We start from the raw sequence: 60,948 nt of genomic DNA, 5'->3' as shown, positions 1-60,948 counted from the left end.
TGAGATGCATTTCTCTAACCTCACCTTCCATCTCTCTGATTAATCCACTTGCTTCCTAACCCCCCTGGCTGACCTCCATTCTTCCTTGGGGCACAAGGCAAAGTCTGGGGTAAAGTAGAGGGGTGGGAGAAGGTGGAAGGGCAGTTGGGAGCCCCTCCTGGGGACTCAGGTTTCTGGGAGGGCTGTTGTCTTTCTGTATTGCCTTTTACCTTGTGTATTTATGTATATAACTGAATGTATTGTAAATATCTGTTGTATATTGTGCTAAGATGTAAATAGTAAGTTTCATTCAATTTCCAGAGCTGGCTGAGCATAGTCTGGGTGATTTCCAAAGTGTGGGGGGGTGGGTAACACCCAGACCATCACAACATGTGTGCTTTATTCCAGAGCTTTTGTTTCTGTGAAAAATGTCAGATTGTACTAATTCACTTGTACTTAAGCATGGAATAGTTAGGTGCAATTACTGAGTCCACATGTCTCACTATGACAGATTAGAAATCTTTTTCCAAGAGCCTATTTCTTACTTGCCTTTTTGTTCATTTTCTATTAGAATCTGTTTGTTTATGGTTTGAGTTTGGGGTATTTTTTCCATCCCTACAGACATGCTCATTAACCTACATGGACTATAACGTCACTCCCAAAAGAAGGAACAGGAAAGGAGGGGGAGAGAGAATGAAGCAGCTTTCTTGTCAGCTGCCCATGGTTCTCTTTCTTGCACTCTCATTTGCTTGTCCTGCTCTTCTCTCACATGCTTTTTGGGCTGACTCTTCTAAACAGAACAACTCCTAGGCTTTTTCTTAACAGGTAGGAGATGGATAGGTTCAGACTGGACATGAGGAGGAAGTTCTTCACTATGAGAGTGTTGAGACCCTTGAATGGGTTGCCCAGGGAGGTGGTTGAGGCCCCATCCCTGGAGGTGTTTAAGGCTAGGCTGGATGGGGCTCTGGCCAGGCTGATCTAGGGTAGGGTGTCCCTGCCCACGGCAGGGGGTTGGAACTAGGTGATCCTTGTGGTCCCTTCTGACCCTGACTGATTCTGTGATTCTATGAAGTACCTGGAGCAATGGGGTCTGAACTGTTAATTGACACTTTACTGCTACTAACTGAATAACTGATAATAAAGCTTTGAAAAGTTAGAGTGTCTCTGTTCCAGGCACACTCAACAATCCCCAGCTGCCAATGATACCAAGGAAGATGTGTGGGTATTTAGCAGCACTGAACACTGGTCCAAGAAAGATTTTTGACATTCACACTATCTCTGCTCTATCTTACATGCTGTTAGCCCCACCACTAGCATCAAATCCAGGCACTTGCTCTCTAGGTGAGAAGTCCCTATGTTTGAAACCTTAAATGTGATGATAGCTTCTTCTGAAAATAACCACTAACCACCGTTTCAACAAAAACTGAGACAGGCTGAGTACCTGTTGCCTTCAGTGAAGGAAATAACTGCATAGAGCTGTGAATCTCAGGACTGGGATAGTGAAGTACTTCAGTTTGCAGCTCTGTCTCTTCTAAAAATCTGTGAAGTCAGATTCTTTGTGACAGCAGAAGCTAAAGGTTTTCATCAATTTTCTGGAACAGAGAACAAAAATTCTGGGTAATGCTGATGAGGTAAGGAAATACCTAAAACATAATAAGGCTGACATGGAGCAGTTTGAGTCTAAATGAACACATGGAGTTCCAGTGGGCAGGAGACAATGATGCCTAATAATGCCTTTTCTGAGGTTCTTTCAGGGCATTATAACAAACATGTAATATGTAATCTGAATCCTGTAGGGAAGCCAAAGAGCAGCTGAGCTTAGGCTGAGTCCTAGAATATCCTACTAAGAATAACTTCAGCTGAGTAACTAATTATTGAGACCCAAGTTTGGGATAATGGCATTTGAGTGGATGGGAAAACAAGTAGTTTATTTTTAGACAATAAAGGCATTAATGGAAGCAAATATGAATATCTAATTTGTGCAGGTAGGGAAGCAGAAGAACTGTTGGGTTTAAGGTTGTGCAGGAAATCTTATGTGTTTACTTGATTTTGTTTTCCACATGGAAAAAAAGAAAGGGGGGCAGGAGGACGACCATAAACCCTTTGAGCTAATCAGAGGAAGAAACAGCATCACTTTTGTGAAAACAAAACTCCACACAAATTGTGGGGAAGAGGTGGGAACTAAATGAGCAAAATGTGTTGCTTAGCTTCTCTAAAAATGAAAACAAATTTGGCTAGCTTCAGGTTATTTAGAAACCAGGAATGAAAATGCTGCTTTTAATAACATGGCTTAGTTTAAGTTCACCAGCATATCTTTAGTTTTAACTAAGACTAAGGTGTGATTTTGCAGGTAACTTTCACTAGACTGAACATTCTGCTTCTCCTCACCTCTGTTTATCAGCATAGTTTTCCAAAGTAAAATTCGTCTGATTTGAGTAATAATGAGCCCTGATATAATGGGGTTGAGCAGATGGCTGGGTGTGGTGTGCAGGTCTAGAGACCTGCCGGCCGTGCCCTAGGGGGGCTGCTGAGGGCAGCAGGGACAGAAATGAACACTTAGGAGTATCTACAGGGCAAGTGCCAAGCAGGAGGTAGCCAGACTTTTCTCAGTCGTGTCCAGCTGACATTACAAGGGGCAGTGGATGCAAACCGGAACACAGGAGGCTCCACGCAAACATAAGGACTTTACTTTGAGGGTGGCAGAGCGCTGGCTGCCAGAACAGGTTGTGGAGCCTCCTCCTCCTCTGGAAGCATTCAAAACCTGCCCGGCCGTGCTGCTGAGTGATTGCTCTGGGTAAACCTGTTCTAGCCCTAGATCATCTGAGCTCCCTTCCAAGCCTCAGCATCCTGCGGTTCTCTGACACTTCTCTACGGCCCCCCCACCCCTTCCCTGGCTGCTCCTGGCCGGCTATCGCTCCGACCTTCACCTGAAACCCGAGCCGAGAGAGGGTGGGGAGACGGTGCCCGCCGCTATTAAGCCGCGGCCGGGGCGCGGGTGCCCGGCCCGCCCCGCAAGGACCGGAGCGGGCCAGACTGGGCGAGACTGTGTTGGGACGGGGACGCGGACTGCGCCACCGGCACCAGCACCGAGCCGCGGCCGTGCGGGCTGCGGGCACCTACGCGTATGGGCACAGCGCGGGGTGTGAAGGTAAGATGAAAATACACGAGGGGGGGGGAAATCCCGTCCAGAAATCCGTCAGAAAGGATGGGTTAAACTTTGAATGTTGTTTTTTTTTTTAATATGAGGCTGACGACAGCATTTTAGTCAGGCTTATTACTTTTTTTAGCCTGTTCCAGAGTCGTATACTGTGTCTTGCCTTTGTCTTTTTCCCCTCTCGTTAAAAGCTGTCAATGCCAGGGGGAATAACCTCGGGAAATGTGGAGCATCAGCTACCTACCACCTCTCAATCTGCCTTAGTTGGTCTGCATGTGCCTAGCCTCAGTGGTTACAATCAGGATGGTGTTAGGACGTGTTGGAGAAGTTTTAGTCAAACGTAAGATGACGAGAGAAATCCTCTGTTCTGCAATAGATGATCCACAGTAATTTGTACATGAATGATTTAAGGATTTGGCATAAAAGACTACAAAAACAGAGCAGCCAGTGAGGTTTCATTTGTAACAGTGTGCAATGTCCTTAACATCTCATTAAAAGTAGCTCTTGATCATAACTTTGTTCTTAGTAAGACTAAACTGTAATGTCATGGAAAAACACCAATATTTTAATGTCAACGCATGGACTCTTTAAATATATTATTTCTAAATATTTTGTTGTGCTTCTTAAATGCAGGTTTTGATTAATGTGACTTTACCTCACAAACACACAACGAAGAACAATGAAGGACCACTACATAAATTCCATGGAGAAGGAGCGCTCTGATGCTGGTAAGCCACAGGCATGAAAGCCCTGCGTATATTTGAGGAAAGTATTCCACATTTTCAAATCTGAAGTGCCTTATAATTCTTTCCTGATTGCCATAGTGGTTTCAGAGAGAAAATGAGTTTCCAGTGAACTAAAACCACCACCTAGAAAACATTCAGGCATGAATCATTGTATTAAATTCAACAAAAATCGTTTACGTGGGCAAAAGTATCTAGGTGTGTCTTAGCCTTGGCATGAAAATGCTCCAAGATAAGCTCAGTAAGGTGGAAGCACATTATAGTTGTCTTAACCTTTACATTAAAAACAGTTACGTGGAAAAGTCTGTTCGAGGTGAGTCAGTGATTAAAGCTAAGGTGTACACTTGAACTGGGGGTGGCTAGTGTGTGAAACACTTTTCTTCCCATGAGATTCACATCTGCTTCCCTCCTGTGGTTGCTCATCAACTCCTTTATCGAGTTACTACGCCCCATTTTATGCATTTAGAATCATAAACTTTCTGGTGTAGGGTTGTGCTTTTTTGTAGACTTCTGAAGCTCCTAGCACAAAGGAAATGAGATGAGTCAACTACTGCCATAAAAAAATAATAAAGTTGCTTCCCTTCTGTGGTTGCTCATCAATTCCTTTATCGAGTTACTACACCCCATTTTATGCATTTAGAATCATAAACTTTCTGGCGTAGGGTTGTGCTTTTTCGTAGACTTCTGAAGCTCCTAGCACAAAGGAAATGAGATGAGTCAACTACTGCCATACAAAAATAATAAAGTTGGCTACTGCAGGCAAAGACAGGACTTTTCACAACTGTTCCATCTTACCTACAGCAATTACAATGTTCACTCTAGGTGGCTGCATTTATTTCAATAGGATTTTTTCCTTGTTTGCAGAATTCTTACTTTTAGTTTGATACTTTCTGTATAAATACATTTTAATTGTAAAAGTGAAGCTTGTTCGTGTCTCTGAAATGGAGTTGGAAGGTTTTTTTCCTCTGGCGTAGAGAAGGTGAACTGAAGAGAAAGGAAATTTAGAGAGAAAATCACCAGGCTGTTCTGAGAACATGACAAAATAAACTGGTCTTTAAGCTTCCAATGAAAAAAATCAGCCAAGAAAGTTGCAGGAAATTAGTAAAAAAGCTGTGTGATTATGTTAAAAACAAGAGGTTTTATTGCACAGAATCTGCAAGCAACGCTTATGACAACCCTTCTTCCCAACGGGATGAAAGCCTGGAACAAAGCAACCAGCTAAAGCCCAGTAAAAAAAAGTAGGTATTCTTTGAACTTAATGTATTGACCACTGGTGTACTGGGTGGGTGGGTGGAGAGTTTAATATGGCTTTGCTAGGAAAAAAAATAACCTTAATTAATCTTTTGGTTTTTTTTTTCCTCCAGGAAGGAAAAGGAAAAGCAAGAGAAACGGGTGGTTGGCGTTTTTGAACTGGTTAGTGTCCAGTTCGATAGTCTGCTTTGTATTTTCTTTTCTTTATCGTTGTGAGATGTTTATGGACTGCAGTTATAGGCAATCAAAAAGTGGAGAAGAAGCCTGAGACTTACTGATACCAGATCTCTGTAAAATTTGGCTGGTTAGGTCAGATTCTTCCCTCGGTGTGTTGTGAGCACTGACAGCAGTTCAACCTTAGCGCTGCTGGAGGATGAAATTCACCCCTGCTGAGGCTGATCTAGTAGATAAATACTGCACAGGCCCTTACCTTGGCTCTGTTTATAAAGGGTTTGGCCTGTGTTTTACATCTGAGAGATCTGCACTCTGAGAGAACCTGTGGTGTGGTTTTGTGTCAGTTTTCCATGGAACAGCTATTCTCAGATAACTCTTGCACATGGATTTGCTTATTCTGCAACAAGATGAATTTTATTCTTCTCTGGTTTATTCCATGTCCGTTTGCACTTTGGAAGAGGGCAGTAAGGAATAAAGTGCTCTGTTTTCAGGTTAACCACATCCACAAATAGCTAAGGCAGTATATATTCACATCCTTCTTTAAACCAAACAGATATTGAAGGGTAAACAAGCCTTAATCTCTGCTGCAGACATTTTCTACTGGTAGTATAATCCCGGTGCTGGTCAATAACTTGCTCTTGTTTACATAGTAAATATGTAACTTGCTGGGACATGAAATGCAATATACTGTATCACCACCTAGAAAACGTGTAGTACATATAGGGATTTTTACTGCTGAGTGGGGGAGAATAATGTGTCCTGCCAATATTCCCTTAGCAGCTTTACAGAGTACTGATTTAAAGGTGTACAGGCCCTACTACAAATGTTCTTATGTCCTGAGTTTACCTTCAGGCAGACTGCTACTGTTGCTTAGAATGTGTGGGTAGAAACAAAGCACGTTCTGTAAGTCAGCTTACTTTTAACAAGTACCTGAACTGTCAGGCATAACTTCTTTTTATTGTTTTGGTTTTTTTTTGATGATGAACAGTTTTCCTATGCTGATGGGGTGGATGTCCTTTTGATGGTGATTGGTTTGCTGGCAGCTGCTGCAAATGGTACTGGAGTGCCACTTATGATCATTGTCTTCGGAGATGTGGCAAACAGCTTTGTGCTAAGTGGTGTGAAACCTAATGTGTCGGAAGGTAAAAAGTTCAATTTGGACTTCTCCACATACCAGTTCTCAGGGGCCAAGATTTTACTTCCTCCAGACTATGCACTGGTGCGCACCTAAGCGAGTATATAATGAGCAAAATTTGTCCTGCTGCAAATGACCCAATCATTTTAATCAATATTTAATGGCCAGACCAAGACAAAAGCAGTGCATTGGATGATCTTTTTATGAGTGAATTTCACCTTCAGTGAAATAGTCTGTAGCACCAGTTTTCAGGCACTAATTATTGCAAGTTCCTTAAAAATAAATGTGTACTTGTCAAGTGATTTTGTATTTCACAAAGCCCCACCTGCAAAATGCAGACCACAGCCTCCCTGGGCAACCTGTGCCAGTGTTTCACCACCCTCACTGGAAAGAACTTCTTCCTAACATCCTGTTCAGATCTCCCCTCTGTCAGTTTAAACCCATTACTCCTCATCCTTTCATTACAAGATCTTGTCAATAGTCACTCCTCAGCCCTCCTATGCTTTGGATGATCTTTTTATGAGTGGATTTCACCTTCAGTGAGACAGTGTGTAGCACCAGTTTTCAGGCACTAACTATTGCAAGTTCCCTAAAAATAAATGTGTACTTGTCAAGTGATTTTGTATTTCACGAAGCTCCACCTGCAAAATGCAGAACATTCCCAAAATCATGACCCTAGATAACCATATCAGACTTTCACAAATATTACTGCTGCTTCTTTTTTTCTCTTCCCCACAGATACTTCAATAACTAGTTTTAGCTGTTCATCAAATTCAACCATAGATATAGAAGGTGAAATGACAAAGTAAGAGTCTTTGTAGTTATTCTATTAACAGAGAAACTGGGATTTAAATATTTTTTTACTGCATTATCCCTTTGAGCAGGGTTTGTCTTCTGAATAATTGATCACAGGCATTAATATTTACTTTGGTGGGATAAATGAAAGCTAATTGTTGCTTTATTTGTCTAACATCTCTCACAAGTTACAGCGCAGTCATCCGGCCTTTTGTTCCATTACCACAGGTTTGCCTACTACTATGTGGGAATTGGCTTTGCTGTGTTGATCCTGAGCACCATCCAAGTGTGGACATTCTTGATTGCTGCTACAAGGCAGGCAACAAGGATCCGGCAGAAGTTCTTTTTTGCAGTGCTCCATCAGGAGATGTCTTGGTTTGATACTATCCAGACAGGAACACTGAACACCAGATTGACAGAGTAAGGACTCTTCATTTTTATCCTCTTAAGTGGAACTTTTAAACTGCACCGTTTATCTTCTATGTGACAGCCTAGAGAGAGCTTTTTAAAACAAACAAAGCAAAAAAACCCTCCCCCAAAAACTAACACCTCCCCCACTCCCTCCAAAAAAAGGAGGAAAAAAACAAACAAAAGCAACAAAAATAACCAGTAAGCAAACCCATCCAGTCCTAAACTGTGGAAATCTTACAGCTCTGAGGGAGAAATGAAAATTTGTTGTGATTTTCAGCTTCATTTATGCAGTTTCCTTGGTGCATGCATTGAATGGGTTGGGTTTTTTTGCTGTGAAATGCCTGATGTTTGCCTTCTTATGTCTGTGAAGTGCATAGCAGACACTTGATAAACAATTCTGCTGTCTCCAACTGGTTTACAAACACTGAAAGCTCTGACACTTCATTGTATGGAAATGAACTTGCATTTACACCCAGCCAGATTTCAGGCTGGACTCCATCCACTTGAAGCCTTTGAAGCTTTTTTCATGGTCTTAAAGACTTAGAGATGAAGACCGTATGCTGCAAGATGCAATGGTACTGGATTCATCAACACAGAAATGTTTTTTGTTTTGATTTTAAGGCAGCTTTGGACACGGCTGTGCCCTATACAGTGTATGAAACTACTCTTAGCTCTAATACCTGCATTCACTGGGAAGAGAAAATGGGGAAGGAAGTATTTATGCAGGGCAGAGATCCTTCCAAATAATGATTGTTCTGAATAAATAGAGAGAATCTCTGATTTGAGTCTGTGGCCAAAGTTAAATACAGAAAATGCATTAGAGAGCTAAGTGGAAGGAATCATTTGGAGATGGTCATGGGAGTGGAGGAGGCTCTTTGTCTGCCCGCTTTCTTTGCTCAATAAGGAAACTAGGTCGTTTGTGATTGACTGACAGGGCATAGAAACAGCAAAGAATGATGGAAAATACAGAAAATGAGTCCTAAGAAATAGGAAGTTTCTGCTGTGTTTTGGCCACACAAAAGACTAATGGCACTGTGCAGTAGCTGTGGTTAGAAATTTCACTGTGCGGGTTAGAAAATGGCAAAGCTTCTGACATTAGGCCACACAGTGCGAAACAAAGTGGGAGGGAGTCAGAATGAAACTTTCAGAGCTAACAAATCTTTTTTTTGTTGTTGTTGTTTAAAGTGACATCAACACCATTCACCAAGGCATCGGAGACAAGATCTGTATATTTGTACAATTCCTTTCCACATTTGTGACAGGAATTATTATAGGATTCATCAATGGGTGGAAACTGACACTGGTGATTTTGGCAGTCAGCCCTCTTCTTGCTGCATCAGCAGCAGTTTGGTCAACTGTAAGTGTATGGGGATTAACAGACAGAACAAACCAGAAAAAAACATTACAATGCTTGTGGACAGCAAAAAGGGAGAGAAGGGAAGAAGCTAGTGTGGTTTCCAAGTTGGCCCCATATTTACTTCATGATTTATGCTCCTCCTGTAGCTTTTCTCTGGGTTCCCAAGCACACAGTTGCAGGTCATATTCCTTCTGTCTACATACTCTGTCCTCATGTCCTATGAGAGAGAGCAATCTGCATCAGAGCATCTTCCTTGCGCTGTGGTTCCTCAGGCACAGAGTTGTGACCCTCACTCTCACCTCTTTACACAAATGCCTTTCAGGCTCTCTCCATCTGCACTTATACACTAACACATCTCTTGCAAACTTTTTACCAAGTATTGTGCTGTGTGCAGAGTAGACCCTAGGATCTAGCTGCTACCAACTGAGTGATAGAAATTAGTGAAGTATCTGGAGAAGCTGCATTTTCAGATAGGAAACCTTTTTTCCTCTGTGATCCATTGTAGTCACATGAATGGGCATGCCTTGTATTCCAGGGTGGTTTCTTACAATACTAGAGGTTTGTTTGGTTTTTTTTACTTGAAACATTTCAAATAAGTTAGGAATAAAAACATTAGAAGCTGTAAAGTGACCACTTTGCTTATTTCAGTGTCTACTGGTGCTCTAGCTTCTGAACACATCTGGCACTGTGCTGGTTCAAGGCTAATTAGAATATTTTAATGAGAGAAATTAGGTGATTGGCTGTCAGTGATGTCTGTATTACCCATTCATTCTGCTGGGACATATAAAAGCAAGGACACAAACATAGATAAGATAGTCTCTGCCTGTCTTATTAATGGCAATATTAACTCTTCTGAACCTGCACATTTTCCAACTAATTCTACTTCCCTTGCTGACCTTTCCAGCTCACCCTGTACTTAAAAGATATTCTGAGATAAGGGAAGGAGTAGAAAAAACGTGGAAGGGTGGTTGGGAGCCCCTCCTGGGCACTCTGACTGCTGGGAGGGATCTTGTATTTCTGTATTACTTTTTAACTTGTGTATTACTGTATATACTGTATATAGTTGTAAATATCTGTAATATGTTGTATATATATATATGCTTGTAAATTGTGCTAAGCTGTAAAGATATAAAGCTTTATTCCTTAACTTCCATCCAGTTGAGTTTAGTCTGGGTGATTCCTTGGTGGGGGGTGGGAGGGGGTGTGATGCCCAGCACCACTGCAGCATCCTCCAAAGCAGTTATGACACAACTCCCTGACCCCATCCTCACACAGACACAGCGTAGTGTAGCTCATAGGTTGTCCTTAGCTTGATAGGAAGGTAGATCAGGTGATCTGATGCTTGTGTATTCTTTCACTGTAATGAGGACACAATGAGACAATGAGCTGGATTTTAGGGAGATTGAGGGCTCAGAGAGGAGCTGACTCCATCTTTCCCAAAACCTCTTTTTGTGCCTTGAATATTGATTATTATTTAGCAATATAGTGTGCCCACCCTGTCAGTAGGCAGCAATAACATCTGGTTTTCAACTTTCCAGCTTCTGGCATCCCTTACTGCTAAAGAGCTGTCTGCTTATGCCAAAGCAGGAGCTGTGGCAGAAGAAATTTTGACATCAATCAGGACTGTTGTGGCTTTCAATGGACAGCAGAAGGCATTAGCAAAGTAAGATTCTGACATAACAATTATTTAAAATACAGAAAAGGAGTTTGGCTGTGGGATTTGTGGTTTGTGGGGCTCTGAGATTCTTCCCAGTGTCATTTTATTCTTAAGTGGACAGCTCACATGAAAATAAAGATCTGTAAATAGACTTAGTGAATACAGGCTACTTGGTGTTATCACTGCACTCAAACTTCTCCTCTGATTGAGATCTGGAGCTGAATTCAGAGCAAAAGTGGTGGGAAGGTTATCTTTACCTTGTAGTTAAATGCAGCAAAGCATGTGATTAATTGCTTAACTTCTAGAACATGTGTACTGATGCTTTGATCTTTGATTAATGAGCTTATATCTATGCTTCACTGGCTAATAGCCTTAAGTGAGATTGCACTGCTGGCTTTTAGTGCTTCAACGATTTGCAAATCACGCTTGTAGCTGACGTAACCTAGTGCTGGCCCTAATCACATGTAAAAGGTGAGGTAAATATGGCTGGCCACAAATTCATTCACACATGTATCAGAACAAGCACAAACAATACTGATTCTATGATTCTATGATTCTATGAATAACATTCTGTATGTTAGTAACTCAGTATATCACCAATGCCATGCAGCTGGGAAAGTCAAACCAGAAGAACTGATCCGTATGGTCCATGAATCTCTTCTGGTTTGTTCATCTCTCCTGTTTGCCCTGGTCTGGTGTGAAATTTCTAAGGGGTAGTAGCCTTAGCTCAATTTCCTACAGTTTGCTCCTTTATTTTTCTGCTTTCAAGGGCTGAGCTCTGACGATCTTTTTGTTGCAACAATATTAAGACTCTTTCTGTTTACAAGGTAATGTTTAAAAAGCCCCAAGATGGCCTAGATCAGTTCTCTCTCTCCTCCTCATCTTCTTGGCTTCTGCAGTTAGCCAGCGTCTGGAAATCCATTGCTAGGAGCTACTTCAAACTACTTTTTGAAGGTGTGGAGGCAAAAAAGCCCTGATAAGTAGGTAGCTCCATGCCAGTAAAGCTTTTCCTTTCTGATGTGGTTGAAGTTAGCTTCTTCCTTAACTTCACCTCCATTTAATGTGTTTAAAAAAACCCAAAACACATAACCATGGAACCTTCCTAGGAACATCTCTTATCTTTGACTGGTAATGCTGATAAAACTTCTTCACAGTTTCCCTTCAGGACTAATGCAGACAAATGGTTCAAGAGTGGTATTGTGTCTTCCATCATGATAAGGAAGTCATGCTGCTCAGTTCTTTCCTGTGTCTTCCATAGCTGTATGACAAAGTTGTCAGTAAATGTCAGAGGAGATTTATGCAAAAGAATTATAGACCTATTAGTTCTCTTCTAAAAAAAAAATCTGTATTCTCTTTGAGAGACTTTCAGTCATTTTATTGCAGAAATCCTTTCAATCAAAAACCAGGGCACTGGGAAATGTCACTGAGAACATGCATGTGGTACCTGTCAAGTTTGTCGTTTCCTTATCTGCTTTCAGATATGATGCTAACTTGGAGGTGGCTAGAAGAGTTGGAATGAAAAAATCCATTACTACTAACACATCTCTAGGTGTTTCACAATTTCTTATCTTTGGATCCTACGCACTTGCATTTTGGTATGGAACCAAGCTCACTGCTGAGGATGAGAACTATGACATCGGCCGTGTGTTAATAGTAAGTACAGCAACACAGCTTTGAAAAATGCTCTCTTAACTTCAAGAAAATACTTGTAGTGGTCTATATAATTGTGTCTATTTTATACCAAGCACTTGCTTGGTGCTGCACTTTGGCCACAACAACCCCATGCAGAGATACAGGCTGGGGTCGGAGTGGCTGGAGAGCAGCCAAATAGAGAGGGATCTAGGGGTGCTGATCGATACCCGCCTGAACATGAGCCAGCAGTGTGCCCAGGTGGCCAAGAGAGCCAGTGGCATCCACAAATGCACCTGTCAGTAGTTACCATTCACTGTAGGAAAATGGGGAGTGAACAGGAGCAACTGTGATCTGCACATTTCACTTCTGTATTTCACTTTCTTGGAAAGAAAGCCTTCTCTAGAAAGGCTTGGGCATCTAACATTCAGACAGTGCTGGCTTTGTAACCAGGTTGCCATGATGCTCCTCTGCATCTCTGACAGGTGTTCTTCTCTGTGCTCGTTGGAGCCTTCTCTCTGGGCCAGGCAGCTCCCAACCTGGAGAGTGTGGCTAATGCCCGTGGAGCTGCCTATGAAGTGTATCAGATTATCAATAAGGTAAGTCTCTAAGTAGAAAAGAAGCCTTTCAGCCACACTATTATTATTTTAGATTTCTCCTCAAGAGATGTAACAAAACCACTCAAAAGACCCTAGACCATAAACCCCATGCATGCCTGCTACTGAAACCTGTAATATTCACATTTATGTAGAGAAAATTTCCTCTTTATGTGTCACAATGTATGTTGGGAAACCTAGCATGTGTATCTGAGATTTATGAAGTCTTTCATTAGTATCAGACTTGCAACTCCAGGGGGCCAGTAGAGAGGCAATATGATTTTTTTTAAATGCATATATGCACAAATTCAACTGAGCTGAATTTTTTTCTTTTGGAGAAGGGTGAGTTGGTAAGGAAGAGATTTGTAGTGCAGATGAAAGCTATAGTGGCATAAAACTGCAGTGCTGATGTTACTATGCAAAAGGGTTTCTACATTGTTACTACCTTGGTCTTCTTGTGTTAGGCAGCATTTAGATGTCTGCATATATAAAATATGTTGAACAGGTAGCACTAGGTAGTTCATGTAGAAACTGCTGTATCAGTCTTCATGATGTCAGTATAAAATCCTCCTGTATAGATTACCTGGGGCTCTTGGAAAAGCTCAATATGAGCCACCAATGTGGACACGCAGCCCAGACGACAACTGTGTGCTGGGCTGCAGCAAGAGCAGCATGACCAGCAGGGCAAGGGACAGGATTCTCCCTCTTTGCCCACACACCACCTGGAGTACTATGTACAGTTCTGGAGCCCCCAACATAAGAAGGACATCAAACTATTGGAGCAAGTTCAGAGGAGGCCATGAAGATGCTCAGAGGGTCGGAGCACCTCTGCTATGAGGACAGGCTATGAGAGTTGGGGATCTGCAGCCTGGCGAAGAGAAGGCTTTGAGGAGACCTTGTGGTGGCCTTCCAGTATCTGAAGGGGGCCTACAGGAGGGCTGGGGAGGAACTATTTACAAGGTCTGGTAATAACAGGATGAGGAGTAATGGGTTTAAACTGGCAGAGGGGAGATTTAAACTGGATGTTAGGAAGAAGCTCTTTCCAGTGAGGGTGGTGAGACACTGGCACAGATTGTTCAGGGACGTTGTGGCTGCTCCCTCCCTGGAAGTGTTCAAGGCCAGGTTGGATGAGACCTTGAGCGACCTGTTCTAGTGGGAGGTGTCCCTGCCTATGGCAGGGAGTTGAAACTAGATAATCTTTGAGGTCCCTTCCAACCTAAACCATTCTATGATTCCCGAGGGCCATGTTTTGGCTATAAGGTGGTAAAGATAAGTTCTGCAATTACAGCTTATTTGCTGTGGATTCTGTTGTGCTTAGAAATAGACTATATTTGTCAAAGTAGCATTCACAGTTAGATATTCCTATGCATTCAGCATCATGTGAGACAAATGCAGCAGCTCTGCCACAATGTGCTGCAGTGGAAAGCAGCAGCAGAGAAAGTGAAGGAGAGAACTATATGTGCAGCTGAAATAACAGTTCCAAAAGTATAATAATTCAGTGATTATATTATTAAAAACTCTTTCCAGAAACGGCTCATAGATAGCAGTTCTAAAGAAGGCTACAAACCAGACAGACTCATAGGAGAAATTGAATTCAGAAACATTCATTTCAGTTACCCATCCAGACCTGATGTTAAAGTAAGTGTTCATTTTATATTAATCTACTGTACTGAAATTCTGTAGCCTGTGTCTTATTTGTCTAATGTTGTTCTTGAATGCAAAAGGCATTCTTATCCTGGGAGATGGGATGCTGGGTTTTTGCACAAAAGTGCACAAAGACAAAGCTGTAGATTTGCTGCCACTAGTTACCTGCCCACCATTCTCCTCTGCTGGAGAAAGCTGAGAAGAATACACTGCCTCTAATCTGAATTTCTGTGTATAAGAGCTCTGATAAAGCAAGTAAGACTTTTTCAAGAGTTGCCATTAAAAGTTACAGACCTTACATACTTTGAAGCAGGAAGATTCTCTTTACAGTCCTTTGGTTGTTCTGAACTACTGTGGTATGCCATGTGAAAAAATGTCCTGTGAGACAGGCTTTACAACAATATGCCATCAAATAGATTGAAATGTATTATCCTAAACATACATTTGGAAGTAAAAGAAATTATTTGGCATAGATGTCAACATTCCTGTTTCAATAAAGTCATGCCCCCTACTCTTTGGCTGTCGCACTTTTCTTAGCACCCTTATTGTGCAGTGTTGTGTACATCATGTCGTAGTAATTGCTTTTGCAGTAAGAGTTGGTTTGCCCTCTTGACTGTATTCAACAACTTGTGATCTTTTGAAGACCTTGAAAAAGATGAAAGGAAAGGAGATTTTCTGCTGTTGATGGTAGTAGTAGATTTCTAATGTAATTAACAGCTGGACATGCCAATTAATTGGTGAGAATGTTTAAGTTCCTATTACTGTGGCTGTTTCTTCATGTGACTTTTCCACCTCAGTTATCTGAAGCTGTTCATTAAACCCATTTCCAGGACACTGGGGATGCTGAAGGACAGACCTAGAGCTAGGTTTTCTACCTAACTGAAGTCAGTGCTATGCATCTCCTACTCTTGGCTCAGAAATCAAAAGTGATAGAGGACACTTTTTCAGTCCTTTTCCTACAAACACTATTCAAGCTGATGAGCTATGCCATGGGTCTGCTTGCCAAATGGGAGCAAAATATGAACTGTTTTGTCATCCTTCCCAAATATGCTGAGTCATTAGTTTTCCTTATTAAGGAAAGCCAAAAAGAAATAAGCAAAAATCTGTAGAAGTTATCCACAGTCTCTCAAGCAATTGATGCAACACAGTGTAATTCCCTCTGCCTGGGCTAAACCAGATCAGAGCTCTAAGGAGTCAGTTTTTATCTTGACAACACCTTGCCTGATAAAAATAGACTATTAGGTGGTTATGACTATTTAAATCTGGAGAAATTACAGTATCTTGCTTGATAATGCAGGCTCTGGGATATCAGATTCTTGGAGATATGAACTGCTGGATGCACTGCAGGGAGAAGAGAGCAGTATCACAACTGTTTTAATAACTCATAGCAAAAACACGTGTAGGCAAAACTGTAAATCAGCCTGGTATAAACAAGAAGAGTTCCCATAGCAGCCAAATATTTTGGCAACTACACAGCATTGCTTGTATATGACATGGAGATCTTTAGAGGTAAAGTGCTCCTAAATATGAAGGTGGCAACACAGATAGCACTGATCTGTAACTAGTCTCCAGGCTGCTGAAGCTGTTAACAATTAAGACTGGGATTTGTTCAGGGCTGTCCAGTAGTTACCTTGTCAAAACAGCCATTTATGTTCTAAAACCAGAAGAAAGCAGGCTTTTATTTCTCAGCAGTGATGTTTAGCACCTTAGAAATAATTTTCTGTGAGATTCATAACTAAGTGTTATGCCATTGTCTAAGTGTTGGAAAACAAGAGGACAACAGGAGAACCTAAGACCCCAAGCCTGCTCCCAGATCACTCAAGCAGGACAAAATAAGTTTAAAGTACGGTGGCTGTGTCTATATTAGTTGATGTGAGTGTGCTGGGGAATTTTCCCAGGCACTGGAATGCAATGGTCTATGCAAGGGAACTTTTAAAATGTTTCTTGGCATGAACTTGGCCTGTTCCAGTTATCAATCTTTGCAAATAATTCCCAGGCTTGATTTGGTAGCCAGAAGGATCCAGAGAGCACTCCCCAAAGGTAGATTGCATGCAGTCATCTTGTTTTGAAGGCTGATAGGCTTCATAAGCATAGATGCAGGTAGGCTCTTTCATGCCAGTGCCCCACAATGTTCCCAGGTACAATTAATTTACTAATCTTGCTACACCTTGAGATTGTACCTGTCACTACTGCTTTGATAGACTATTCTTTAATCAGATCTGCCAAACTAAGCTGTATAATTTTTTTTCCCCAGATCCTCAAAGGTTTAAACTTGAAAGTTCAAACTGGGAAGACCATTGCTTTAGTTGGTGCCAGTGGCTGTGGAAAAAGCACTACTGTTCAGTTGCTGCAGAGATTCTACGATCCTGTCCAAGGGGAAGTGAGTGCCTGCAAGTGAACTGTAAAGACTGAGAGTTGTTAGGATTAACATCAGTTTCCCATATTGACTGAACCTTGATTTTTACTTCTATTTTTTATTGAATTTTAGCACATATCTGCATAGTTCAGCACTTTCACAATTTAAACTTCAAGTAACTATCTTCTTCTGTTGGCCTGACTCCTCCTTCTTCTTGCAGTACTATGTCAGAAGTAGCAAATACCAAAATATCTTCTAATAGATGCAAGATACAAATTTAAAAGCCAATTGATCATGACAATAATTTTAAGATTCTACCACTTTTTAAAGCAAACAAAACTTTGCTGGGGTTTGATTTTTTTCTTTTTTGTCTAATGTGATCTAAAACCTGGAGAGAGTTTTCCTGTTTTAAATAGTTGTTTTCTTGGCTCATTTGTCTCTATCTTGCTAACCCACAGCAAAAGCTTCCTTCATTACATATTGCATGTCTCCTCTACCACTAACACTAGATGTGGTCAGTAAATGCTTCTTACAAGAGACTTTCAAAGGGGAAAAAAAAAAGGGGGGAGAAAAAATAACAATATATTTTTAAGGAAAATTTTATTTCCATGCTTAGTATTTGATGAATACTACTTAATAGTTGTTATTACTAGTTGCAGCTAGGTAGGCATTGCAAATAACAAACACTGAACTATCACTTCACAATGTGTCAAGGCAGCTATATATTAGCACTTGTTTCTTAAACTTCATGGTTATGTGGCTGTTCATTCCTGCCCCCAGTGCTCAATTTGCTGCTCCTGATGTCAGTGTTCATAGGACCACATTACAAATTATCTAGATTAAAAATAACTTTCCCTTCCTTTAGAGCAGATCTTAGAAAGAAGTTCTTCAGTACAAGGGTGGTGGGACTTTGGGCTAGGTTGCCCAGGGAGATTGTGGATGTCTTCTCCCTGGGGGTGTTCAAGGTCAGATTGGATGAGGCCTTGAGCAGCTGAGCCTGGCTGAGAGGCATCCCTGCCCACAGTGGGGGAGGCTGGCGTAGATGATCTCTGAGGCCCCTTCCAGTCTAAGCTACTCTGTGATTCTTTGTTCTGGTGTAAAGCACAGCCACAGAAGCAATTGTGTAACCACAAGTGTAAGGCAAGCAAACTAACACATGGACATGAGAACAGGGTAAAAAAGATGCAGGGCAACTGGAAAACTCTTAAGCTACTTTAGACATGATGATTACTGTGGAAGGGGGAGCCAAAACCTTAAAACCTTGATGTCTTCTCTGATTTTTCTTGTTCTCAGCATTTTCTAACTTGTGCAGGGAATGGGCTAGTTTTACCTTTTTGCCCAATATAAGTTTCTCCTGAAGAAACCTTTTTGGTCCTCTTCACTAATACTTAAGAGTAGCAGGGTAACAGTAATTAATGGATTTGTTATGAACAAAATGCATTTCCTCAACTTGTCTGACACATGCTTTTTCTCTCAGATTACCTTAGATGGTCGGGATATTAGAACACTTAATGTAAAGTGGCTACGAGAGAATATTGGTATTGTGAGTCAGGAGCCTGTTCTGTTTGCAGCAACGATAGCCGAGAACATTCGCCATGGCCGAGAAGATATTTCTGATGCCGAAATCGAGCAAGCAGCCAAGGAAGCCAATGCTTTTGACTTTATCTCTAGGCTGCCTGATGTGAGTTCATGAACTTCTTTGGACTGTAAGAATGAAAAGTCCATTTAGCCTGGTGTCCTGTTTCGGAGCGGGAGAGTATGGGAATTCAAGTTGTGGTACTATAACTTCCTGAAATAGTCAAGCCTCCGGCAGCATTTCGTTCAGGGGCTTTCTGGACTAGCTATTGTGCCTTTGTTTGGGTGCCCTCAAAGGATTAATGCCTAAGTCTGGAAAAAAATGTCAGTGCCTTAACTCAGGAGAAGAGAAGCTTCACAGCTGTGTTACCATCCCTACCCATCTCACAAGACATGGGAAGAACTGGACTTTAAAAGATCCAGCGATCTGAAACCCTTTGTCAGGAGCTGCCTGTACATTCAGTAGGATATGGAAGGTGGAAGTAAATCAGTGTGCCCTGAACCAAGGCCATTTTTAGCATCTAGAAGCTTGACCTCCCCCTCTCCCTGAGATTCGCTGCTTTGAGCCTTCTTCTAGCAGTAAATGCTTTGCTCCTTTCAGGGTGGAGGTGGGAACTGAGATCAGCCACTGAAAACACATCCTTGGGAACAGATTATGCTCTTTCTTTTGATCCTGCAGTTAATAAAATGTGGAGAAAAATGCTCACCTGGGATTTTATTTCAACTTCTATTACTTCAGAGAGCTCAGCCCCCATCTCTCAAGCACGTGCCATTTCTAGAATGTCTGTTCCAAGTTCCCCTCTTCTTAGGAAGAGTTCTTTAATCATATTTACTCCTAAATAGCAATATAATTAAAGGCTATGCTAGCTTTTGAAACTTGCTACTTTGGAGTGACTGACATAGACATTTGAATCCAAGCCATGGCCCCAGGGCAAGGAGGGGAGGCAATGCTTGTAAGTTCTGGTGGATGCCTATGCTCCCCAGTAAATACAGAGATGCCTTTTATAGGCTTTTCTTGAGAAAATGAAGGGTTTGGCATGTTTTCTGAGCAAGCAGTAAATATCAAGACTTTAAACAACCATAAGTTCAAAGTTAGGCATGTAAACGGGGCTAGAAGGGCTTGGCTAAGGTCTAGATGGATGGTTGTGGTTGCTTGTTTGTTCTGCCCATGCTCAAGTCAACTCTTGTCTAGAAGCCGAGTACTTACCATCTCGCAGAGAAGTGAGGATTTCATTTGAGATGTGCCACAACTTCTGGATTGTTTTCTCCTTTCTCAGAAATTTAACACCATGGTAGGTGAAAGAGGGGCCCAGCTGAGTGGAGGACAGAAGCAGCGAATAGCAATTGCCCGTGCCCTAGCAAGAAATCCCAAGATTCTTCTTCTGGATGAAGCTACGTCTGCTCTAGACACTCAGAGCGAATCCGTAGTGCAAGCAGCTCTCGATAAGGTAGGAGTTGTGTTTTTAGAGCTACGTCACCGTGAAGAGGTGCAACAGCACTTAGAAGAAGTATGTAGGTTTCCACTGGAATCAAGGACATTAGAACTGACATTTGAGTGGATGTTTCAATTTCAGTGGTTTAATAAGGAGTTAAAACAGTGATTATTTTTACTTGTGAATCTATGTCTATTCATCAGGGGGGTTTAGCATTATTGTTAATTAGCAAGGTAGTTATACACATGTGTAACTACAGCTTAGGTCTCCTGAACTCACAGTATCACAGTATCACAGTATCATCAGGGTTGGAAGAGACCTCACAGATCATCAAGTCCAACCCTTTACCACAGAGCTCAAGGCTAGACCATGGCACCAGCTCTCTTCCTTGAATCATAAGTGTTCATTTGCTGGTGAAATATGGATGACATCTTATCAAGGCAAGGTATGAGGACTGAATGATCTTTTAAAGAAGACAGAAATGTATAGTGTAATACTCTCAATATTCTTTCTTCATTGAACAATTGCTTTGTAGTTTTCAGAAACTCTTGGGATTTAGCCATTTTCATTCTTCATAGAGACTAAATGCAAATCACAGAACAAAATCAGAGCCAGTTACAAACATAAAGTCTCTGCCCCCACCCCCCTCATGCTTTTTTATCAACTTCAGAGCTCAAGGGTGGGCGCTGCTGCGGAGCAGAACTGTTGGAGCTTGTGCCTGTACCTCTGGCTGATCACCTCACATTCTCTTCCTCACATCCCTCATTCATCAACAGTTTCCACTAAGATGCAGTGGAGCTTTGAGGGTTTGATTTAAAACCAAAAAAGAACTTCATGGTTGGGCTGGAATGCTTTTTCATTTATCTAGTATTTATTTGAATATATATATTTTTAAAAGCAAGTGACAATCCTGCCTTTTGTCTCACCAGTTATATGCACAGAGACAGGAGTTACAAGTATGGCTCAAGGGAAATACAGCACTTGCTGCCTTCATTGCCAGTCAGTTTAAATCTGAGAGAAATGTAGCTGTTTGTCCTAATCACATGATCATACTGGCATTATATACTGGCTGGGGTTGTTTAGCCTGGAGAAGAGGAGGCTCAGGTGTGACCTCATTGCTGTCTACAGCTACCTGATGGGAGGCTGTAGGGTCTCTTGTCCCAGTAAAGCAGCAACAGAACAAGGGGACACAGTCTCAAGTTGTGCCGGAAAAGGTATAGGCTGGATGTTAGGAGGAAGTTCTTCACAGAGAGAGTGATTTGCACTGGAATGGGCTGCTCAGGGAGCTGGTGAATATGCCGTGCCTGGAGGTGTTCAAGAAAAGCCTGGCTGAGGCACTTAGTGCCGTAGTCTAGTTGATTGGACAGGGCTGGGCACTAGGTTGGACTGGATAATCTTAGAGGTCTCTTCCAATCTGGTTGGTTCTATGATTCTGTGATTATTAGTATTGAGGTAACACATGGATGCAAAACCAGTATTTGTCTAATCTCATTTGTATATAAATTATATTATTGCTGCTAAGTTAAACACTAAAAGATCACCATGTCAGTCATAACTTAACTTTCTTCTGCATGTTGTTTAATTCTATGATCAAATACCAACACCTTTCAGAAGAGTATCACTTTGGTTATTGCATAATGTGGAAGGGAGATGACTCAGTTAAGGGGACTCCTTTACAAAATCTTCCTCATCCTGCAGCATGTTCATAGAGCATCCCAAAATGAGCCCAGAATCACGGCTCGCTTATCTTTTCACAACTTTTTGATGTCCATTAATGTAGTCCCCAGGTGGGACTTACACATTTCTGCTGAACATCCCTGAGTGGAAAAAGTACTGCTAATGTTGTTTGTTGTTTTGACAGCTGAGGAGCAGATATTCACCTCACAAATGCACACCATTTCTGAGCAATCATATCTAAAACCCAGCAGACTACAACATATGTATATCTTTGCATCTTTAGAGCATTTTGCTTGTTCTGACCAACGTTCTTAGCTGCAGTGGGCTGGGAGGCATTGAGGGACTCCACACCTGCACATTAGGGCACAGGCATGAAAATCACCAAACAGACCTCCTCTGACAGGCTTTGAGTATCATGTATTAGAAACACAAAAAAAGTGGTGGCAATTGTAGGGGAAGAATCCAAATCTCCAAGGAAACATTCATCTACTGAAACTGTCCTCATCTTCTTCACAGCCCTGTTCCTGTGCCCATATGATGTACAAATTCTGAATGAAGTAACTTCCAGCAGGCTCCTTCACTGCAGAACATTTGTTGCACAAGGTCCCCTTAGATTTCTCCTCCTGTGTCCAAGTCACCATCTGCTCCCAGCATAAGCACAAGGGAAGCTGCTCTCTCCACCAGCTACAAGTTAGCATGTGCTCACTTGCTGCATGAGGACTGTGCATGCTTTGTCTCTGCTTGTGAGAGCTAAAGGGGGAAGGAGCACGAAGCCTGCAGACTGAGGCTTTGGCAGCTCTCCCTGCCAAATCCCAGCAGGCATCTAATTTGAGATGTACCTTATTTCAAAAGACTGGAGGAGAGAGCTTTAGGGAGTGGTTAAAACCCTTTTCTGACCCCAGATGTGCTTCACTCCTCTACTCTTCTCTGCTAAGCCTGGTCAGAAGCCATGATAATGTTACACTTCCAAAAATATCCATGAACAGCATATAAAGGAAATATCCTTTCCTTCCATACTAGCTAGCCTAGCTTTACTTTGAGAAAGAGCTAACTATACTCACTGCACTTCCCTCCTATGCATGCATACACACTGAAACACTTTAGAATCATAGAATCAATGAGGCTGGAAGAGACCTCCAAGACCATCCAGTCCAACATAGTACCTAGGCCTATCCAATCAACCAGACCATGGCACTAGGTGCCTCAGCCAGGTTTTTCTTGAACACCTCCAGGCTCCTTCATCTCAAACAGTACAAGTCTGGTAAAAAGTCAGCTTTAAGTCAGCTTTAATTATAGCCTCTAATATTTGCATTGCCTATCTTGTAAGTTTAATGTGATTTTCCCTGCCCAAATTAGGCTAGTTAAAGTGTCCTTAACCTGTTAAATGAGAGACAAGAAAGTTTTCATTATAAATGCCTAAAATAACTTTGTTTTCTTTCCGTGTTGCTTTCTTGATGCAAACTGCTTTAGTTGTTCTTTTTCCTCTAAGGCTCGGGCTGGACGTACCACCATTGTGATTGCCCACAGGCTCTCTACCATCAGGACTGCTGACACTATTGCTGGGTTTCAGAATGGTGTTGTGGTTGAACAGGGGACACACAGCGAACTCATGTTGCAGAAGGGAGTCTACTATTCGCTTGTAATGCAGCAGGTAAGGGCAAACTTATTTTCTTTCTCTGTTACACAAGGTTGTGAAATGTAGGTGTGTGGAGCCATTTTTCTCTCTGTAGCTCCTGTGTGTTGTCCAGCTGGCAGCTGCTCAGCCACTCTAGCCTCAGCATGGACACAGGCTTGGAATTCCTGGGGGGGTTTACCTATAATTTTTTATCACATTTACACAGTCCAATGTGTTAAAAACATAGGTGAGCTGAAGGCACAGGCCACATAATTATGACATAACCAGAGAATTGTTAGATTCCAGGTGGATTCCAGAGACTGCTTGGAAAAGAGAAAAAAATTAAAAGGAAAAAAAACAGGACCAAATAATCCACTGCCCTGACATTGCAGACTGCAACATTTGTGGCTCATAGGCAACAGTGGTTGTGTGATCAAAACAGCAGTATTGATCAGAAGAAACTTTTACTCTCCCTTCTCCCTGCTTGAAACACCTTGTGACTGTATATCCTGAATTCTCACCAGGGTTGTAGCAATAGCACTCAAGAAGATGAGGCATCAGAAGAAAGTGAAGACAGAGGAGCTGAGGAATATGAGGAGGATGACAGAAATGATCTTGTGGAGGAGTTGGCTCTTGAAGATCATTTTGAAGAATCGGTGGTCTCAGGGCGAGGCAGTGTTCGAAGAAGATCCAGCAGGTCTAAGAGCAAGAAAGGCTCTTCTAGGAAAATATTCTCTGGAAAAAGGAGGAAAAAAGAGCTGGAGGTTGGTATTAAAACTTTGGTTTAGAATTTTGGTGATAAAATGTAAGCATGAACACAAAGCATACAATTTTAATTGCCTTTAGATAGTTGACAGCTGTGCAAGCTTTACTCTGGTACTATTACACTCTGGTACTTGGTAGGCTGATTGTTTGTCCTAGAAATATGGCAGCACTCAGGTTACCAAAATGCTTCATTTTAACACCACTGACTGAGTGTGAACTGGGGAAAAGAAAAAAAAGTTGCTGTTCATTAGTCATGCTTCATAAAATTAAGTGTATTATTTGCTTTTCCAGAGCCTTCTCCACCACCACCCCCTTTGGAGGCCTAAGCACTTGAATAATTAGTAAAGCAGACCAGGACATTTTTTGTATTTCCAGAAACAATTCAGGCTGGCTGGCTGTTACACATGCCTGTTTCATGCTTTTGGTAATGATGCACAGGCTATAATTTGCAGAAGAGAAAGATGACCTCTACCCAGTTGTATTGCTGCCAGCCCAGTAGCATTTAGCTGAACCGGAAGGATCCTTTCTGTGCTCTAAACAGTGAGACTTTTAGTTCTTTATAAAGATTCAAGTGTTAGTCACCCTTCATGGTGACCAGTCCTTTCTGCCTTCAAATGAACTGTCCTGGCCTTTCTTTCTTCATGACTTAGCCTTTTGTTACATTTTTTGCCTTCTAACTTTTACAGTGCAGTTGGAGTTCTAGGATCTGAAACGGCAAAGCTGCAGACACCCAGCATGTGTGCTCACCCTGAGTGCACAGAGACAGCTTTCAGTGGTTAACCAAGAGAGTTCAATGCTCAAAACCTAATGAACACCCACTGCCCAGGGAATTTCATGTTCTGCAGCTTTCCAAGGAAAACTTGCAGCTTTTGCTTTCCTGCAGGAAGAAAATCTCCCTGCTGTGCCTTACTCAAGAATCTTGGCTCTTAACAAACCCGAGTGGCTCTATGTCCTGCTGGGAGTGATTGCTGCTGCCATCTCAGGTGCAGTCCATCCTGCATTCGCTGTTATCTTTGGAAAAATTATTGGGGTAAGCTGTCAGGGTTTTTAGTTTGAATATGCAGTTTGCAGTCCTGAGCCTCCCTCCTACTCAATCAGGTCTCCTTATGTAAGACTGGATGCAATTAACTTCCAGTGAAAAACAGGTAAATGTTGAAGTGACCCTGCAGAGCCATAATCCAGTGGAACTGCATCTGACTAGCAGAGAAGAGGGGGAATACATTAGTGAGGTGTGGGTTACGTGGAAAGCTAAACTGTCTTCTGTCCCTCAGAGAGAATGTTGTCTGCTGACTGATTTCATGATTCAAGGTACTTGCTAGGCAGGATTGAAGTAGACAAGCTTCTTCAGATGAACCAACTGGTTGCATAAACCAACTGGTTGCATAAACCAACTGGTTGCATAAACCAACTGGCATTTATTGGCTGTGGACTCCACTTTTCATTTGTTTTTCTTTTCCTTGTGCAGGCTTTTCAAGAAAGAGATCCAGAAAAGAGGAGTAAGAACACTTTGGTGCTTTCTTTAATGTTTCTTTTACTTGGAGTGATTATCTTAGCAGCATACATAATCCAAGTAAGTGTCACTACACTGAAATGTTGGAAGTTCTTACCTCGAGGCTCCAGGTGTAACTCATATCAGTGCAGTCTAAGAAGCAAAATGCCATTCAGAGCTTGCAAAAATAAACAGGAGTCCAGGGTTCTTTCTGAGATATGTAGGCTTTATGGATGTGTTTGCTTTAAAGACATAATGGCTGTTGCCTTAAGTCAGCCTGTGAAGGTGACATGAATTCAGCAAGATTGAAATCAAAGCTGAGTTTGGTCTTAAATTTCAAAGTTCTGACAGTCTATAGACTTTTGCCAAAGAAAGTATAAATTAGACTTTTTCCATACATAGCAGATGGTGTTTTCCATACCACCATTTCTCCAAACTCCATTGTTTGCTGTCCTGACTGTTCCACAGCCTGCAGGAAACAGCTACTGCCTGTTGATGTCCATATCAGAAAATCCATTGGAAATACTGTTAGGAGTGAATATCTCTTGTAGTAGGGAGGGCAAGAACTGGATGGGTTGAATTGTCTTCTGGTGCATATGAATAAGGCTTTATAACAAAGCTCCTGCCTTCTTTACCATCTCACTTCCTTTCTGTGGGAAAATAGTTTCAGGTTCCAGGAATGTGAACGGCACTTTTCCCAAAGCTTATATATGCACAGGGGGTTGGAGACTTTTTGGTGTCATTGCTTTTGTTGTGTGGCTTTATAAATAGAGTTAAAGCATCAGATGAGAAAATGTGACTCTTTCTTCCCCCAGGGATTTATGTTTGGGAAGTCTGGAGAAATACTAACAATGAGACTGCGCTCTTTGTCCTTCAAAGCATTACTTCAGCAGGTATGAATTATGCAGCTAGGGTATCATGAAAGCCAGATGACTTTTGCAGCCTTACATGGGACGCATTGAGTTTTGATTCCATGGTCTGGAGAAAAGAAAACAAAACCACCTCTCTTCTGCCACCACCTTAGAGGAAAAACTACAACTTTTCTGAAAATGTCCTAATCCATATTTTGCAATTTGGCTCAGTGCTGCTGCTGCAAGCAGCCTAATTTTTGCAGGAGTGTGATTGCAAATGTGCATATTTCTGGCATGTTAATGTGCACAGTTTGCAGCTGTCTGTCTACAAGGATGGCCAGAAAAGTTTAACTTGCCTTTGCATGGGTGTTCATGATGCAAGTAGGTAATATGTAGATTTAAATCTAATCTGTTTAGTTAGGTAGATTTAAATCTACATACTGCAATCCATAGCAAATGGACCATCTGATAAACTTGCTGAAGAAAATGATTCAAGCTTTACCCTATTGCATCAAGAATTACGCATGGAAAAAGTAAGGTTACTGCTATTAAAGCCTCTGGACAAGAAGCTGTGTGTTCATAGGAACATCTGAAAGAGATAGGAGAGGGGAAATAGTGATTAAAAGCAACCAACCTGCCCATAGCCTTTGGAGGCAAAGGGTCCTCGTTTCCTTAGTGTGTGTACAAAAGCAGATAATGCACTGCTCGTCTATAGTTAGTGTAAGAAGAGAATTGTTGATGTCTTCAGGCCCAAGGAAGAATTGAGAAAAAAAGGTTTGTAATCACAAATGTCTAAATAGGTCCATCTAGAAGAAGACCACTCAACACTTTGATTGAAAACAATGAGATATTCACCAAAAAAGGCTTTATTAATCTTTTTTTTTCCTTCTGGTTTTCTTGAAGGATGCTGACTACAAATGCAAATACTGCAGTTAGCCATTGTGACTTGTACTTCCATTTCCCTGTATACTACCTGAGCTGGAAATGTCTGTTCATTTGATTAGTAATCTTGAAATGTGGTAAGAACTTGTAAATACTTTTTAAAGAAACATTTAATGTCTTGCAGGAGATTGGATGGTATGATGATCAGAAGAATGCTGTTGGTGTTTTGCTAACTAGGCTTGCTACAGATGCTTCCCAAGTCAAAGGGGTATGTTGAGTCTTTTGTGTGTATCTGTGTGCTTTTGAAATGATTTTTTCCTTACAAATACTAATTGCAATTAAGGGACACTGAGATTATTTCAGAAGTAATTACCTTACCTGATTTACTACCTTATTTTCACAAGGTAGTAAATCTACTTCACACACTGTCAGATGCATTCACACAGTATGCTGTTGACACCCCTTGTAAATGGCTTTCCAGATGATAATTTATGGGAACTATCAAAAATCCAGCAGATGGTCATGTACCTTTCTCCTTGCAAGTCTTTATGCTAAGCATATAATAGCTGTAGACCACTTCACCACACAAAGTGAAATCTTCATATGTGCTAGGGATCAGAATCAGTGGACCCTGGATTTTTACACTCTGTGACAGCTGTCAGCTGGCTGCTGTGAAGAGATCTGTTGATGATACAAAACCTTAGTGAGCTTAATGAAGGAAACTCACCAAATTTGCTTCACATGCAAGCACAACAAATAGTGAGAAGCATTCTAGCATTAATAAAGAACACAGGGATGGTGATGGCCATGGGAGAGAATGACTCAAGGTGCTGCTTTGGGAGAAGTGGCCACTGCATACTGGCAAGGTCCACACAATTCCTACTATCACTCACCTCAGCACTAGTGCTTGACAATGTGCCAAATGTCTCTCCTCCTTCCCTTCTCCTTGAGGGGAATTAAAACAAAGAACAAAGAAAAATCACTGCAGAACTTGTAGGGGGAAAGATTATTTTTTTTTAAAGGTAGTTTTGTTTTCTTCACCATTTGCTGAGTTTAAAAGGGCTTTGATGTATATTTTTCAGTCTTCACAGACTTTTTTTTGTTGCTCTGCTGTCATTTTAACTTGTGAGCTTTGAGTGAGAAAATAACCTTTGGCAAAACTGAAGTCACCTTGAACTTTCAAAGTGCCGGTTTGTTTCAGTGACGTTGAACTACGTCAAAGCAGCAGCAAGGAGGTGTGCACAGGGTTCTCTAACTAAAAAGGCCAACTAAGGGCATGAATTGCTCTCCAAAGCTATTGTGTTTTCTGGAGCACTACAGAGTGTCTGTAAGTAAGCAGCATGCTGTGCTAGCTGAAGTTTTCCAAATCCATCTTTATGTGCAGCCTCTAGAACATATGGCAACAATTCACCTTGGCATTGGTTTCATTATTACTATTTTAAATTTTATTGAACAAGAAAAGCCTTTTCAAGGCAGGAAAGTCCTTGGCAAAAAGGAGAAGAATTTTTGCTTTCCGCCCAAGTCTCTTTTTATTTCTTTCCCTTTTTCCATCAAGCCAAATTTTGGAAGATGAAGTATTTCCACAAAGCTGTTTTCAGACCTTCTTTCTGCAGACCAGAGCCCACCCGGATGCTTGATGCTAATCACCTCTCAGTTTAAAAGTTCTTGATGGAAAGGTTACATGGGCTGGGAAGAGACAGGAGGTCTTCAGTATGAATTCATATTTCTCCTCACTTGTTATCCCACTGAGATAAAGCATTTCTGCAGGGTGGCCAAATCCAGATGTTTTTCCTGAGAACTCAGCCCCAGCTGCAGTAGTGTGAGAACCTGACAATGAGTAGTTTCCATCAGGGGGGATGGGTTAGTGGATGGTTGTTGTCAGAATGAAGGCCCTTTTGCTTAATGCTGGGAACCCAACTACCAGTCTGTCCTACCGTGACAGTGGCCCCACTCTTCTGTACCTCAGGCAGTATGAGAAGTTCTGGATAACTATTTCATTAAATAATCACCAAGCCCACCTGCTCAGACTCTCTACACCTATCTGAAAGGACCTTGTGGAGAGGTTGATGCTGCTCCCTTCTCACAGGTCATTAGCAGTAGAACAGGAGGCAATGGCCTCAAGTTGCAGCAGGGTAGGTTTAAACTGGACATTAGGAATTTTTTCTTCTAAGGGAAAGTGGTCAGACATTAGAATGGGCTGCCCAAGGAGGCAGTTAGTCACCAATTCTAGATGCCTTTAAAGGTTGTTTAGGTGTGGTGCTCGAGGATATGGTTTAGGGTTGAACTTTGTAGAGTAGGGTTGATGTTTACACTTGACGACTCCAAGGATCTTTTCCAGCCTGAATGATTCTGTGACTGCTCGAAGGCCTGAAAGCTGGCAGGTAGGAGGAATATCTAGGAACAGTTACATAAGTAGAAGCATGATGTCTGCACACGTGACCATGCATGGGTTCATGTGCCAGCTGAAACACTGCCTTGGCTGTGCAGCAATTGGAAGCGGTGACGTAAGTAACAAAGAAAAAATCTAATGACAGATTTTTGGGGGTTTCTGGGGTTTTCTTAGGCAACAGGAAGCCGACTTGGACTGGTGGCTATGACTGTCTTTACCCTTCTGACTGCCATCATTATTGCTTTTGTCTACGACTGGCAGCTAACGTTGCTTGTCCTGGCCTGCGTTCCTTTCCATATTGCTGCAAATGCCGTGAACGTTAGCTCTATGTCTGGTCATGCTGCAAAAGATCAAAAAGCTTTGGAAGAGGCTGGAAGAGTAAGTTCTCCAATTTTAACTACGGGGCTATGGTGTGAGATCACTTTAAGTAAGCTATATTATAGCTGACTCAGTTATCCAAGATAAATCAAGATGGGAGAGGAGAGGATAGGACAGAATGGGAGATGAAAGGAATGTTTATATATCCCCAAGAAAAGCAAAACACAGATAATAAAAACCATCTGTAAATTAGGCTATAAAAATGCATTTGAAAGCCTCCATAGCAGATATCTGGGCAGAAATAACTGTTAACAGCAGCAGCACTGGCACTGGTGTGCCTTATGCCTAGGGTAAGAAGTGTAGTTCTACACTGCTCAGTGTTGTGGCCAGAATCATTGCAGGGCTGAGCCACCAAGCTCTGACATTGCTATTCTTTTGTCTCATCATAGAATGCAAACCATTAATGCTCTCAAGAATTTCAGGGCATTGTGTTCATTCACATGATAGCACTGTTCAGGAGAAGGTAGTCCATGTGTAAGTGCAAACTGTGCCCAAACGACTGAGATTTGTTCTTATTTTAATAATTAGGGTTTAATTCATTGGGATCATAATCCACAGCCTGGAGCAAAGGAGCTGCTGATGCTTCCTGTGTGCAGGTCCAAGGTTCTCAACTCAAATACATTGTTGGATTCAGCTCCACCTTGTCTTGTGACTGTGGAGTGAACAATCTCATTTCTCTGGACTTTGCTTAACCTGATAATAAACCTCAATCTCCCCTCTCAGGCAAGAGTTTTCTGATCTCAAATAGTAAGTGCAGGAAGGAGACCAAGTGTTTAGGAGATAACATTATGGATAGCATTTGTTAGAAACTATATCACATTTCATTTATCTCCCAATTTAGATTGCAACAGAATCTGTTGAAAACATCAGAACTGTGGCTTCACTGACCAGGGAAGAAACATTTTATGAAAGATATATTACTAGTTTGGATGGTCCATACAGGTGGGATATTTATTTTTGTCATTCTGTCTTTGTACACTTTAGCCTTTCAGATTCATTGTGGATTCATGTCTTTCGAGCTATCCAATACCCAAATGATTGGAAAGGACATTATGTAAATGATGTTGGTTCTGAAATTTGTTCACTTGGTATATTTTAATACACATTCTTAAATGCAAAGCAAAAAAAAATATATTTATGGGAATTATCTTTTTATTATGCAAATTCTCTGCTATGCACAGTCCATTACAGAATGTTGCTTGCCTGTGTATGCTTGTAGTGCAGGACATACAACCACTCCATTTCAGTGTATTGCATTGACAGTGGTTAACTCAGGAACTGGCAGTTAACTCCCATACCACACCCTTTATAATATAAACCAGTTTTATTCCCCTCATGACTGTGAAACCTTCAAATGAACTTCATCTATTTCCCTTTTTTGACCAGCTGCTTTGCACTGACCTGTCTCCACTGAAACACATTTGAATCACCAGGGATGTCAGATTTTTCTGGCTTCATTTTATTTAAACAAGATAGCAAAAAAATCTAATATTGTGGGTTTTTTCTTCCTTCAAAATAACTAATGTAACAGAAGGAGTTGAAAATTCTGCATTGTATAATCTGTTCTCAGCCAACACAATGTTAAACTCAGTGTATGATGAACTGGTAATACACCAGATATGGCCAGGATGCTTGCCTGGGCTGTCAAAGGTCTCTGATTTACAGCTCAGACTAGAAAGGAGATTTCTGTTTCCTCAGGGAGCATCCTAAACCACGAGGTCAGAAAGTCCTCCATATTCTGATTACAGCATGCATTCAATTATCTGCACAAAATGAAACTTCTCCAAAAGGAAGGATTGAGAAATAGAGGCTTAGTCTGAATCTCTGTGGGGATATCCAGCAATATGTCCCTGCACTGAATCAGGATGAGAGGGCTCTGCTCAGATGGGGAAACCTGGCAGAAGCCCACAGGCAGCTCTGAGGCTGGGCTGGAGCCTGCTTGTTTTCTCAATAAAAAGGATCATAGTTATTACATTTTCTTGTTTAACTGCCCCAGTGACCTGCCCTGCTGTGGAAAAGCAAAGGAAGAGATACAGGCTAGCATAACTGAGGATGAGGAAGCTCATTGCTTTCTGTCCTAAGGGCACTTCTGTGTCAGGATGCTTTTGGGCTCTGGCAGGGGTTGTTTGAGGGCGTTAATACGTTCTGGGCTGATCTGTTGTGGTTTTAGGAGGGGTGAGCTGTATTTCTTGAACTTTAACCCAGAAATCTGTCCATCATCCCCCTCCCAGCCAGTGTCTGCTGTGTGTTTTACAAGTTATTTATGGATGGTCTCTTCCTTTATCAGGCTTGCTCTGACAAAAGCCCCTTTGTATGGATTTACCTATGGAGTATCTCAGTCTGCTGAATTCTTTATTAATGCAGCAGTCTTCAGATTTGGGGCATGGCTCATTGCCCACTGTCTGACCAACTTTGAAAATGTATTTATGTGAGTATGCTTTGTAAAATCTTGTTTGGCTTTTTGAAAATCAATGCATGGGATGATGATATCAATGCATGCAAATGATCTCATCCCCTTACAGGGCACAGAGGTTCAGCAATTCACTCTGCTTGGGAGTGCAGTTTGGGCAGAAGGGCTGCTTTGGGCAAAGGTGTACCTTTGGGCAGTGAATGCCCAAAGCTTGTGGCTGTGTTCATGATGCCTACTCTGAGGAGCTCTTTGTTGTTTAACGTTCCTTCCAGGCAGAGAGTATTACATAGAGAAGTGATGTGACATCACCCCCTCATCTATAAAGTAGTTATAGGCACAAATAGAACTTCATTGTACTGGATGACATTTCAGGGGTGTGAGGAACTCCAGGAATATCATAAAGAAGCTAAAGACCTTTATCCCAAAGGTTTGTTTTACATATGAGGAACACTGTGGTGGGTTGGGAACCTCCAACCCCCCTCCAATCAAAATTTCTCTCATAGCAACTGGATGATCTTGGAGGCCTCTTCCAATATGGTAGATTCTATGAATAATACAGACTTTATCATTATGTTCTTTTTACAACCAATGATCTAATTTAGTTAGATTCTGCACTGAACTTTGAGGAAAGTACCACTTTCTCTTATTAGGATATTCCAATAAGCCTTAAACCACTACAATCACAATACATTGTACTACCTGAAACTAATGCCGCTTGGTCTTTTCTCTTTAGAGTCTTCTCTTCTATCATGTTTGCAACTACGAACGTGGGTCAGTCTGCTTCCCTAGCACCAGATTTTGGCAAAGCTAAAGTGTCAGCTCAAAGAATCTTTCAACTTTTGGACAGAAAACCTGTCACTCACAGCTGTAGTGAAGAAGGTGAAAAATTGGTAAGGCGTTTGAGGTGGAGCCAATTGATGTTTTGGGGTTGGTTGGTTTGTTTTTCAGAAACAATGCTGAGGCAAACCACATTAGCAATGCTTTGTTGCCTGAAATTATTCATAAGTAATTTTTTTTGCATATTGCAAAAGACAGGCACTGTATAAAAGACTGGTGGTGATTTGTTTTTTTTTTTAATGGATCATACTATTTCTGGTTTTCAATCAGAAATGCATAGCCTTAGATGTAGGTTTGTTCTGAATGACCTCAACCAAATACTTTTCATTCTACCCACCCACACCTTAAGTGGTTTCAGGAAAACACTGGCAATGTCACTTCTACTAACAGGTGTGTTGCATTTGTAGGGGTTTACAGGAGAGATAAAACACAAATGCATTTTTCTACTCTTTCTGTATACCAGAGAGGCTGGATCCTTCAGAAACAGAGCAGCTTTGCCAAAACCATCTTCTTACAACAGTGGAAACTCTTACAAGTTCTTCTCCCAGGCAACCAGCAATAGAACAAGGGGACACAGTCTCAAATTGTGCCAGGGGAAGTATAGGCTGGATGTTAGGAGGAAGTTCTTGCCAGAGAGAGTGATTGGCATTGGAATAGGCTGCCCAGGGAGGTGGAGTCACTGTCCCTGGAGGTGTTCAAGCAAAGCCTGGATGAGGCACTTGGTGCCATGGTCTGGTTGACTGGATAGGGCTGGGTGCTAGGTTGGACTGAATGATCTTGGAGGTCTCTTCCAACCTGGTTGATTCTATGATTCTGAGCATGAAATGTACTCCTGTGAATTCAAAGCTAACTTGAGTAATAATCTATTTTGCACCAATTTTCTGAAGAAGGAACCACAACCACCAAAAAAAGGCAAAACAACTTTAAAAAAAAAAAAAAGCACAATTCCAAAAATGCCTCATGTCTAAACCAAAACTGTCCTTAAGGAAATTGACTTCAGCACTCATCAAATTTCTGCATTAAATGCTTTCAGTTTACATAATCTGGAAGGATTACATTTACACATCCATCTAAGTTTAAAATGAACTTTCCATGTAGGTTTTAGATGGTAGCACTTACTCAGGAAGCCATAATCCAGGTTCTATAACTTCAAGCTTATACCCAGGGTTTTCAGCATTTAAAAGTTTTGAGCACCTATCCTCTTGAACACAGTTCCTCCAGCATAGGTGTTTAAAGTTTTGGCAGAAGCTCCTGGTAAGATAAAACTGCAGTGAAAATATTTCTGGTATAAACTGGACTTGAATACCAGGGATACCTCTGACTTAGCAAAGCTTTGAGCCTATTGCATCACATCACCAGCTGGTGTCAAAGCACTGTTATTAGTGGTGCCCCTATTATGCACATAGGGCTGGCTCCTACCCCAAACAGGACAGTCAATTACCTTAGTTCATGCCACCTTTCTTCCACTTGTGCTTTGAAATCTACCTGCCTAGAATGTCTGACTAACAACCATCACTGTCTTTTAGAATGCAGCTTGTCCTGCATGCCTGCAAATTGCTTGCTGGAGAATTCAGCTCTGTTATCTTAATAGCTCATCTTGACCTTGTGTTACATTTGATCAAATTGTGCTACCTGCAGTGTGAGATTAGGAAAGCAAATGCTGTAGATTATATCAAGAGGAGAAGTGCCTCAATTACATGTGTCAGAAATGAAAAATATTAATGTTATTTATCTAAAGATTTCACAGTTGAAGTAAAAAAATCAATGACAGAGATGAAGAAAACTGTTGCCCAGAAGAATCTACCAACTTAACATCTGCAGATAATCCCATAAATAATGCTACATGAAATCTAATGTTGTGTAAAAGAACTTCAAAAGCAATTTTGAAAACACCTTCCCAAACTTTCCTGTCAGTTCTTTCACTGTAAAAATGAAGTCTTGCAAGTGTTATTGTGCTTGAAGCTAATAAATGCCCACTTGAGCATGTGAACTTGAGCAGAGAAGGGTGACGAGGCTGGTGAGAGGCCTTGAGCACAGCCCTACGAGGAGAGGCTGAGGGAGCTGGGATTGGTTAGCCTGGAGAAGAGGAGGCTCAGAGGTGACCTTTTTGCTGTCTACAACTACCTGAAGGGTGTTTGTGGCCAGGAGGAGGTTGCTCTCTTCTCTCAGGTGGCCAGCACCAGAATGAGAGGACACAGCCTCAGGCTGTGCCAGGGGAGATTTAGGCTGGAGGTGAGGAGAAAGTTCTTCACTGAGAGAGTCATTGGACACTGGAATGGGCTGCCCTGGGGAGGTGGTGGAGTCGCCTGTCCCTGGAGCTGTTCAAGGCAGGATTGGACGTGGCACTTGGTGCCATGGTCTGGCCTTGAGCTCTGTGGTGAAGGGTTGGACTTGATGATCTGTGAGGTCTCTTCCAATCCTAATAATACTGTGATACTGTGATACTGTGAACTCTCTGTTACTTTCCAGAGCAATTTTGAAGGCAACATTGAGTTCAGAAACGTCCATTTCGTATACCCAACAAGGCCAGAAGTTCAAGTTTTGCAAGGACTCAACCTGAAGGTTAACAAAGGACAGACTCTGGCATTAGTAGGCAGCAGCGGCTGTGGCAAAAGTACATCCATTCAGCTCCTGCAGAGATTTTATGACCCTGCGGAAGGACAAGTGGTAAAAATAGACTTGTGTGGCTATTAATAGTAATTAAATCTACAGAACTCTTTATCTTCCAAGGTTTCAGATGCTTTAGACAACCCCGGCAATATCTCTGGCAAGACATCCTTATTTAGAGATGTGGGCTACTGAGATGATGGCTCCAGTGGAGCTGTAGACAACCTCAAGAACCCTGTCACTGGCTGCCTTGTGCATTTGTCACACACACCAGTGGCACCTGTGCTGGCACAGTGTGCTGGCTCAGGGTGCAGGTCTCATCAAGGAAGAGAATGAGCAGGTGGTCAGACTGTGTTGCCTCCTCAAAGCTGCTCACAGCCTGGTCGCACAGGGACATAAAGTTCATGTCACTCGCTTGTTGGTGTGTAAGTCATCTCAATCTCACTGATAGGAATTAACACATAGAGACAGACATTGCAGATCAGATAATGCAGATACAGTACTACACCACTGTCAGAATGTTGCAACAGGGTTTTTGATGCAATCTCCTTCAATGGGTGTAGAAAAATCTTTAAACCTCTTTGGAGATTTCACAATTGAGTTAAAAGCCTACAGCTAGGAATTTTTACTGTTATGTTCAGCCTCAGGGACAGGCTTTCTCATGAGGTTCCCAATGCTTCTTGTGGCCAGTAGGGCTGGAGAGACTGCAGGAGTAGCCTGAAATCTGTGCTCTGTCTGTTGGCAAATGGAAGCAAACACACACAGAGAGAATTAAAAACTAATGAAAGGAAACATTTCATCTACAGTGCTGGGTTTTTTCCATTTTGCATGCAAAGTTTACTTGATTTCAGCTGGGAATCTGACATGTAACAGGCTTCCTATTACAATTTGTGTTTCCTGTTTACAGTCTGTATCTGTGGATGAGCTCTGTAGTCAACTTGGCATCATTTTTCTGTTGCTCTTTCCAGTTAGCAGATGGGTTTGATACCAGATCTTTGCATTTACAATGGCTGAGGTCCAGACTGGGCCTGGTGTCGCAGGAGCCTATCTTGTTTGACTGCAGCATTGCTGAAAACATTCAGTACGGAGACAACAGCAGAGTGGTTAGTCAGAAAGAGATTGAAGAAGCAGCTAAGGCAGCAAATATTCATGCCTTCATTGAAAAACTGCCAGAGGTAAGAGAGAGTGATGTTCACAGTGAAACTGGGCATTTGGAATCATATGGAAAAAATCTAGGTAGTGCTCCCTTATAGAGATCAAATTAAAACTATGTATTTTTGTTTCCCTTAATGGAGAAGAGTGTAAAACTTATGTTAAAAACTATCAGTGTGTTTCAAGCTTAAAATCCTTATTTTGTTCAAAAAAAAACCCTCCATTGCTTCCATTAATATAGTAGTAGATACAACAGCCTACAGGGGAGGGGAATAATGGGACATTCTAGCTACAAATAGTGTACATAGTTGTGCCAGGGGAGGTCTAGGCTGGATGTTAGGAGAGAGTTCTTGCCAGAGAGAGTGATTGGCATTGGAATGGGCTGCCCAGGGAGGTGGTGGAGTCATCGTCCCTGGGGGTGTTTAAAAAAAACCTGGATGAGGCACTTAGTGCCATGGTCTGGTTGATTGGCTAGGGCTGGGTGCTAGGTTGGACCGGCTGATCTTGGAGGTCTCTTGCAACCTGGTTGATTCTATGATTCTAAATAAGTCCCCATAATTTCTTTAGTATTTTTTTTGACAGCTGAAACTTCTTAAGTTACTCTGAGAAACTGAATTCTTTTAGAAAAAAATAAGCTAAAGCTCAGAGTTCTATTTCTAATTGGATGGGCACACACAGAGAGTGTTGCTTCACAAATATGAAGGGGCAATAAATCAAAAATTAATGACATGGCATTTGACCTTCCTGCTTGCCAAGAATTTGATTCTAACAAGGAAAAATGCTTTGATGGTTTGTGTTCACTCTAGTGCTGTATAACTTGAAAGTGGTGTGATGTTGCTGAAAAATACTTCATCTTCATTACTACTAATGATATTTGAGATTTTTTTAGTCACAAGTAGCAGGGGATCAAGTTCTTCATTCATATGTCAGTAAGCATTAAATCTCTAATTACTCTCATGATCATATGCTCATGGCCAGAAGCCTGTGGACACCATATTGCTGTATGACTGAGGGTATCACTCAAGTTCTATCCTAGTCTTTGGGGAAGTAGATTTTCAGACCAGGTATAAATGTGGGGCTGTATATATAACTATTTACGCTAGAGGTGTTTATGAAACCTTAGCTTTATTAAAACCACTTGCTCTGTTCTTGCCTTCCAAGATGGAAATACCTAATGACTTTTACAGCCTCACATAAAACTTTACTTTTCTAATCTTCCTTCTCTAAGAGTATTCACAGGCCTTGTTTAATTTTTAACATCCAGAAATACAACACCCGAGTGGGTGAGAAAGGAACACAACTTTCTGGAGGTCAGAAGCAAAGAATAGCCATTGCCCGTGCGCTGGTTCGTAATCCTGCCGTTCTGCTTCTGGATGAAGCTACCTCTGCTCTTGACACAGAAAGTGAAAAGGTGAGTAATGACTAGTATGTGAAATACATATGTCTATGTATGTGGCTGGTTGGTTTCTGTAGCATAAAACCAACACTTGGCAAATGCTCAGCTGTGAAATAACAAGAGAGATGTGTTCCAGTAGTTTTTCCACTTGTGAATCAAACCATGCTAGGAAGTTGTGCACCTCTACTAAATAAAAGAAGTAAGAAAAAAACAAAACTTTAAGTAAAAAACAGTGTGGGGAGCTAATGCTCTTCATCTATGCTTCTACTAGCTGTATGTGATGGTAAATACTGAATTTGCAATCTGGATGCCCAAGAACCTAGCTGGGTCAGTGTCTCATGCTCATCTGCTCAGTCTCACTGACCTCAGTGAGAAATCCATTGACTAAGAATCTCATGTATGCACTGACTTGCATATCTGCAGGAAATATGCTCAGGTGACAAGAAAAGGTAAATCAGATGTAGTTCTTGTGACAAGTAAAACACTAACAGCATTTTCTTGACATCTGTGTGCAGATAGTCCAGAAAGCTCTGGATAATGCCCGGCAAGGTCGAACCTGCATTGTCATTGCTCACCGCTTGACGACTGTACAGACTGCAGACATCATTGCAGTGATCCAGAATGGCAGGGTGGTTGAGCAGGGCACCCACAGCCAGTTAATGGCAAAGGAAGGACAATACTATGCCCTTGTAAATGCACAAGTCTCTCACTAGTACTGACTGCAGATTGGTTTTCATTGTTTTATTATTACTGTTTTTTTTTTTCCCTGGAAAGACATGAAAAGCTCATGGAGAATTGATGGTGGCCCTGCTCTGTCAGCACAGACACAGCCACGTGCTGCAGCCTGGTTGCTCTATCTAGTGTATTTCTCACCCTACACGCTCTGGAGATGAGCAGTGCATGCCCTTGGGTGAGTCATGAAAGATGCACAGGGATCTGCCAGAGGCTGAATCTGTTGCGCAGTTTTGGGGATTATGTGAGCTGGAAGGAGCCAGATCTGGAGTCATATCAGAGTCATGCCATTTACATCATGACTTAGATGGGACACCCTGTTCTCCTTGTCCCTCTCAAACCTTAGGCCATACCAGGGCATCAGTATGACAGAGGTTAAGCATCATGCATAACCAGTGAACTGGTGCTTGTGCTTGTCCCTTGGGTTTCTTCACTAGCCACAAGCATCTGTAAAGTCTTCTTAATTAAAGGTTGCTGTCAATCCTTAATGAGCACTGAGGCTCCAAATAAAGACATTTGCATCAAACTGAGATTAGATCTGTGGGTTCTACACTTTCTGCCCCATCTCTAATGCTGCTGTTTCACATTCCTTGGAGAGCCAGTGCCCAGTTTCCAACAGTGATTGTAATAGTGACTAACTTTCCATGTAAACTGACACAAAAGATACCATGCTTTTCTTTAGTGGTTTTTGGTTTAATCACTCTTTACATGCATCAGAATTCTTACAGGAGAGCAGAGGTGGTTCCTTTTGGAGCAGACTTACATCAGCCATGTAAATAGCTTTCCTTAAAAGAAAAAATAAAGAAGAAAAAAAGAAAATTAAAAGCAGTTTTCAGTGTGAAATCTTTTATATTGAGTAGACACTGTGAGGGTGACAAAGCAGTGTAACAAGCTGCCCAGAGAGGTTGTGGAGTCTCCTTCTCTGGAAATGTACAAAAGCTGCCTGGATGCATTCCTGTGTTACCTACCCAGACCTGAGTAAGGTGTTTGACTCTGTCCCACATGACATCCTAGTAACCAAACTAGAAAAACATGGACTTTATGGGTGGAGCACTGCTGGATAAGGAATTGGCTGGATGGTGGCATGCAGAGAGCAGTGGTCAAGGGCACAATGTCCACCTGGAGACCAGTGCCAAGTGGCATCCCCCAGGGGTCTGTGCTGGCACCAGAGCTGTTTAATATCTTTGTCAGTGATATGGACAAAGGAATCGAGTGCATCCTCAGCAAGTTTGCAGATGGCACCAAGCTGTGTGGCACAGTTGACTTGCTAGAGGGAAGGGATCCATCCAGAGGGACCTGGACAGGCTGGAGGGGTGGGCCCAGGCCAACCTCATGACATTCAACAAGGCCAAGATTAAGGTCCTGCACCTGGGTTAGTGTAATTCAATACACAAATCCAGACTGGGTGGGGGGATGGCTGAGAGCAGCCCTGAGGAAAAGGACCTGGGGGATCTGGGTTCTTGGAAAAGCTCAACATGAGCCTTCAGGGTGAGTGCAGCCCAGACAGCAACTGTGTGCTGGGCTGCAGCAAGAGCAGTGTGGGCAGCAGGGCAAGGGACAGGATTCTCTCCCTTCCCTCTGCTCTCCTCAGACCCCACTTGGAGTACTGTGTGCAGTTATGGAGCCCCCAACACAAGCACATGGAACTGTTGGAGCAAGTCCAGAGGATGCCACAAAGATGCTCAAAGAGGTATGGGGACAGGCTATGACAGTTGGAACTCTTCAGCTGGGAGAAGAGAAGGCTTTGAGGAGACCTTATAGAGGCCTTCCAGTATCTGAAGGGGGGCTACAGAAAGCCTAAGGAGGGACTATTTACAAGGTCTGGTAATGACAGAACGAGGAGTAATGGATTTAAACTGGATTCAAACTAGATGTTAGGAAGTTGTTTACAGTGAGGGTGGTGAGACACTGTCAGAGGTTGCCCAGGGAGGCTGTGGATGCTCCCCCTTTGGAGCTGTTCAAGGTGTTGCAGAGGGGAAATTAACTGAGGCGAGATGATATTTTTCCAAACTTAATATTGTTTATTAATGTTGCTATTCAGAACTGTCACCAACCCCAACCACTCATTTTAATCATATTTTGGTTCTTATGCAGTCATGGAAACATTCTGTGGATAGTATCTAGATCTAATAAGAACCAGAAAAATACATAAACATCAATTGAACGGGAAGAGAAGATTCCACAGTCAAATGCCACTTGCCCAGTAGTTGGGCTCAAGCTCTGCTCTATGGCAGAAGGCAATAGGGAATCACAAAGAGGCATTTAAGCATTTACTCACAAATTATTATTATTATTACCCTTGCAGGGCTACAGTTCAGACAGTGCCCAAATGCTTTCAGGGGACCCTGTCTTCTTGGACATTGAGGCCTGAATCTTCCTGGCTTCTGGGGACAGGACACAGACAATCTCTGACCTTGTCTCCTGGCTTCTTCTGGATGATCTGTGTGCATGTCCAGGAATTCTAGGCAGGATCTTCAGGTGCAGAGGCAGATGTGGTGCAGTCTCAGCATGATGTCAGCTGGCCACACAGGCTGATCACATGCAGGCATCCAGGGTCTGCTCCAGGTAACTCGCAGCAGTGGAGTTCAGCAGGCAAGCACTGAAGCAGTGTGCAATAGCAGCAGGGCTGGGCACAGCAGAGAGAGCAGGCAAAGAGCAGGGGAGCAAAGCAGGGAAGCAAAATCAGGGTGTTCACCTGCATATCTCCTTTTATCAATGTGGGCTGAGATTCACTGCCCTTTGGACACAGAACAGCCACTCAGGATGGCAGTTAGCCAAACCTTACCATATCAGGCAAAGCCACAGGCTCACTCTTCCCTAATTTGGGCAAAGCACAGGCCCTGCACTAGGCAGGCACAAACTAAGTGTGTGTGTGCCTTACACCACAGGAGCCTGGGCAGGCCAGACTCAGCAGCCACAGGTTCTTCTGTGTCCTATTTCCCACGCTTGCCTCCCTGGTGGAGCAGAAAATCATGCCTAGGCAAGGCAGGACATGGATATGCCTATTTTGGGCCTATCAGAACACAAGGCCAGGTTGGATGAGGCCTTGAGCAACCTGTTCTAGTGGGAGATGTCCCTGCCTATGGCAGGGGGTTGGAACTGGATGATCTTTGAGGTCACTTCCAACCTGACCCATTCTATGATTGTATGATACTCTAAGTGATTGTATGATAAGAGTATCATGCAGGGGGTTGGACTAGATGATATTTAGAGGTCCCTTCCAACCCCTAACATTCACAGAATCAGAGTCTGTGATTCTATGACATGGCACTTGAGGAAATGGTTTAGTGGTGGACTTGGTAGTGTTAGATTAGTGGTTGGACCTATTCCTTTCTAACCTAAAACCATTCTATGATCCCCTGAATAATCTTAAAGGCCGAAGTGTTGGCAAAACTCATGTAGACATTAACTGTCATAATTGGTTGTTCCTGTGACCCACTCCTCAGAGTGCTGCAATCCATCCTTCAACAGTTGAAGCATGTGTACTGTGCAGTCAGGATGACTCAGCAGCTGGGACTTTTGGGGCTGGTTAAACTTAATTGCAGGGTTCTAATTTTCCGAGGCTTTGCACATGGCTTTGAGTTAGGATTGATGGCCTGGAGCAACCTGCAGTGCTTTATAACCTCCAGAACTCTGCTCAATGCTAGCAGACAGAACTTACAGTAACGACTATCTCCTTTGCTCTTCTCAATTGTTTTCCGGCATCGGGATCCACAAGGGGAATAAAACACACCAAAGAAAACAAACTCTGCTCTCAGCTCTGCCAAAATAAACACAGTTGCTCTCCCTCACACGATTTTTCTCAGGGACTGTTACAAGAGGGAGTTATCATTCATTCAGGCACCCCTCTTGTGTGACCTCCTCACTTTCTCTTGATAAGCAGAGTCTACAGGAGCTGCTGCCTTTATTACATCCCAAATTACCCAGCATGGGTTCCAATTAATTCCCCTTTCCCTGTTTTGTGTTTACAATGGACTTAAAAGAAGGTGCTTTATTTAAAAAATAAACTACTAATTTCTTAATCCAGAAATCTTTTGGGGGGAAATAAACCAAGAGTACAAAATGCCTTAAGATGTGTATTTCTTTTTTCATTACAGCTCTGCTGAATAATACTTCTCCTAATGCTACAGTAACAGTTAAGATGAAGACAGAATGGGAAATTAATTTGTGAGCATAGAGGTGAAAACAATCACCTTAAGATGTGTATTTCTTTTTTCATTACAGCTCTGCTGAATAATATTTTTCCTAACACTGCAGTAACAGTTAAGATGAAGTAAGAATGGGAAATTAATTTGTGAACATAGAGGTCAAAACAGTCACCAAGTTACAGCTCTGTAGCCTAAGGAATCATTCAACATCTGGGGGTAGTTAATGGAGTACCTTTGTGGAAAATACTGCATTCAAATCCATAGCAGATAACAGGGAAGAATCCAACATGTGCTTCCTTCCCCCCAGCCTGGAATTATTTACTAACTCAGGGGCAAGAGGAGTGAGGACTTAAGTCTTTATTCGACCTGGAAGGTGCTAAAACAGCATAGTTAGCCTAGAAAAACCAGGTTCTATGGCTTGTGTTTCCCCTTCTTTGCCCTTTTCAAGTGGCAACATTACTTACCATGGAAAGAATCATAGGATGCTATAGGTTCAAACACATCTAGTTCAATCCCCTTGCACTAAGCAGGGACATGTTTAACTAGGTCAGGTTGCTCAGAGTACTGTCCAGCCTCACCTTGAATGTTTCCAGGGATGGGGCTTTTACCACCTCTCTGGGCAAACCTGAGACAGTGTTTGACCACATTCATTGTAAAGAAGATATCTTCATTGTATCTGGTCTGAATCTACCCAGGTCGTTTAGTTTAAAACCATGGGGCTGCCCTCAGAGGTGGAGGAGTCACCATTCCTGGAGGTGTTTAAAAAGAGGCTGGATGAAGCACTTAGTGCCATGGCTTAATTAGAAGACTTTAGGTGATGGACTCAATGATCTTGAAGGTCTTTTCCAATCTGATTAATTCTGTGATGCTGTGATTACTTCTTGCCCTGTCACAAGAAGCCTTGCTAAAAGGATGATCCCCATCTTTCGTATAGGTTCTCTTTAAGGACCTATTATTTCCTCTAAGGAAAGACTTCAATAGGGTCTACCAGCAGCCTTCTCTTCTCCAAGCTGAAGAAATCCCCAGCTCTCAGACTGTCTTCATAGAAGAGGTCTCAGATTATTTTTGTGGCCCTTCTCTGCATCCTCCTCAACAGGTTAATATTTGTGTCAAGAGCTGCAATGCAGGACCTAGTATTCCAGAAGTCATCCCTCCAGAGAAGGGTGACAGACTCACCTGCCTTGACCTCCTGCCTACATTTCTTTTAATGCAGCCCAGGATGCAATTGACCTCAGTCAGAAAAAACTGTTACACTTGTCATGGTCCTCACCCTTGTTTACATAAAGCATTCCCAGCTGCAGTAGCTGGGCACAGCCCCAGTATCGGCTGGGTATGTTAAAGATCATTCCTTATGGAAAGGTAGGCATGGGTTTCAGCTGGAGGCAGAAGCAGGTGTTAATGTCATGATGGATTGTGTGTGTGTCACACTGTGCTGTAGCAACCAAGTGTGGAAAGAGCAGTGCTGGAGTGCTCTGCCTCAGAACATCCTCTGCTTGAAAAGGGGAAATACAAAACACAACTGAAGTCGATGGTATTGAGCTGCTTAAGTTCACAAGTGAGATGTCACATTAAAACACAAACACATATTACTGATTTACCTTAATGAAAGCATAATAAAAGCCACTCATGTCACAGTCCTGTGCAGATCAGCTGCAGACCCAAGGAAAACACCAGATGAATGGAAGACCTGCTCCGCAAAGATCATAGGCAAGGAAACTGCAAAATCCCAACTGTCTGTAGGAATGACAAAAGCACACACTACTGCCTGCTGAAAAGCAGGCAAGGCTGGATAACTTTACTGATTCCATAAGATATAAATAGATCCACATGCTCAGCTTGTAGTCACTAATAACAAACTCTGCTCTTATGGTTTGTTTCAGATTGTCCAGGCCACCCTCGCAGCTGGATATGTCCATAGAGCTCACAGACTAGCTGTGCTCCAACTAAAAACAGATCTAAATTTGGAGACAAATGTGTGTTAAAAGCACCTTTTCAGCACCAAACTCTACGCTGATATAGAGATCAAAAGAATTTGCCCTGACAGTGAAGCCTGATGACACATCTTAAGAGCTGATGATTTGATGGCCCCACCACTTGTCCTGTGCTGCCATCTACCCCAGATACCAGAGTTAGAAAGAACATTTCCCTGTTCCAACCCAAGCAGGGGCTACTATTCTCCAAACATGCCCACAATGTGGTGAGTCACTGCTTGTGTCACTGGGGACCTCACCCTAAAACAACTGCCACAAGGATAATGATGAAGGAAACCTATCAGCCCATGCTTGTCAAGGAACACCAAAGGCCTCATTCATGACTAGACAAGCAGCACTTAGCCCAGACACTTGCTTCATGCCAGCACTGATCTAAGCCTCCTACAGAATTATTACTCCTACAGACCAATTATTGAAAGTGAAGAATGTCTTCAGAGAAGACATTCATAAGTGACTCTGGAGAAAGAACCCAGTGTTTCTTACACACTTGACTCCGTTGTAGTGTCATATACAGCTGCTAAACTTGACTAAACCTTTGCAATTGTTAATCCAGTCTCAGTGTTAATTACTGATGCAGACTGAAGCCCCAAAGATGGTGATGGAAGCAAGTGAACTAAAGGGCAAAGGAATCTGCTCTTTTTACAGCCTTGAAGAGTTAATTGTCCTCTTGTTTATAGGAGCATTGGGGTGCACCAGTGCCAGTGGGTGTCAGCAATTTTCTCTCAGATGTTTGCATTTCTCTGCAGCATATATAAAATGTCAATTTGTATAAATCTAAAACCTGTAAAGGATGCATCCTCTTAAAGAACTGCTGCTTGTATGGCAAGAAGTGTGGTGGTCTGGGTGTTATCCACACACACACTTTGTAAATCACCCAGACTAGATTCAGCCAGCTCTGGAAATGGAATGAAGCTTACTATTCACAGCTTAGCACAATATGCTAGCAGATGTTTACAGTATATACAGAAATGCACAATATAATACAGAAACACAACAGCCCTCCTAGAAACCTGAGTCCCCAGGAGGGGCTCCCAACCACCCTTCCACCTTCTCCCACCCCTCTACCTTACTCCAGACGTTGCTTTGTGCCCCAAGGAAGAATGGAGGTCAGCCAGGGGGGTTAGGAAGCAAGTGGATTAATCAGAAAGATGGAAGGTGAGGTTAGAGAGAAAATGCAGCTCAAAAGCCCAGACTGTGCCCGAATGCCTTTTCTATGTTTATACTCTTCTTCTTATACATCTCAGCAAGCCTATCAGTGAAGTAGACACCACCATTGTTTCTCTCTCACAGCCTGCAATCTAGTTCTTCTCACCTAAACATTCTAGCTAGCTTCAAACTAGCACAAAGAAAGAAGCTTTCATTGAAACTGCAGTTCACAGCTCTTACACTTCAAGAAATCTTCTTGGGTTTGAGAAGCTGGAAGAGAAGAACAAATGTAGGCTGTTTTAGGGTCAGCTGAAATGCTTGTACATCAACATGTACCCAGATCAGATTTATGAGTGTAATTAAATCTGCAAAATCCCAGCAATACAGAACCTCTCCTTTCTTGGCCACCATCAACAGTCATTGCAAAGCTGACTTTTCCCTTATGTGTTTGCAAATGGGAATGTGTCTGGCTGAAGGAGAGTTCAGATGGCTCTTCTCATCCTGAGCTGCAGGAAAATACCTGTCACACCTGAGAGGAAGCTTATTAAAATGTTAATGGAAGGTGTTCTCACCTAAATTACTAAGGGAAATATTAAGAGACTATGCAGGATCATTAAGGTCTGCTCACCTGACATTGCTGCAGGGTTCAAAGTGAAACTGTTCTCCTGGACTGACTGCTCTAGCAAAAAAGCTGCCCTTGTAATACCAATTTTAAAAGAACAAAAAACAAAGCCAGATCTTAATTTGTTAGATCCTACCATATAGGTATTGGAAGGACAGCTGATAACCTAGTGCCAATGGAGTTTGGATTTCAGGGGTTAAGTGTTTGTTCTAGAAGAGGCTTGTGTCTCTCCTTCCATGAAAAAGGCTTTTGTTATAGCAATTCTCCAGCTCTGCCTGCATTTAGAACTCACTTACTACCAGCTACCATGGACACTCAATCCAGGGAACTCTTTGGTTTTTCTCTTACAGGAGAAACAACCAAAAGCAAAAGAGATCATACAGCCCCTCTGGGGCAGTGGTTGTGTCTTGTTGAAAAGGGAAATAAGATGATAGCTCTTCCAAGGTATCTCTAAACTCTCCTGTTTGCAAATAGACTTGAACTGTACTGGAGAAACATGATGAGTCACAATGGCTGTATCCAAACTGACATGAACTGGTCAAGATAGAAGATCAAAGTCAGTACACTACATGATCTTCTTCCCTATACCCATGCTGCTTTGTGTAGGACAAACCTGACTTCTGTAGAAAGTTTTTTCCATGTCTGAGGCATGAAGGTGTTTCTAAGATCTTCAGCATAGTTAAGGAAGAAGAGAATAAGCTAGGCAATGAGGCCCCTAACAGCATACACAAGTTTCTTCTTGTAAAATGCACTTGAGGGGCTTATATTGCTAAGTCCTGGTGCTTAGTTACTTGTACAGGACAGTTTTCCATGCAAAGAAGAAACACTGTTCTTTATCAGCCTCCAGCTGGCCTATATATACAAGCACAGGCCACAGATTGCCCATTACCCTGACACTTCCCAGGGTTATAGCCCTGCCTGATGGTTCTCCTCCTGTCGCCTGGGCTGGTTTTCCTCCTCAAGCACCTTCCCTAGCACACACAGCAGACCCTGCGCTCTGTGATGTGAAGCAAAAGGGCAGACAGAGATGAGAGGGGAAGTGCCAAATGCAACAGTGATGCAAAGGGATTACTTTCTAAAATGATAAAAAAAAGTATCTCAGTTGAAGACTGCTCATAACTGAGTGAATCATTTACACTGGACTGCTTCCATCTGCTGCTGTGCTTTGTCATCTAGACTGCAGGCAGCTCTTATCTACCCAAGACCCTAGCACTCATCTTCTTTTATTTATGGCCCATATTGCCATATACTTCATTTGCTGCCCACCTGGCTCATCAGCACTTGTGCCCAGGAACTGTTTTCTGAAGCATGCCTTTCTGTCTGGAAACAATAATTTGCTGTGCCCTTAGGGCAGCTCACATATCCGCTGGAGTTATCCCCAGCCCCTCCAATGACATCAGCATCGTATGCTCCAAAGCAAACTCTCTAAGCCTTCCTGTAATTCTCCTGAAAATGCCAATCTTGATTTTACTCAGTGCTTCCTCTAGCTCAACAAATAGATTCTGTGGATCTGTTGAATGGACCATTATACATTTCTTTGCCCTGCTCTTTCCATAGTGCTAAGCATTCTCGTTTCCCTCTAATCATTATGAACATTGTAACTACCACTCTGTGCTGTGTTGTCCGAAGCAAAACCACCTGGCAGTTCACCACCACTAGAGGAGTTCCCTCTGTTATGGTCCTCGAGGTTTGAAAGAAGGGCTCTTTTTGTGGAAATACCTGTTCAAGCTCATCTCTGGTTGCAAAAGCATAACCTCAGTGTTTGATCCGCAGCAGGCAGCATTCCTGGAGAATCACAGGAACATTCCAGTTGGAAAGGACCCCCAGGATCATCAAGTCCAACTGTTATCCCTGCTCTAAGAAGTTCACCTTTAAACCGTATCTTCAAGTACCACATCCAAACAACTATTAAAGACCCTGAGCTGGTGACTCAGCCCCCTCCCTGGAACACACATGGGATTCCACCAAGAGGGAAAGAAGGGGTAAAGAGGCACTGGTGGGACACTTGCCACTCAACTGCAGACATTTAGGACTAAAGCAATCAATCAGATTGCCTTTAAAACACTCTAGGGCATGACTCATCTGCTTCCAAGTGTCTGCCTGAGCACAAAGTGAACCATGCTAGGGAAGTGCCTGTTTTTTTACCATAAATCTAAATGAGCAGTCTCAGGTTTTGTTCAGATTATTTGTTTACATTTGGTGATCAGAACTCTGCTCTGAATGTTTTATGTTCTTGAAGAGATTGCCAGGTTAACTTATCAGTACTGCAAAACATTTTTGGAGGTCCTGACCAGAAGGGCAGTACTCTTACAGACAAGGAATGGTTTTGCAGAATTTATCAAGATGGAAAAGACCTTCAAGATCATCAAGTCTAACTTATCAGCTAACACCTTCTTATTAACTAAACCATGGCATGGAGTGCCTCATCTAACATCTTTTTAAACACCTTCAAGGATAGTGACTCCACTGCCTCCCTGGGCAGCCCATTTCAATGCCAATCACTCTTTCTCTGAAGAATTTCTTCCTGACATGCAGCCTAAACCTGCCCTGGCACAACTTGACACTGTGTCCCCTTGTTCTGTCACTGTGTGCCTGGGAGAAGAGACCAACCCCACCTGGCTACAGCCTCCTTTCAGGTACTTGTAGAGAGCAATGAGGTTTGCCCTGAGCTTCCTCTTCTCCAGGCTGAACACCCCCAGCTCACTCAGCCTCTCCTCACAGGGCTGTGCTCCATCCCCCTCACCAGCCCTTTGTGCCCTTCTCTGGACACATTCAAGAACCTCAACATCTTTAAATGCCCAGAACTGGACACAGTACTCAAGGTGTGGCCTAATCAGTGCCAAGTATAGGTGCAGAATGACCTCCCTGGTCCTGCTGGCTCATGTTCAGTTGCTATCAAAGAGCACCCCCAGGTCCCTCTCTGCCTGGCTGCTCTCCAGCCACTCTGTCCCCAGCCTGCAGCACTACACGGGGTTGTTGTGGCCAAAGTGCAGTACCTTGCACTTGGACTTCCTTTGAGGAAGAGGAAGGACCTCTGCAGTGCAGGAGGGAGAACTGTCTTCATCTAGGTGTTAGCAGTGCAAGAAAGTTGGAGCAAATGACAAATGTTCAAGAAACAGGAACTGTTTATCCTGAATGTGTAAGATGGAAAAGAAATTGACAGACTGCAGAAGCATCCAAAGTGGCTTATAATAATAAGTGAATCAGGAGGTTTTTTTGCCAGCTGGATGATACATGAGGAATTTTAAAGGAGGAATTAACATTTTGAGGGATTCCCTCTGACAATTCCATACAATGCCTGGCTTTTGTGAAACCACACTCCAAAAGGTGAGTGCAGTTTGCATTTTCACATCTGCTACTCACATGAACATACACCTGGCAACGTGGCCAGCGTGCTGCTTCAGAGGGAACTCAAGCACACAACCACTGCTTTATACACCACTAATGACCTGGGCTGTAAACTCAGTGCAGGCTTTTTATTTACTGCAAGTGAAGTGTAGATCAGCAACGCTGGATATGAAAACAAGGTTTTAATGGGCCATTTTTATGACAGCTGAGCCAGCAGTGTGCCCAGGTGGGCAGGAGAGACAATGGCATCCTGGTCTGCATCAGGAGCAGTGTGGGCAGCAGGACAAGGGAGGTTATTCTTCCCCTGTACTCAGCACTGCTCAGGCCACACCTTGAGTGCTGTGTCCAGTTCTGGGCCCCTCAATTCAAGAAAGAAGTTGAGGTGCTGAAACATGTCCAGAGAAGGGCAACAAAGCTGGTGAGGGGCCTGGAGCACAAACCCTATGAGGAGAGGTTGAGGGAGCTGGGCCTGTTTAGCCTGGAGAAGAGGAGGCTCAGGGGTGATCTTATTACTGTCTACAACTACCTGAAGGGACATTGTAGCCAGGTGGGGGGTGGCCTCTTCTCCCAGGCAACCAGCAATAGAACAAGGGGACACAGTCTCAAGTTGTGCCAGGGTAGGTATAGGCTGGATATTAGGAAGAAGTTCTTCCCAGAGAGAGTGATTGGCATTGGAATGGGCTGCCCAGGGAGGTGGAGGAGGCACTGTCCCCGGGGGTCTTCAAGCAAAGCCTGGATGAGGCACTTAGTGCCATGGTCTGGTTGATTGGCTAGGGCTGGGTGCTAGGTTGGACTGGATGATCTTGGAGGTCTCTTCCAACCTGGTTGATTCTATGATTCTATGAATGTGAAAAGACACCTGTAAGGTGAGTTACTTTCAAATACTCAGCAATGCAGCGTTAGTTGGAATAAATGGGGCTCCCAATAAAGGCCCATATGACTCCTTTCTTCAATTTCTTATTCCACACATACTTTGGGACACAGAGCAACTTCTTCCATGATTTTATGCCAATCTTTTTGAGTTTTTTTTTTTCAAATGTTTTCTTCCTCTTTTTTTCTCCCCCTGCATATCTTAGCACCTTGCTATAATTGTTTTACCCTTACACATTTAGTTGCACTTTGAATCAGTCAGGGTTAGAAGGCACCACAAAGATCATCTAGTTCCAACCCCCATGCCATGCCCAGGGACACCCTACCCTAGACCAGACTGCCCAGAGCCTCGTCCAGCCTGGCCTTAAACACCTCCAGGGATGGGCACTCAACCACCTCCCTGGGCAATCCATTCCAGGCTCTCACCACTCTCATGATAAAGAACTTCCTCCTCATGTCCAGTCTGAATCTCTCCACCACCATCTTTGCTCCATTCCCCCTAGTCCTGTCACTCCCTAATAGCCTAAAAAGTCCTTCCTCAGCTTTATTGTAGGCCCCCTTCAGATACTGGAATGCCACAAGAAGGTCACCTGGGAGCCTCCTCTTCTCCAGACTGAACAGCCCCAACTCTTTCAGTCTGTTCTCACAGCAGAGCTGCTCCAGCCCTCTGAGCATCCTCATGGCCCTTCTCTGGGCATGCTCCAGCATCTCCACATCCCTCTTATGGAAGGGGTTTCAGAACTGGATGCAGTACTCCAGGTAGGGTCTCAGAGTGGAGTACAGGTAAAGAATCACCTCCCTCGACCTGCTGGCCACACTTCTCCTGAGAGAGCCCAGAAAGCAAACCAGATTCTGGGCTCCAAGTGCACACTGCTGGCTCATGTTGAGCTTCTCATCCACCAACACCCCTAAACCCCTCTCCTCAGGGCTACTCTCCAGACATTCACTGTCCAGCATGTATTTGTGCTTGGGATTGTGTCAACCCAGGTGCAGGACCTTGCACTTGGTCTTGTTGAACCTCATGAGGTAGACTTTTACCCACCTTGCCAGCCTGGGTGGATCCCTTCCCTTCAGCATGTCTGCTGCACCACACAGCTTGGTGTCATCAGCAAACTTTTTTGATATGGATTCTGATAAGTTTGTCTGTATCCAGGGTCATTAAATAATCTTTGATTCTATCACTTCATTAATTCTCACAAATAAGCAGTTATGGATGTGCATCTGCCTCACTTATGAACGAGAGGAAAGCAGAGACTTTGCAACACATATGAGCATAAACAGATATATAGTTTTACATTCACAAAACACTTATTTGTCTGTGTTTCACTAGATGAGAGTTTGCCTGAGGATGGGAGGCCTGGAAAGCATCCACACAAGAACTTCAAATGACTAACAGGAAAATTCCATTTGCTTTCATCATTTTAGTTCAACCTTGCAGAGTTAAAAGCAGTTTTTTCTTCTGACAGTCATCAAGCTTTGATGATGCAATTTCTCTTTTTGGCTCAGTCAGACACTTAAGCCATCACTCTTGACTCGCACACTGCACTTGCTCACATGACATTAGTTACAAATATTTATTCCATTTTTTTAGTAGATAAAACTGTTTTATCTTTTGGGTCTAGGTCTTTTAGCCATGCCTCCTGAGAAAGCAATTCAATTCCTTGCACTTGAAAAGCCTAGACAGCTCATGCTGTGAAAGCAGCAGCAGGTCTGTCCAGACCCCAGAAGCTGTCCCCCAGCTTCTGTGAGAGATGGTGTTACAAAACGCTGCACAACCCAAACCAGTTTCTCTGAAAACACTTCTTGAAGCAAAATTAAATCTCTCCTTATCTCTCTGTTACACATCACACTCAGAAAAACATTGGGACAGCACTGCCCTGCTGCTGCTCTGGACCTCAGTCAGTGCTGAGAAGACATCCAGCACAGAAGGAGCCTAGCAGTGCCACCTGCCATGGGCCACTCTTACACTGGGTGCCTGTAAAAATATCTCAAGCCAAGAGGAGCACAGCTTACTGCACCCCAGTCAGAGCCATAGAATTCCAGAGTCACAGAAGCACAGAATGTTAATGGTTGGAGATGACCTTGATCATCTGGTTCAACTCTTCTGCCAGAGCAGGATCACCTACACCAGATCACACAGGAAGGCACCCAGGCAGGTCTTGAATGTCTCCAGAGAGGGAGACTCCACAACCTACCCTGGGCAGCCTGTTCCAGTGTTCTGCCACCCTCACAGGGGAAAAAAAATTCTCTACATGCTTACACTGAACTTCCTATGCCTCAGTTTCCACTCACTGCCCCTAGTTCTGCTGTTGGGCATCAGAGCTGCATTGCATTATCCGAAGGGGACCTATGAGAAGGCTGTGCAGGGACTGTTTGGATGGGTTTGAAAGTGGAGCAGGGGAGATTTAGGTTAGGCATCAGGAGGAAGTTCTGCACAATGAGGGTGGGGAGACACTGGAACAGGTTGCCCAGAGATGTGGTTGAAGCCAAGGTAACACACACAAGAACTCAGCCTAAGCAAGGAGGCACAACCAACACCCACAGGTGACATCAGAGCAATGATCAAGTTCCTACCCTAGCAAACCGGGGGGCCACCATAGGCCCCCCGGCCTTTGTTGTTGTCCCACTCCCACTCACCCAGTGCGCACCATGGGGTACTCACCACTGATGATGGGAGGAGGATCCCTCTGCCCAGTTGGGCAAGCTTAGGGCTTCTGCCTTGCCTGGGGCTCATTAAATAGGGCAGTGGGCAGGGAGGGAAAAGTGGTCACACCTGGGGTGGGAGGAGACTCAAACAAGCCCCAGGTGCTCTGGGTTTGAGGGAAAAAGGGGGAAATGCCTTGTGGGGTGGGAAAGGGGCAGATACGGTGGGAAAGGGCAGGTGGTGCTGAAAGAATGGAGATGGAGAGGAAGAGGATGGAGATGAAGAGAAAAAGAGGAAGATGGGGGAAAGAAGAAGATAGGGAAGGAAGGAGACGGAAAGAAAAGGAGGAAGCTGGGGGAAAACAGGAGATGGAGAGGAAAGGAATGAGATAAAAAAACAAAACCACCAAAAAAAAAAAAAAAAGAAAGAAATGGAAGCTGGACTGTAGTGTTTACATTGCAACCCTCCTTTTCATGACCAACCCTTTGTCATTTCTGCTTGGAGTGGTATCCAGACATCTTCACTGGCTCACTATGTTACCTGAAGAAGAGCAAACCACACCTGACTGAGAGGATAAAAAATGCCTCCACATATTTGCATGGAATTTCCTATGCCTCAACTTCCACCCATTGCCCCTTGTCTTGTCATTGGGCATTGCCCAGCATAGCCTGGCTCCATGCTCTTGGCACTCACCCTTTACATATTTATAAACATGGATGAGGTCACCTCTCAATCTCCTTTTAGCTAATGAGCCCCAGCTCACTCAGTCTCTCTTGGTAAGGAAGATGTTCCATTCAACAATTATCTTTAAGGCTCTGTGCTGGACTCTCTCAAGGTCCTTCTTGAATTAAGGAGTCCAGAACTGGACACAATATTCCAGATGCAGCCTCACCAGGGCAGAGGAGAGGGGGAGGAGAACCTCTCTCGTCCTACTAACCACAGCCCTTCTAATATACCCTTGAGGATCATCATTACAGTCATTGTCAAGCATCAGTTAAGAACTGTATTGTTGTGGGTGACATTTAAAATGCATTTAAAGTTCAGCTCCTGCCACAACTTCTTTAGCACATTTCCATCTTTCTGGGGAGTACAGTGCATCTGAAAATACATTTTAACTCTTTTCCTGTCAAGTACAGTAAATCATACTGCCACCAGGACTGCCACATTCCCATAAAGCTCCACATGTTTCTATAATAACATTGTGCTAACACAACTCATATTTAAACTGAATCTCAGGGGAGTCATACAAAAACCTGAGCACAAGCCAAAGAGAGCAGGGACTGATAAGTGTTTTTTTCCCCTTGTGTATAATTGGTCATATTACCTGACTATGTGTGATTTGTAAATAATAGAATATCATCTACAACTATCTACTGAATAAGCTATAATTATATATATACATATACACACATATATATTTACATCAGCATATGCCTTTGTTTTTCCCAGAACCCTTTGCCAGCAGGGGTAGGGAGGTGATTGTCCCCTTGTACTCAGCTTTGGTGAGGCCACCCCTCAAGTGTTGTGTTCAGTTTTGGGTACTGCAATACAAGAGCCATGTGGAGGTGCTGGAGTGGGTCCAGAGGAGGGCAACGAAGCTGGGGAAGGGCCTGGAGAATAAATCTCCTGAGGAGCGACTGAGGGAGCTGGGGATGGTTAGTTCAAAGAAGAGGAAGCTGAGGGGACATCTCATCACTGTCTACAGCTACCTGAGGGGACATCTCGTCACTGTCTACAGCTACCTGAAGGGACATTGTGGAGAGGCTGCTGATGGTCTCCTCTCACAAGTAATTTGAGACAAAACAAGGGGGAATGGCCTCAAGCTGAGGCTGAGGAGGTTTAGATTGGATATTAGGAAAAAGTTTTTCACAGACAGAGAGTGGTCAGGCACTGGAATGAGCTGCCCAGGGAGGTGGTGGAGTCACCCACCCTGAATGTGTTTAAGGGTCATTTGGATGTGTTGCTTAGGGATATGGTTTAAGGTGAACCTTGTAGAGTAAGGTTATAGGTTGGACTTGGTGTTCCTGAGGGGCTTTTCCAACTTGGATGCTTCTATGATCCAGCAATGGAATTTCATTGACTCTCCACCTCTTTGTCAGTTTACTCCATATTTTAGTCAATGTCTTAGCTGCAAACTGGCACAGAGAAAGCCACTAAGCCACCCTGGCAGCTACATCCTTCACTACGCCCAGCAAGGGCCCACTTAGTAAGATCACATTACCTGAGATCACATTTTTCTGGGAACAGGCACACAAAAAAGTGGATTTGTCTGTTTCACTTACTGGAGAGAAGATAAAGATGGACAGATCAACTATTAGAACTGGGAACTTCCAGTACTGACATGCAGTCACTGAATGCCACCCCAGAGCTGATGGCAAGTCAAAGTCAGAAGGGTTTTACTGTAACTGTTATCATATTTATTTATACAACCACCTCTAAAATCTGTCATCTTCTTTCTGATGAGGCAGAAAGCTTGTCCCCAAATGAGATCAATTGGGTAAAACCACAAGAAAAAAAACCCAAAACAAACAAACAAGCACCAAAACAAACCCAACCAAACAAAAGAACCCAACAACAAAAAAAGGAAGTCTTAAACACTTGAAGCAGAAACCTCCAAATCATTCCTCAGGACTATGCGCTACTTTAACCTTGCAAAAGGACTTGGCAACAATCAAAGGTTGAATTGAATGGCAGTCAGATGTGTGTTCTCTGGAAATCTTTCCTGGAGTTCAAGGGGTAAATGCCATCCTACAAGGACATTAGCCATACATCTTTTATGTGGCCTTCCCTGTTTCAGGACATCACATTCACTTGTCTTATTTTGCTCCAGATTAAACAGCAAACCTGTCAAGAAAGGGGAGGAGGTATTTCCCCAGGTTGTTTAGCAAATGGCTGACATCATTCAGCTTCAGTCACAGAACCACAGAATGTTAGAGGTTGGGAAGGACCTCCAGAGATCATCAAGTCCAACCCCCCCACCATAAGCAGGATCACCCAGGGTAGCCTGAACAGCAACACATCCAGATGGATTTTGAAAGTCTCCAGAGAAGGAGACTCCACAACCTCTCCGAGCAGCCTGCTCCAGGGCTCCATCACCCTGACTGTAAAGAAGTTTTTCCTCTTGTTGAGGTAAAACCTTCTGTGTTCAAGTTTAAATCCTTTATTCTTTGTCTTATTACTGTGCACCATCACGAAGAGATTGGCCCCAGGTACTTGATACCCAATGCTCAGATATTTATAGACATTGATCAGATCCCAAATCAGCCTTCTCTTCTCCAGACTAAACAGCCCCAGAGCTCTCAGTCTCTCTTCACAGGGAAGATGCTCAAGACCCCTAATCATCCCTATAGCTGTCCATTAGATTCTCTCCAGCAGATCCCTGCCTCTCTTGAATTAGGGATCCCAAAATTGGACACAGGTCTGGTCACACCAGGGCACAGTGGAAGGGGAGAAGAACCTCTCTAGACCTGATCAAACTTTTCTTTATGCATCCCAGGATGCCATTGGCTCTCTTGGCCACAAGAGCACATTGCTGTCCCATGGAGAACTTGCTGAAAGACCTCATGCTTTGTACATATATACACACAATTTGCATAGATATATAATGGGTTTGGGTTGGATTTTTATCTCCTTGTTTTCCTCTTTATATCCTCTCTTTTTCCTCTCAGTCAGGTGTGGTTTGCTCTTCTTCAGGCAACATAGTGAGCCAGTGAAGATGTCAGGATACCACTCCAAGCAGAAATGACAAAGGGTTGGTCATGAAAAGGAGGGTTGCAATGTAAACACTACAGGCCAGTCTCCATTTCTTTCTTTCTTTTGTTTTTTGGTGGCTTTGGGTTTTTTTTAATCTCACTGCTTTCCTCTCCATCTCCTGTTCTCCCCCAGCTTCCTCCTTTCCATCTCCTTCCCTATCTTCTTCTTTCCCCCATCTTCCTCTTTTTCTCTTCATCTCCATCCTCTTCCTCTCCATCTCCATTCTTTCAGCACCACCTGCCCTTTCCCACCGTATCTGCCCCTTTCCCACCCCACAAGGCATTTCCCCCTTTTTCCCTCAAACCCAGAGCACCTGGGGCTTGTTTGAGTCTCCTCCCACCCCAGGTGTGACCACTTTGCCCTCCCTGCCCACTGCCCTATTTAATGAGCCCCAGGCAAGGCAGAAGCCCTAAGCTTGCCCAACTGGGCAGAGGGATCCTCCTCCCATCATCAGTGGTGAGTACCCCATGGTGCGCACTGGGTGAGTGGGAGTGGGACAACAACAAAGGCCGGGGGGCCTATGGTGGCCCCCCGGTTTGCTAGGGTAGGAACTTGATCATTGCTCTGATGTCACCTGTGGGTGTTGGTTGTGCCTCCTTGCTTAGGCTGAGTTCTTGTGTGTGTTACCTTGGCTTCAATCACATCTCTGGGCAACCTGTTCCAGTGTCTCCCCACCCTCATTGTACAGAACTTCCTCCTGATGCCTAACCTAAATCTCCCCTGCTCCACTTTCAAACCCATCCAAACAGTCCCTGCACAGCCTTCTCATAGGTCCCCTTTGGATAATGCAGTGCAGCTCTGAGGTCTCCCTGGAGCCTTTTCTTCTTCAGGCTGAATGGCTCAAATTCTCTCAGCCTGCCTTCCTAGCAGAGGTGCTTCAGGCTTCTTGTCTTTGTGGCCCTCCTCTGTAGTGACTCCAGTAGGTCCTTATGGAATCATGGAACGGTTTTGCTTGGAAGGGACCTCAAAGGTCATCTAGTTCCAACCCCCCCCAGAGGCAGGGACACCTCTCCCTCGATCACTCAGTCTTGTCTGAGTACTTCCAATCACTTGGGGCATGAAGAGGGACATAGAGCTGCTTGACAGAGTCCAGTGCAGAGAGGCAAAGATGATGGAGGGAATGGAACATCTCTCTTATGAGGAGAGCCTGAGGGGGCTGGGCCTCTGCTGCTTGCAGAAGAGGAGACTGAGAGGTGAACTCATCAATGCTTATAAAGATGTGAAGGGTGAGTGCCAGGAGGATGGAGCCAGGCTCTGCTCACTGATGCCCAGCAGTGGGTCACGGGGCAATGGAACTTCTGTGCCTCAGCTTCTACCCATGTAAGCATGTAGTGGATGTTTTTCCACTGTATGGGTGACAGAACACTGGAACAGGCTGCCCAGGGGGATTGTGGAGTCTCCCTCTCTGGAGATACTCAAGACCTGCCTGGATGCCTTCCTGTGTGATCTGGTGTAGGTGATCCTGCTCTGGCAGAGGGGGTGAACTGGATCATATTTTGAGGTCACTTCCAGCCCCTGACATTGTACAAAACACAATAATAAAGTGTCTCAAACACAGGAATGCTACACATGAAAAGGGTAAGCAAACTCCAGAAGTGATGAGTAATGGTGATACAGGAAACTAACAAAAGACAGGGCTTCTTTTGGCTGTATGGCTGCTCTCTGGATGATTAGTTGCAGCGATTTCAAAAGGTCATATTGTTCTAAGCAACCTTGTCATGCTCAGATCACAAGACAGGGGATTTTCTCTGTCCAGCAACACCCACGATAAGCAGTCTGCCCACCCAGTTCAGGGTTTGAAGTATGAGGGGTTGGCACAGCCCTCCAAAACCACTTTGACAGCCTTGAAGGCAAAGGGAAGCAAGATGTGCCTGTAAGACCAGTTGCTTTGTTATATACACCAGGATCAATGCCAAGGTTGCCAAAACTAGCTCAGGGTCTTTCCTACCTCCATATATGTTGCCATGCCAAGCTCTTCCCTAGCAAAGTGATTTAGCAGACCTGTTGCAAAGATGTGCTTTGGAAGAAGCCAGAATGAAAATGCAATCACGACAAATTATTTCAGCTAAGCCAAATAGTTTGAACACTTTGTTCAAACAGACATGGAAAACTTTTCACTTCTGTTTTAAAAATTCTCCATTAGAAACTATTTCTTTAAGAAAAAAAACTTTCTTGTTGTTGTAGAATCATAAATTCATAGAATTGTCAGGTTTGGAAGGGGCCTCAAGGACCATCTAGCTCCAACCTCCCTGCCACAGGCAGGGACACCTCACTCTACATCAGGTTGCTCAGAGCCACATCCAGCCTGGCCTTAAGCACCTCCAGGGATGGTGCTTCTATTGCCTTCCTGGACAACCTGTTCCAGTGTCTCACCACCCTCATGGTGAAGAACTTCCTCCTAACACCCAATCTGAATCCACCCACTTCTAGTCTTGCTCCATTTTCCCTAGCCCTATGATGTGGTAAGCTTGATAGGCCTGAAATAGCTTGTACATGTCCTGCCTTGCCTAGGCATGATTTTCGGCTCCAGCAGGGAGGCAAATGCAGGAAAAGAAGAGAAAAGCACACAAAATAACCTGTAGGCACTGAGTCTGTCCTGCCCAGGCTCCTGTAGTGTAAGGTGCACACACAGTTAGCTTGTGCCTGCCCAGTGCAGGGCCTGTGCTTTTCCCAGATTAGGGAAAAGTGAGCCTGTGGCTTTGCCTGATATGGTAAGGTTTGGCTAACTGCCATCCTGAGTGGCTGTTCTGTGTCCAAAGGGCAGTGAATCTCAGCCCACATTGATAAAAGGAGATACTCAGGTGAACAGCCTGCTTTTGCTTCCCTGCTTTGCTCCCCTGCTCTCTCATCTGTGCCCAGCTGTGCTCTGCCATTGCCTGCTGCTATTGCCAACTGCCTTATTGTTTGCTGCTGAACTCCTCTGCCGCGAGTTACCAGAAGCAGACCCTGGATGCCTGCATGTGATCAGCCTGTGTGGCCAGCTGACATCATGCTGAGACTGCACCACATCTGCCTCTGCACCTGAAAGTCCTGCTTAGCAGTCCTGGACAGAACAGATCATCCAGAAGAAGCCAGGAGACAAGGCCAGAGGTCATCTGCATCTTTCCCCAGAAGCCAGGAAGATTCAAGTCTCAACATCCAACAAGACAGAGTCTCCTGAAAGCATTTGGGCACTGTCAGGACTGTGACTAAGCCCCTACGAGTCTGATAATAATTTGTAAATGCTTAAATGCCTCCATTGCCTTCTGCCATGAGCAGAAAGAGCTTGAGCCCATCTACTGGGCAAGCAGCATATTGACCACAAGCAGCATTTGACTGTGGAATCTTCTCTTCCAGTTCAATTGATGTTTATGTATT

At 43.3% G+C, this 60,948-nt stretch overlaps 1 protein-coding gene and 1 long non-coding RNA gene across 2 annotated transcripts in view; both read left to right on the top strand.

Annotated features, from left to right (window-relative positions):
• The first annotated feature begins 2,769 nt into the window (after window positions 1-2,769).
• Window positions 2,770-39,894, top strand: ABCB5 (ATP binding cassette subfamily B member 5). Its single transcript, XM_064167242.1, has 29 exons — window positions 2,770-3,127; window positions 3,767-3,861; window positions 5,027-5,114; window positions 5,241-5,289; window positions 6,290-6,443; window positions 7,175-7,241; window positions 7,460-7,651; window positions 8,828-8,999; window positions 10,538-10,662; window positions 12,135-12,309; window positions 12,771-12,884; window positions 14,409-14,519; window positions 16,780-16,905; window positions 18,359-18,562; window positions 19,734-19,904; window positions 23,056-23,217; window positions 23,706-23,945; window positions 24,830-24,976; window positions 25,412-25,516; window positions 26,251-26,328; window positions 27,353-27,436; window positions 29,732-29,935; window positions 30,777-30,877; window positions 32,223-32,363; window positions 33,079-33,235; window positions 35,652-35,849; window positions 36,758-36,964; window positions 38,206-38,352; window positions 38,853-39,894. Exons 2-29 carry the CDS (start codon window positions 3,813-3,815, stop codon window positions 39,048-39,050), a joined length of 3,966 nt encoding a protein of 1,321 aa, XP_064023312.1. The 5' UTR covers window positions 2,770-3,127; window positions 3,767-3,812; the 3' UTR covers window positions 39,051-39,894.
• Window positions 39,895-58,009: 18,115 nt separating this feature from the next.
• LOC135187950 (uncharacterized) overlaps window positions 58,010-60,948 on the top strand; it is a 3,084-nt gene continuing 145 nt past the window's right edge. The window contains exons 1-2 of the long non-coding RNA XR_010307516.1: window positions 58,010-58,047; window positions 60,451-60,948. The exon at window positions 60,451-60,948 is cut by the window's right edge and continues 145 nt beyond it. This is a non-coding gene — a long non-coding RNA (uncharacterized LOC135187950). The remainder of the gene's footprint in view (window positions 58,048-60,450) is intronic.

This window comes from Pogoniulus pusillus, chromosome 28 (genome assembly GCF_015220805.1).
Source record: "Pogoniulus pusillus isolate bPogPus1 chromosome 28, bPogPus1.pri, whole genome shotgun sequence".
In the NCBI taxonomy this organism is placed as follows: domain Eukaryota; kingdom Metazoa; phylum Chordata; class Aves; order Piciformes; family Lybiidae; genus Pogoniulus; species Pogoniulus pusillus.
The sequence above is the reverse complement of the archived record's forward strand: the minus strand, read 5'-3'. Positions and strand labels throughout refer to the sequence as shown.

Coding starts and splice junctions, on each gene's coding strand:
- ABCB5 (XM_064167242.1), top strand. CDS start 3,813: ATGAAGGACCACTACATAAATTCCATGGAGAAGGAGCGCTCTGATGCT. Junction 7,242..7,459: donor ATAGAAGGTGAAATGACAAA/GTAAGAGTCTTT, acceptor CCATTACCACAG/GTTTGCCTACTACTATGTGG. Junction 18,563..19,733: donor TTATCTCTAGGCTGCCTGAT/GTGAGTTCATGA, acceptor CTCCTTTCTCAG/AAATTTAACACCATGGTAGG.